The 69,190-nt window shown below is 48.5% G+C and overlaps 3 protein-coding genes and 2 non-coding genes across 7 annotated transcripts; 3 read left to right on the top strand and 2 right to left on the bottom strand.

Moving 5' to 3' along the window:
- Positions 1-12,603: 12,603 nt before the first annotated feature.
- On the top strand, positions 12,604-21,658 carry VAMP1 (vesicle associated membrane protein 1). Its single transcript, XM_003942168.4, has 5 exons — positions 12,604-12,797; positions 17,722-17,848; positions 18,073-18,231; positions 18,982-19,033; positions 19,436-21,658. Coding segments are annotated over exons 1-5 (357 nt in total). The 5' UTR covers positions 12,604-12,795; the 3' UTR covers positions 19,453-21,658.
- Positions 21,545-30,828, bottom strand: TAPBPL (TAP binding protein like). 2 transcript variants are annotated; one of them, XM_010330014.3, is made up of 7 exons: positions 30,437-30,828; positions 29,451-29,681; positions 29,030-29,299; positions 25,584-25,922; positions 24,374-24,676; positions 22,879-22,962; positions 21,545-21,855 (listed from the first exon to the last, which is right to left on the bottom strand). In XM_010330014.3, exons 1-7 carry the CDS (start codon positions 30,822-30,824, stop codon positions 21,545-21,547), a joined length of 1,926 nt encoding a protein of 641 aa, XP_010328316.1. In that variant the 5' UTR covers positions 30,825-30,828. The 2 variants fall into 2 exon arrangements, with proteins under 2 accessions (XP_010328316.1, XP_010328317.1); XM_010330015.3 differs by lacking the exon at positions 21,545-21,855 and adding an exon at positions 22,343-22,687.
- A 535-nt stretch (positions 30,829-31,363) lies between these two features.
- Positions 31,364-37,975, bottom strand: CD27 (CD27 molecule). 2 transcript variants are annotated; one of them, XM_074403424.1, is made up of 7 exons: positions 37,601-37,975; positions 37,296-37,432; positions 36,633-36,720; positions 32,389-32,568; positions 32,113-32,202; positions 31,729-31,848; positions 31,364-31,488 (listed from the first exon to the last, which is right to left on the bottom strand). In XM_074403424.1, the coding sequence occupies exons 1-7, from the start codon at positions 37,914-37,916 to the stop codon at positions 31,364-31,366; spliced, it is 1,056 nt and encodes a 351-aa protein (XP_074259525.1). In that variant the 5' UTR covers positions 37,917-37,975. The 2 variants fall into 2 exon arrangements, with proteins under 2 accessions (XP_074259525.1, XP_003942216.3); XM_003942167.4 differs by lacking the exon at positions 36,633-36,720 and having other exon boundaries at positions 37,301-37,432; positions 37,601-37,972.
- A 5,896-nt stretch (positions 37,976-43,871) lies between these two features.
- LOC120360790 (U4 spliceosomal RNA) lies at positions 43,872-44,018 on the top strand. Its single transcript, XR_005577209.1, has one exon. It is a non-coding gene; the product is annotated as a U4 spliceosomal RNA (small nuclear RNA).
- A 25,011-nt stretch (positions 44,019-69,029) lies between these two features.
- On the top strand, positions 69,030-69,136 carry LOC120360794 (U6 spliceosomal RNA). Its single transcript, XR_005577213.2, has one exon. It is a non-coding gene; the product is annotated as a U6 spliceosomal RNA (small nuclear RNA).
- The last annotated feature ends 54 nt before the right edge of the window (positions 69,137-69,190 follow it).

Genomic DNA, 69,190 nt, shown 5'->3' with positions numbered 1-69,190 from the left:
AGGAGAACTGCTTGAACCCAGGAGGTGGAGGTTGCAGTGAGCCAAGATTATGCCACTGCACTATAACCTGGACGATAGAGTGAGACATTGTCTCAAAAAAAAAAAAAAAGCTAGGCGCTGTGGCTCACACCTGTAATCCCAGCTCTTAGGGAGGCAGAGGCGGAGGGTAGCTTGAGCCCAGGAGTTCGAGAGCTGCCTGGGCAATATATCGAAACCCCATTCTCCACAAAAAGGAAAAAAACAAAAAGACAAAAAAAAAAAGTCTTCCCTTCATCTATCTGGCTCTAATTTTATTTATATACCCATGGAATCTGTAAAATACTTGATCATAGGTCAGGTGTGATGGCTTATGCCTGTAATCTTAGCTCACTGGGAGGCCAAGGAAGGAGTATAGATTGAGCCCAGGAGTTTGAGACCAGCTTGGGCAATACAAGGAAACCTTGTCTCTACGAAAATTACAAAATTAGCAAAGCATCGTGGCACACACCTGTAGTCCCATCTACTCAGGAGGCCGAAGTAGGAGGGTCACTTGAGTCCGGGAGGCAGAGGTTGCAGTGAGCCAAGACTGTACCACTGCACTCCAGCCTGGGTGACAGAGAAAGACCTTGTCTCTAAAAACAAGCCCTGCCCCCAAACCCTAAAACTTAATTATATTATTATTTGTGTGTGTGCATGAGACAGAGTCTCGTTCTGTTGCCCAGCCTGGAGTACAGTGGTGCAATCTTCGCTCACTGCAAACTTCGCCTCTCAGGTTCAAGTGATTCTCCTCCTTTAGCCTCCTGAGTAGCTGGAATTACAGGCATGCACCACCATGCCCAGCTAATTTTTGTACTTTTAGTAGTGACAAGGTTTCACCAGGTTGGTCAGGCTGGTCTCGAACTTCTGACCTTGTGATCCACCTGCCTAGGACTCCTGAAGTGCTGGGATTACTGGTGTGAGCCACTGCGCCTGGCCAATCATATTATTTTTCAAATGATTAAACATATCAGATACTTTATCAGTTTCTTTTCCCTGGAGACTGCCTGCACCATTTCCCACCCTCTGCTTCAGTCAGGACAGGTTGTTTCTGGATTGACAGCATAATTTCCATTCTAAGCCTTGCGTTATACCACTTTGATGTGTAGATTCAACATTCCACATTCTAGATCTATTGCCTTTTTCAGAGTATATCTCCCTTTATCAGAGCATATCTCGTAGTAGCCTACTTAGAAAGGGAAGTAAAAATTTTGATATCTTACATATTTGAAAGATATCTTTATTCTACCTTAACCTTGTAAATGTATTTTTATTTTTTAGAAGTGGAGTCTTAGGCCGGGCACAGTGGCTCACGCCTAGAATCCCAGCACTTTGGGAGGCCGAGGAGGGAAGATCACGAGGTCAGGAGATCGAGACCATCCTGGCCAACATGGTAAAACCCCGTCTCTACTAAAATACAAAAAAATTAGCTGGGCGTGGTGGCACGCACCTGTAGTCCCAGGTGCATGCCGTCACACCCAGCTAATTTGTGCATTTTTAGTAGAGACAGGGTTTTACCATGTTGGCCAGGATGGTCTCGATCTCTTGACCTCATGATCCGCCCCCCTTGGCCTCCCAAAATGCTGAGATTACAGGCGTGAGCCACCACATCTGGCCCACACATCTGATTTTTGACAAAGGTGCAAAAGCAATGCAATGGAGGGAGGACTGGTTTTTCAATGAATGGTTGTGGAGCAATTGGATATCCACAGGCAGAAAAAAAAAAAAAAAAAAAAAAGGCATGGCGCAGTGGCTCATGCCTGTAATCCAGGAGGCATTTTAGTAGAAATGGAGTCTTCCTGTGTTGCCCAGTCTGGGCAACATAATTTGGGAGGCCCTCATTATAGCTCCCTCCACAATTTGAGAGGCCCTCATTATAGCTCCCTCCATAATTTGGGAGGCCGAGGCGGGCAGATCACTGAGGTTGGGAGTTTGAGACCAGCCTGACCAACATGCAGAAACCCCAGCTCTACTAAAAATACAAAAATGTAGCTGGACGTGGTGGTGCATGCCTGTAATCCCAGCTACTTGGGCGGGGGTGGGAGGTGCTGAGGCAGGAGAATCACTTGAACCTGGGAGGCGGAGGTTATGTTGAGCTGAGATCAGGCCATTGCACTCCAACCCAGACAATAAGAGTGAAACTGTCTCTCAAAAAAACAAAAACAATAACAAAAAAACTCATGGGTCTAAACATCATACCTTATTAAACTGAACTTTGTCAAAGTTAAAAAAAACTTTTGCTCTATAAAAGACTATTTTTAAATTAAAAAAAATTTTTTTTTGAGTTGGAGTTTTGCTCTTGTTGCCCAGGATGGGATGCAATGGTACAATCTTGACTCACTGCAAACTCTGTCTCCTGGGTTCAAGCGTTCTCCTGCTCAGCCTGCCAAGTAGCTGGGATTACAGGTGCCCAACATCATGCCCAGCTAAGTGTTTGTATTTTTTTTTTTTTTTTGAGATGGAGTTTCGCTCTTGTTACCCAGGCTGGAGTGCAATGGCGCGATCTCGGCTCACCGCAACCTCCGCCTCCTGGGTTCAAGCAATTCTCCTGCCTCAGCCTCCTGAGTAGCTCGGATTACAGGCACGCGCCACCATGCCCAGCTAATTTTTTTGTATTTTTAGTAGAGACAGGGTTTCACCATGTTGACCAGGATGGTGTCAATCTCTTGACCTCGTGATCCACCCGCCTCGGCCTCCCAAAGTGCTGGGATTACAGGCTTGAGCCACCGAGTGTTTGCATTTTTAGTAGAGACAGGATTTCACCATATTGGTCAGGGTGGTCTCAAACTCCTGACCTCAGGTGACCCACTGGCCTCGGCCTCCCAAAGTGCTGGGACTGCAGGCGTGAGCCACCTCGTCTGGGCTGTTTGTTTTGTTTTGTTTTGTTTTTTGGAGACAGAGTCTTGCTCTGTCACCCAGGCTGGAGTGCAGTGGTACAATCTAGGCTCACTGCAATCTCTGCCTCCCAGATTTAAGTGATTCTCCTGCCTCAGTCTCCCTAGTAGCTGGGATTACAGGCACCTGCCACCATACCTGGCTAATTTTTGTATTTTTAGTAGAGGGGGGTTTCACCATGTTGGCCAGGTTGGTGTCAAACTTCTGACCTCAGGTGATCCATATGCCTCAGCCTACCCAAGTGCTGGGATTACAGGCATGAGCCACCGGGCAGGCCAAGACTATGTGAAGAGGATTAAGAAACAAGTGACATGGCTGGGTGCGGTGGCTCACACCTGTAATCCCAGCACTTTGGGAGGCCAAGGCAGGTGGATCACCTGAGGTCGGGAGTTCAAGACTAGCCTGATCAACATGGCAAAACCCCACTTCTACTAAAAATACAAAAAATTAGCTGGGCATCATGGCACATGCCTGTAATCCCAGCTCGTTGGGAGGCTGAGGCAGGAGAATTGATTGAACCTGGGAGGCGGAGGTTGCAGTGAGCCAAGATTTACCATTGCACTCCAGCCTGAGCAATAAAAGTGAAACTCTGTCTTAAAAAAAAAAAAAAAAAAAGGAACAGGCTGGGCGCGGTGGCTCAAGCCTATAATCGTATAATTATATATAGCCTATAATCTTGAACTCCTGACCTCAGGTGATCCACCCGCCTTGGCCTCCCAAAGTGCTGGGATTACAGGTGTGAGCCACTGCACCCAGCCATGTCATTCGTTTCTTAATCCTCTTCACATAGTCTTGGCCTGCATGGTGGCTCATGCCAGCACTTTGGGAGGCCGAGGCGGGCGGATCACAAGGTCAAGAGATCAACACCATCCTGGACAACATGGTGAAACCCGTCTCTACTAAAAAAAAATGCAAAAATTAGCTCGGTGTGGTGGTGTGCACCTGTAGTCCCAGCTATTCGGGAGGCTGAGGCAGGAGAATTGCTTGAACCTGGGAGGTGGAGATTACAGTGAACCGAGATTGTGCCACTGCACTCCAGCCTGGCGCCTGGCAACAGAATGAGACTCTGTCTCAAAAAAAAAAAAAAAAAAGAAAAGAAACAAATGGCCGGGAGCGGTGGCTCACTCCTGTAATCCCAACACTTTGGGAGGCCGAGACAGGTGGATCACGAGGTCGAGATCGACACCATCCTGGTCAACATGGTGAAACCCTGTCTCTACTAAAAAAATACAAAAAATTAGCTGGGCATGGTGGCACATGCCTGTAATCCCAGCTACTCAGGAGGCTGAGGCAGGAGAATCGCCTGAACCCAAGAGGCGGAGGAGGTTGCGGTGAGCCGAGATCGCGCCATTGCACTCCAACCTGGGTAACGAGCAAAACTACATCTCAAAAAAAAAAAGAAACAAATGACATACTTGAAGAAACCACATATTGGACAAAGTACTTTTATCTAGAATACGTAAGAGTTCTCCAAACTCGATAGTAAAAAATCCAAACAATGAAGTTGGAAAATAGGCAAAAGACGGATATTTGACATCATTAGCCATCAGTGAAATAAGAATTAAAATCACAGTGATATAGCACTGAACACCTATTAGCCTAGTTAAAATTAAAAAATACAGCTGCGCGTGGTGCCTGGAGTCCTAGTTACTTGGGAAGCTGAAGTGGGACGATTGCTTGATCCCAGGAGTTCAAGATCAGCCTGGGCAATACAAGCAAAAGCAGTTTCTTATAAAACTAGAGGTGCAATTACCTTACTGCCCAACCACTGCACTCAGGCTTTATCCCAGAGAAATGAGAATTTATGTTCACACAAAACCTGTACATTCAAAGTTCACAGCAGCTTTGTTTGCAGCAGCACCCCCCGTGCTGAAATCACTCCAAATGTCCTTCAGCAGGTAAATGGTTAAACATATCATGGAATACTAATCAGTGAAAACTAATGATACACACAATAACATGGATGAGTGAAAAAAGTCAATCTCGAAAGGTACACATACTGAATGATTACATTTACATAATGCTCTTGAGATAAAGTTACAGAGACAGAGAACAAATTCCTGTTGCTAAGGATTAGGGATGGGGGTGGGTTGGGATATAAAAGGGTAGCACGTGGGAGCCTCGCAGTAATGTAAAAGTTCTATATCCTGATTGTCCTTGTGGTTACACAAATCTATACATGATACAGTTGCATAAAACCGCTCAAACACACACAGGTACACACAAAGGGGTGTATGTAAAATTGGTGAAATTTGAATAAACAGTTTTGCTAATGTTAATTTTCTGGTTTTAATATTTTAATAATCTTAAACTGTAGTTATACAAGATACGACTATTGGGGGAGCTGGGTGAAGGGATTTAGGGGAACTTCCCTGTTTTATATATTTTTTTGCCATCTTATTTGAATCTATAATTATTTGAAAATGAAAAGTTTTTAAAATGCCCTCTCCATCTTTTTTTGAGACAGGGTCTCACTCTGTTGCCCAGGTTGGAGTGCAATGGCGCAAATCATGGCTCACTGCTGCCTTGACCTCCTCAGGCTCCCAAGTAGCTGGAACTACAGGTGTGCACCACAACATCCAGCTAATTCTTTTGACAACTATTTCTTGTAGAGATGGGGTTTCACCATGTTGTCTAGGCTGGTCTTGAACTTCTGGGCTCAAGTTCCTCCTGCCTTGGCCTCCCAAAGTGCTGGGATTGTAGGCATGAGCCACTATGCCCGGCCAAAAAAATGCCTTAATTTTTTTCTTTTTTTTTTTTTTTTGAGACGGAGTTTCGCTCTTGTTACCCAGGCTGGAGTGCAATGGCGCGATCTCGGCTCACCGCAACCTCCGCCTCCTGGGTTCAGGCAATTCTCCTGCCTCAGCCTCCTGAGTAGCTGGGATTACAGGCACGTGCCACCATGCCCAGCTAATTTTTGTATTTTTAGTAGAGACGGGGTTTCACCATGTTGACCAGGATGGTCTCGATCTCTCAACCTCGTGATCCACCCGCCTCGGCCTCCCAAAGTGCTGGGATTACAAGGTTGAGCCACCGCGCCCGGCCAAAAATGCCTTAATTTAAAAAACTTTTGAGCCGGGTGAGGTTCCTCATACCTGTAATCCCAGCACTTTGGGAGGTAATCAGGAGGATCACTTTAGGTTAGGAGTTTGGACCAGCCTGGCCAACGTAGTGAAACCCTGTCTCTACTAAAAATACAAAAAAATTAGTTGGGTAAAGTGGCGGGCACCTGTAATGTCAGCTACTAGGAAGGCTGAGACAGGAGAATCGCTTGAACCTGGGAGGTGGAGGTTGCAGTGAACTGAGATCATGCCATTGCACTCCAGCCTGGGAAACAAGAGTGAAACTCCGTCTAAAAAAAAAAAAAAAAAAAAAAAAAAAAATTCAATGATTTTAAGTATTTTTCAGGGGAGAGTTGGAGGGGATACATTGGCATTCATGCTGTCAGAAATATTTCCTCCCATTCTTTTTCTTTTTCTTTTCTTTTTTTTTTTTGAGACAGAATCGTGTTCTGTTGCCCAGGCTGGAGTGAAGTGGCAAGATCTCACTGCAGCCTCTGCCTCCCAGGTTCAAGTGATCCTCCTGCCTCAGTCTCCCAAGTAGCTGGGACTACAGGCATTCCACCATGCCCAGCTAATTTTGGTATTTTTAGTAGAGATGGCGTTTGGCTGTGTTGGCCAGACTGGTGTGCAACTCCTGGCTTCAAGTGATCTACCCCTCCTCGGCCTCCCACAGTGCTAGGATTACAGGTGTGAGTTACCGTGTCTGGCCCTTTTTTTTTTCTTTTTGTTTTTGAGATGGGGTCTCATTTTGTCACCCAGGCGGGAGTGCAGTGGTGTGATCTTGATTCACTTCGGCCTGGACATCCGGGGCTTAAGCTATCCTTCTGCCTCAGACCCCCAAGTAGCTGGGACTACAGGAGTGAACTACTGCAACCGGGCCCGTTCTTTGTTTTTTATTTCTTTATTTTTTTTTTTTTGAGATGGAGTTTCACTCTGTCACCAGGCTGGAGTGCAGTGGCAGGATCTCAACTCACTTCAACCTCCGCCTCCTGAGTTCAAGCGATTCTCCTGCCTCAGCCTCCTGAGTAGCTGGGATTACAGGTGTGCCCCACCATGCCCAGCTGATTTTTGTATTTTTAGTAGAGATGGAGTTTCACCATCTTGGTCAGGATGGTCTCAATCTCCTAACCTCATGATCCACCTTCCTTGGCCTCCCAAAGTGCTGGGATTACAGGCTGTAGGGCTGAGGGCTCCACAGGGTCGTGGGGTGAGCTTTATGCTGTGCTGAGGCGCAGGATCCGAGAAATAAAGAGACAGGACACAGAAGTACAAGGAAAATGCAGCTGGGCTCAGGGGGCCATGCCACCTATAAGCGGAGTCATGCGAGGCCCCGAATGTCCAGAAGCATGAGTATGTATTGTGTATAGGTTAGGGGGTAGGGCAGTGAGTGAAATCATCTTTAAGGATAGTAATAGGGTCGACAGCAATAAAACGTAGGGTCCACCCCCATTAGGTCACCTAGGCCAGGAGGTGGACAGTGCATAGCAAGGGGCCCGTTCCCACGAAAGCAAGGGCCGTGTGCAGTAAGGGGTCCACCCCCATTAGGTCACCGAGGCTTGAACGTGGGCCGTGCGCAGTGAAGAGCGAGCAATGTGCAGTACTTCTATGGGCAAACTACTTCTAAGAAGATTTATAGGAGGATGCTTTAAGTCACCTAGCAGTGACTGAGCTGTCAAGGTTACTACCATCTTCTGGCAGCTTCCATTGGGTCTATGGGAAGAAGCTTTTCAAGCAGCACAGCAGCAAGAGCTGATAAAGTTCACAGTCACCAAGGTGGATTGCTGTTCTGAGGGCAGCCTGCCACAAGAACTGGAGCAAAGTCCTACAACTCCTTTATCAGGAGGAGTGGCTCTTGCCCCAAGCCTGCCATACAGCGGGTATCTTTACGACACTGAATGCTGCCGCCTGGGCCATGGATTCTTGTCCTGGTATAACAGTTTTTCCCTTAAATCATGCTCTGCACTGTGTCTGCTCCAGACATTCCTCTGTTATAAGCTGCTTATTCCTTAATTCATGCTCTGTACTGTGTCCACTCTAGGCATTCCTCCGATTATGAACTAAGATATAATTATATATATAGATATATATATGTGTGTGTGTGAGGAAATATTCGATAGGCACTCATACTATCAACTATTATATGATCATATATAGAGGATTATATAAAGGGATTCTTTAAGCCCTAATTCTATAAACTAATATATGATTATGTAAAGGATTATATAAAAGGAAATAGCTGAGTAGTAACGCTATAACGTGAGATATTCCTCAAACCCTAACTGTGCCAGGGTTCTGCTTAGCTCTCATTCCTCAGTGCCTATATGGGGTGTTACCCACACAGGCTACAAGCGTTGGACAACTGCAGCCGGCTGTGCCTGGCCTCATTTTTTTGTCTTTAGGGACTTACCATTTTTTGCAAAATTTTCCAAATTGTCATTTTTTCCCCTCAGTTACCATTTTGATGTGGTTTCAGGAGGAGAATGGGATAAACACGTATGATGAATGCATTATGTTTCCAAGAGCAATTGTTTTAGGGTTTTTTTTTTTTTTTTTTTTTTTTTTGAGACGGAGTGTTTCACTCTTGTTGCCCAGGCTAGAGTGCAATGGCGCGATCTCGGCTCACCGCAACCTCCGCCTCCCTGGTTCAGGCAGTTCTCCTGCCTCAGCCTCCTGAGTAGCTGGGATTACAGGCACACGCCACCATGCCCAGCTAATTTTTTGTATTTTTAGTAGAGACGGGGTTTCACCATGTTGACCAGGATGGTCTCGATCTCTTGACCTCGTGATCCACCCGCCTCGGCCTCCCAAAGTGCTGGGATTACAGGCTTGAGCCACCGCGCCCAGCTGTTTTAGGGTTTTAAGAAGACATTTGGATAGATCACTTTGGTGGATTTTTAGAGGATGGATACAGAGGATGGCAAGACTGGAAGCAGAATGATATATCATTGATCTTATGAGGCACTTGGATTTTTTTTTTGCATTTCAATATCTTCTAATTTGGATGTTTCACTTTAGCTATTAGTCAGACAGCAGTCAAACTATATTTTTTATACCTGCTCATGAGCATCAAAGTTTGCCAAAATGGGTGTCTGAGGCTTGAAAGAAAACTCCAGAGATAGGAGAGGAACATTCTTAGGAAATGCTGCATCACCAAAGCCCTTATGGCACGCACAGAGTACTACACTGAGTGAAGATTCATGGACATCCAAGACAGAGTCAAAAAATGAATCATTAACAATCAGTCTCGGAATGTGAAGTTTTAGGGATAGTCACCTGTTATTGTTTTCTGTTTCCCTTTTCATGCATGCACAAGAGTGAAATATGATAGAAATCGATATGTATATAAATCTTTCTCTCTCTATGTATATATACAAATATTTTTTTTCTGAGGCAGAGTCTTACTCTGTTGCCAGGCTGGAGTGCAGTGGCGCTATCTCGGCTCACTGCAACCTCTGCCTCGCGGGTTCAAGCGATTCTCCTTCCTCAGACTCCCTGAGTAGCTGGGACTACAGGCACGTGCCACCACGCCCAGCTAATTTTTGTATCTTTAGTAGAGACAGGGTTTCTTCATGTTGGGCAGGATGGTCTTTATCTCTTGACCTTGTGATCCTCCTGCCTTGGCCTCCCAAAGTGCTGGGATTACAGGTGTGAGCCACGATGTGCAGCTTTTTATTCTTCTTCTTCTTCTTTTTTTTTTTGGGAGTGGGGCACGGAGTCTTTCTCTGTTGCCCAGGCTCCCAAGCAGTTGAAATTACAGGCGCGTGCCACCACACCCAGCGAATTGTTTTGTATTTTTAGTAGAGACCACGTTTCACCATGTTGGCCCAGCTGGTTTCGAACTCCTGACCTCAAGTGATCCGCCCACCTCGGCCTCCCAAAATGCCGGGATTACAGGTGTGAGCCACTGTTTCCGGCCATAAATCTATATTTTCAATACATGTAAAACAAAAATGCTAAATGGTAGGAAAGCATTTGTCACAGATAATTGGCAATCTTTTTCCTTCTTTTTCTTTCTTTCTTTTTTCTTTTCTTTTTTTTTTTTGAGATGGAGTTTCGCTCTTGTTACCCAGGCTGGAGTGCAATGGCGCGATCTCGGCTCACCGCAACCTCCGCCTCCCTGGTTCAGGCAATTCTCCTGCCTCAGCCTCCTGAGTAGCTGGGATTACAGGCACACACCACCATGCCCAGCTGATTTTTTGTATTTTTAGTAGAGATGGGGTTTCACTATGTTGACCAGGATGGTCTCGATCTCTTGACCTCGTGATCCACCCGCCTTGGCCTCCCAAAGTGCTGGGATTACAGGCTTGAGCCACCGCGCCCGGCTTTCTTTTTTCTTTTCTTTCTTTTTTTTTTTTTTGAGACAGTGTGGGCAACCCGCCCATATAGGCACTGAGGAATGAGAGCTAAGCAGAACCCTGGCACAATTAGGGCTTGAGGAATATCTCACTTTATAGCGTTACTACTCAGCGATTTCCTTTTATATAATCTTTCTTTTACATAATCATATATTAGTTTATAAAAATAGGGCTTGAAGTCTCCCTATATATAATCCTCTATATATAATCATATAATAGTTGATAGTATGAGTGCCTAAAGAATATTTCCCTACATATTTACTTATAATTATATCTTAGCTTATAATCGGAGAAATGCCTAGAGCAGACACAGTTCAGAGCATGATTTAAGGGAAAAACAGTTATACCAGGACAAGAATCCATGGCCCAGGCGGCAGCGTTCAGTGTCGTAGAGATACCCGCTGTATGGCAGGCTTGGGGAGAGAGGTGTTGTAGGACCTTGCTCCAGTTCTTGTGGCAGGCTGCCCTCAGAACAGCAATCCACCTTGGTGACTGTGAACTTTATCAGCTCTTGCTGCTGTGCTGCATGAAAAGCTTCTTCCCATAGAGCCCAATGGAAGCTGCCAGAAGGTGGCGGTAACCTTGACAGCTCAGTCACTGCTAGGTGACTTAAAGCATCCTCCTATAAATCTTAGAAGTAGTTTTCCCATAGATAGAAGTATTGCACAGTGCACCTTCTTCACTGCGCACGGCCCACCTTCAAGCCTCGGTGACCTAATGGGGGTGGACCCCTTACTGCACACGGCCCTTGCCTTCGTGGGAACGGGCCCCTTGCTGTGCACTGTCCACCTCCTGGCCTAGGTGACCTAATGGGGGTGGACCCTACGTTTTATTGCTGTCGACCCTATTACTATCCTTAAAGATGATTTCACTCACTGCCCTACCCCCTAACCTATACACAATAAATACTGACGCTTCTGGACATTCGGGGCCTCGCCTGACTCCGCTTATAGGTGGCGTGGCCCCCTGAGCCCAGCTGCGTTTTCTTTGTACTTCTGTGTCCTGTCTCTTTATTTCCCGGATCCTGCGCCTCAGCACAGCATAGGGCTCACCCCACGACCCTGTGGGGCACTCAGCCTTACATCTGGCTCCCAACGTGCCCTACAAGACAGGGTCTTGCTCTGTTTCGTAGGCTGGAGAGCAATGGCGTGATCTCGTCTCACTGCAACATCTGCCTCCTGGGTTGAAGCCATTCTCTTGTCTCAGCCTCCGGAGTAGCTGGGATTACAGTCCCAGCTAATATTTGTATTTTTAGTAGAGACTGGGTTTCACCATATTGGCCAGGCTGGTCTTGAACTCCTGACCTTAGGTGATCTGCCCACCTTGGCCTCCTTTCAAAGTGCTGGGATTACAGGTGTAAACCACCGCTCCCGGCCTTATAACCTTTTTTCTTAGCGGGACATAAAATAATGGTGAATTTTACAACTGATGGAGTCCAGGAAAGGGATAATAGCGAACAGAGGGGAGATCATCACTGGAATACCAAGAAGGAAAAATCCACTCGACTTGGTAGATTCCTGGGGGAGAGGTAAAGGTGAAGGGGAGGAAATCTAGGATGGCTTCCAGGTTTCTGGTCTGGGCAACTGGGTCCATGTGGTCACCTCGACTGGAGCAGGTCTGGGAGGAAGTTCAATTTAGGATCGGCTACGTTGAAAGCTACGGATGAACGAAAGCTTGGTGCTCGCTGAGATGGGACGGTACCCCACACCCGGGATCTGGCACCGGGTGCCTTAGGCGGTGTCCGCAGGCTCCTGTACCTTCAGAGCGTTAGTCAGAGGCGCTGGGGCGGAGCGCCAGCCGGAACCCGACACCTGGGCTGGGAGCCACGAGGGAGCCACCGCCTCCCGCGGAACTTGCGAGTCCCGGCGCGGGGCGGGGCCGGGGGAAGGGGTGGTGGTGGGGCCCGGGGCGGGGCCGGGGGCGGAGCCGGGGGCGGGGCCGGGGCAGGGCCGGGGGCGGGGCAGGGGCGGGCACAGTCTTCAGAAACTGCCCAGCGATTGGTTGGAAGGCTCCACAAATGTCTAGCAAACTGTTGAAGCGCCATCCGAAGGGCCACACCTCATCGCCACCCCGCCCAGTCGCTCTGCCACGCTGGAGCGCAAACTATGGGTTGTGCTGGTCACTGAAGGATCCTGACAGAAACCGCTCCTTTCCGGAGTCGGATGAGAGGAGAGTTGTGATTGGCAAGTTAGCAGGGGCGGGGCGGGCTAGGACTGTAGTGCTGGGCAACCGTCCTAGGCATGGATTGGGCCGCGGGGTTGTCACCGTTATCCGGGAGGCGTGGCCAGCACTAATAAAGGCGGGGGCCGGCGCGGCCGCTGCAGTGAGTTCCACCGCAGCCAGAGCCCAGGGTGGTCAGCGCGAGGCGGAGCTCGGCAGCTCCGTCCACCTCGGCCGCAGCGTCCTCCCTCTGGTGTCTCGCCGCAGCCTCTGGAGAGGAACGGACTCTCGCTCTCTCTGTCAGAAAAATGTGAGTTGACTCTGGTGCGAGGGGCTCGACACCTGCTTGACAACTCTCACCCTAAGCGCCCGACTCTGCGGGACGGAAAATGGCGCATTGCAGCAGCTGCAGCAGCGCGGGGAGCCACCACCGCGCGCCGCCTCTGGACCGGGCCACCCCCAGGGAGGGGGGCCAGCACCCCATTCTCGCACCAGCCATAGCTAGCACCCCACGGGCGGGGCAGGGGCGCAGGGGTCTCACAATCATTGCACCCTCTCCTCTCGTGGAGTAGCACCTCATTCTGGTTTTGCTATAGTGCAGACTTGGAGAGGGCGGGAGCTGGGGGTTGTGCGTGGAGGCGACTGGGCAGGGTACTCTAAAGGGCTTTCTGTCATCTGGCTAAATCACTGCTTAGAACCTCAGGAAAGACAGTCATGGGAGCAACTGCCAGTTAGTAACTTGGGTTGCCCTACAATCTCTGGATTTGTTTATCCCTCACCCAAAGTGTGATGTCTAGCCCCCCTCGTGGCAGTGAGCAAAGCTCCAGAAACTTTTATCTGCCGGTTCTCTGGCACCAGGTGAGCAGCTCAGAAAAGACTCAAGTGGGGTAGTGGCCTGTCATCCCAAACGGCTGTTTTACCAAGGCCGCCCGTCAAGGCGGTGTTTTTCTATCACCAAGTCTTACCCAAATATTTGGAGGAGAAATAGGGAGAGCTGAGCTTTCATCCTTTCCTGCAACACACACAGTTTAGTCTGCAGCAATCTTCAACATCAGCCTCTTCGCAAGATCCTGAGGGAAAACTATGGCTAAGCAAGCGAAGTACTTCTCTGTCAAGACTGCAATATGTCTAATACAGATTTTTCTTTCTGATTACTACCCTGGCCTGGTCCTAGATATATTTATGTTGCTTCCCTAAGTGACACAAAAGGGAAAGATTTTCTTGTGTTACATAAGGGTTGTAATTTTCCCTAGGTATTTTACCGCTGAGTGTTTCCAACTCCCAAAAAGTAGTAAGTGAAATTGCCCTTGCAATTACTTCATAGCCATTTTACTTTTTCTTTTTGATTTCTATGGTTTTAACCAGATACAAGTGTTTTATGCATTTTGGGCAAGCCACAGGATTCCTCTTGTTTTCATTTTGGGGAGGGGGCTTCCAGATAGTATCCACGTGGGAAGAACAGAAGGTGATTGAGAAATCGTGATGGCTAGCGGGCCATCACAAGGTCTTTGACCTTAATCTTGTCATTGGTGCCACCACCCTGGACTGCTTCCAACACTGGCTGCTACCTACTCATTGAATTTTCTGCCTTCAGTCGAGAACTAGATTGCTTAGCTAGCTCCGTGGCAGGACAAGAGTCTTGTGGTCCTCATGACTTTGTGTCTATCTTTGCTTTACCTCCTTTGCACCTTAGAGGGAAATGGGAAAGCAATTCCTTAAATGGGGAATGAGTCAGGTGTAATCTGCTAGCATAGCCTCTCTGAGGAGTTATTATCTATCTTTTTAGACGTAAGGAAATTCACTTGATCAAGGAGGAGGAGCTTCTGGGTCTTAGTTCTATTGTAATTAGTCAAAGAATTTCCTTTTTGGTGACTCTGTATGGTTTCATCTTTGTTGCATTTACTTTTGAACTGCTCCTGTGAAGAAGTATGTTTGGTGAGACTCTGCTTCTGTTTGAGGAGTTCTTGTAATTGCTATTCTCCATCAAATGTGAGAGCTCTCCCCACTGCCCATGGATGCTTCCTTGGCCGAGAACATCTCATGACTTAGATTATACTTCTGGGGATTCTTTAGGAGGTGAGTTTAGCCTCCATGTTTTGGGACACGGAGGGAAGTTTGTCTTGAAGACCACATACTAGCTTTGAGTGGTACAGAAAGAGAGAACAGTCTCTGTGTGTATAGTAGAGGAAAGCAAGATCTCTTTGGGATGTAAGTAACCAAGGGAGTCGTCTGAGACTCTGTGCCAAATCCAGAAAAGGAAGGGACAGAATGTCTATAATGCATGTACATTGAGGATAATTTCTAGCATTTTCGCTTCCTGTCTATGCTCTTGGAACAGTTTCTGTAACTAATGTAATTGCTTTGGGCCCCAGATTCTATCTAAGTGAAACCCCCATTTTCTCTGCCAAAAACAAAGCAAACAAACAGTCCTGACTCACTCCACCTACATAGACTTTGCCTTTGGTGATTTTCCAAGCTGCCCTTAGGGGAGCCCTGATTTCCTCATCTTGTGTGAGGCATAACCAATAACTGGGCATATAAACCAATAACCATAACCAATAACTTGAATATAAAAAGGGGCGAACTGACAGACACTGCAGTGTACAGCCTCCCTCCTGGATGCTTTGCAGGGTACAGCTTCCCTCCTGGCTGCCTTCACCGGCTGGCGTTGAGTGTCTGCGGCTTTTCTAGGCGCACAGTGCAAGCTGCCAGTGGATCTACCATTCTGGGGTCTGGAGGATGGTGGCCCTCTTCTCACAGCTCCACTAGGCAGTGGCCCAGGAGGGACTCTGTGTGGAGGCTCCAACCCCACATTTCCCTTCCACACTGCCCGAGCAGAGGTTCTTCATTAGGTACCCGCCCCTGCAGCAGACTTTGGCCCGGGCATCCAGGCATTGCCGTTCTGAAAGCTAGGTGGGGGTCCCCAAACCTCAGTTCTTGACTTCTGTGCACCCACAGGCTCAATAACGTATGGAAGCTGCCAAGGCTTGGGGCTTCCACCCTCTGAAGCCATGGCCCAAGCTGTATGTTGGCCCTTTCAGCCACAGCTGGAGTGGCTGGGACACAGGGCACCAAGTCCCGAGGCTGCACACAGCATGGGGACCCTGGGCCTGGCCCACAAAGCCACTTTTTTCTCCTGAGCCTCTGTGCCTGTGATGGGAGGGGCTGCTGTGAAGGTCTCTGACATGGCCTGGAGACATTTTCCCTGTGGTCTTGGGGGTTAACATTAGGTTCCTTGCTACTTATGTAAAGTTCTGCAGAGGCCTTGAATTTTTCCACAAAAAGTGGGTTTTCTTTTCCACTGCATCATCAGGCTGCAAATTTTCTGAATTTTTATGCTCTGTTTTCCTCTTAAAACAGGATGCTTTTAATAGCACCCAAGTCACCTTTTGAATGCTTTGCTGCTTAGAAATTTCTTCCACCAGATACCCTAAATCACCTCTCTTAAGTTCAAAGTTCCACAAATTTCTAGGGCAGGGGCGAAATGCTGCCAGTCCCTTTGCTAAAACGTATCAAGAGTCACCTTTCCTCCAGTTCCCAGGTTTCTCATTTCCATCTGAGCCTTACTGTTCATATCACTGTCAGCATTTTTGTCAAAGCCATTCAATAAGTCTCTAGGAGGTTCCAAACTTTCCCACATTTTCCTGTCTTCTGAGCTCTCCAAACTGTTCCAGCCTCTTCCTGTTACCCAGTTCTAAAGTTGCTTCCACTTTTCGGGGTTATTTTCAGCAGTGCCCCACTCTACTGGTACCAATTTACTGTATGATTCTGTTTTCATGCTGCGGATGAAGGTATGCCCGACCCTAAGAAGAAAAAGATGTTTACTTGGACTTACAGTTCCACATGGCTGGGGAGGCCTGAGAATCATGGCGGGAGGTGAAAGGCACTTCTTACATGGCGGCAGCAAGAGAAAAGGAGGAAGAAGCAAAAGCAGAAACCCCAATAAACCCATCAGATCTCGTGAGACTTAGTCACCATCAGGAGAATAGCACAGGAAAGACTGGCCCCCATGATTCAGTTACCTTCCCCTGAGTCCCTCCCAGAACATGTGGGATTCTGGGTGATACAATTCAAGTTAAGATTTGGATGGGGACACAGCCAAACTATATCAGCGGGGAAATGCCTTTTAGGACAAGGCTAGCACGTTTGTCCCTTGCAGCCACAATGGCAGAGGATGTGTTTGAGTTGGGTCAAAGGATAGCCCCAGACAAGATTTCTTTTCTTTTTTTTTTTTTGAGACGGAGTTTCGCTCTTGTTACCCAGGCTGGAGTGCAATGGCACAATCTCGGCTCCCCGCAACCTCCGCCTCCTGGGTTCAGGCAATTCTCCTGCCTCAGCCTCCTGAGTAGCTGGGATTACAGGCATGTGCCACCATGCCCAGCTAATGTTTTGTGTTTTTAGTGGAGACAGGGTTTCACCATGTTGACCAGGATGGTCTCGATCTCTTGACCTCGTGATCCACCTGCCTCGACCTCCCAGAGTGCTGGGATTACAGGCATGAGCCACTGTGCCCGGCCAGACAAGATGTCTTGATGCCACCCTGGATGTCCCTGACCCCATCCAAATGTTGTTACAGAGTCTTTCATCTTCTACTTCTTGCCTCTGTTCTGCATCTCTCTACTTCAGATTACCAGGGAGTGAGAATCCATTCTTTTTTGTATAACCTGATCAAAATTGTTTTAGTGGTTTGGGGTGAAGATGCATGTGAGTCCTTTCTTGTTTGTTTGTTTTTTTAGAGAAGGGGTCTCACTATGGTGCCCAGGCTGGCATCAAACTCCTGGGCTTGCCGGGCGCGGTGGCTCACGCCTGTAATCCCAGCACTTTGGGAGGCCAAGGCGGGTGGATCACAAGGTCAAGAGATCGAGACCATCCTGGTCAACATGGTGAAACCCCGTCTCTACTAAAAACACAAAAAATTAGCTGGGCATGGTGGCGCGTGCCTGTCATCCCAGCTACTCAGGAGGCTGAGGCAGGAGAATTGCCTGAACCCAGGAGGCGGAGGTTGCGGTGAGCCGAGATCGGGCCATTGCACTCCAGCCTGGGTAACAAGAGCAAAAAACTCCGTCTCAAAAAAACAAAACAAAACAAAACAAAACAAAACAAAAAAACTCCTGGGCTCAAGCGATCCTCCCTCTTTGGCCTCCTGAGTAGCTGGGACTACACGTGTGCACTTCCACGGCTGGCTCCTTTCTTGTCTCAGTCACTTTGTGTACTCTGCCCATGTCTTTCCACAGGTCTGCTCCAGCTCAGCCACCCGCTGAAGGGACAGAAGGGACTGCCCCAGGCGGGGGTCCCCCTGGCCCTCCTCCTAACACGACCAGTAACAGACGACTACAGCAAACCCAGGCACAAGTGGAGGAGGTAGGTGATAGCTGTTTCTCTGAGAGTTTCCAAATCATAGGAGTTTGGAAATAATAGGGAACATCTTATCTGTTCTCCTTTTTTCACAGGACACTAGTCAAAGGGCCTGAGAGGCAAAGCACCCTTTAGAGTTGCACAGGGCCAGACTGGTGATTCTCTGGTTGTTGTTCTTTCCTCTGTCTCTGGCAGGAAGCTTAGCAGCTTTGTTTCTGTGCTCTCCTCAGGTGGTGGACATCATGCGTGTGAACGTGGACAAGGTCCTGGAGAGGGACCAGAAGCTGTCAGAGCTGGATGACCGAGCTGATGCCTTGCAGGCGGGAGCATCACAATTTGAGAGCAGTGCTGCAAAGCTAAAAAGGAAGTATTGGTGGAAAAACTGCAAGGTGAATTTTCTTGTCTCATCCTTCTTCTTTTCCTGGGCTTCCACTGGTAGAAGGCAAGCAAACCCTCAGCATCTACTTTTCTTCCCTCTAATGGCGCAGGATCTCTCTGACCCGCAGAGCTTGGAAAGAAATCTGGAAAGCCTCCTCTTGAGGTTGCATTACCCAGAATTGGCCACCAGGGTAGGCTAGAGTATTCAGAACTGCTACCGGAGAAAAAAGTGATAGCCTGAGGAGTTTGAATCGTCAGTGAAGGAGCTTTCCCCCAAAGCAGTTGCTTGCCAAAATTTTCACCTGTCCCATTCTCAGACACACCCAACATCAGCACAATGGCTCAGGCACTTTTTTTCTTTTAAATTAGCTTTCTCAGGTTGAAATACATATTTTAAAAATAACTGCAACTTTTGGAAATGAGCCGAACACTTCACAATGAAAAACTGAACCAATTGGTTAAATATCCGGAGCCCGTATCTCTATTGGAATGCCATCTAAAGCCCCAAGACACTAGGAACTAAGCAAAAAGGAGCCCCGTGCAGGTCCTGTGATGAATCTGAAAAGCTACAGATGTGCTGGGGTTATGATCCCATGAGAAGCAGAGGGTAGGGTCTCTCTAAGAGGCCCATAGTTCTCCTGGGTGATGGTTTTCCCCCCACCATCCCAAGGATGGAGGAAATTCTTTCCCACTAGAGATGTGGCTGTTTTCCTCATTCCCGGATACCAAGGGCTCATTTTTTTGTTCACATGTTTCCTCAGATGATGATCATGCTGGGAGCCATCTGTGCCATCATCGTGGTAGTTATTGTAAGTAAGTATCGCTGAGGTTGCTGGTGGGGTGAAGAGGTGGGAAGGTCCTGGAATCTTCTCCCCGCCTGCCTGCCTGCCTGGGGAGTGGGGCTGCTCTGACCGAGGTACGGAGACCACTGCTATGGGATCGTCACCTGGTTCGGGAGCGGGGAAGGGCAGAGACAAGGGATTTCTTTGATGGACAAGCCTTCCCCCTGCAAGGCATTGCAGGGAGACGGTCCCTCCTGTTCTGAGGAAGTGGGGCTATGCTGTGTGTCACTGGCTTGGGTTGGAGGGAGACCGTGGGGATGGGGCACTTACAATGGAAAAACCTGAATGTCTGGTAACTTGGTGTAATTTGCCCTCTTGTTTTCTCCTGTCTCTTTCTCTTTTCCATCTGGGACTTCCTGATTCCTGTGTCCAGTCTACTTTTTTACTTGAGAATGTGCCACCCCTTCCCTGTTCTTCATTGCCATCCACGCTCATGTCCTCTTCCCTCTCTTTGCTCTCTCAACACACTTCCCCACCCTCCGTCCTCCATCCCAGCCCAGGCTTCTCCATCACCCATTCCTCCTTTTTCGTTTCGTTCATTTGCACTCTGTCCCTCAACACTAGAAATGCTGCTCGTGGCACAATCTAAGTCACTACCTGAAGAGCAATGGCTGGTACCTCCTCCTTCGCCCTCTTCTTCTGTACTCTCAAGTTCCCCCAAAGCCCAAAAGAGTTGGAGGCTGATGGAGGGGGCAGGGAGGGGCGTGGCTGAGGCGAAGTGTCTGCGAAGCTGCCCAGACCTGGGAGGAGAAGAGTATCGCTGCCTGTAGTGTCTCCTAGAAAGGCCTGGCCACTGGCAAGAGATGGGGCGGGACTGGGAAGATGGCAGCTCACTCAGTGCTGCCTGGTCATGTGGAATTTTCCTCCTGGGCCAGGCCTGGAGAGGGTCCTGCGGGTGGACAGGAGTCCAGTTGGTTCCAGTGCAGCACCCGTTTTGAAAGTAAAAACCTGCTTTTTGTAGTTGTTTCTAATCTGTTCGTCCAGGATTTTCTATGTCCTTGGGGATATTACAACTTTACTTTGTTCTCCAGAGGACTGAGAACACTTACGGATTATGAAAAGAGCAGGACTTGTTTCCATCCTAGAAGCAGTCCCGTGTGCTTCTAGCTGGAAGGAATTTTCTCTTTACAGTTTCCGCAGCATTCCGCATGAGGGCACCACATAATTTCATCTGGCCAGTAATTTTCTCTAGCCAAATAATTTCACCTAGCTCCCAGTTAATTGTTGGCATAAAGAGAGAGAATCCCTGTTAGTTATAGAGAAACAGTGAGTCAAATGCTTAATTTGAAAGTAACAAGCTCAGAGGAAGCCACTCCTTGCCCTCGTTAAAGAGGGTCCCATTCCTCTCTTCCTGTTGATGAAGCAGCTTGAGGCTGTTAGCAGTGAGATCTTTAGACACCATGGAATCCTTTCCTCCATACCACTCGTGCACTTGCCAAAGACAGGGATGAGGCGAGAGGTCCTTCCTGAGGACCGGCCGATCCTGAGGATGGGGAGAAGTCGTGTAGACCCACCAGCCCCGCCTTGCGGGGAGGCGTGCCAGTCTGTGTGCTGTTGAGGGGCCCTCTCCTCGAGAGCCACGTCTCTGTTCTTCCTGCAGTATGTTCCCCTTCAAACCACCCTTACCTGTCTGAATTCTACTTCGCCTCCTTCCTCTTCCTCCTCTTTGCATGGCTTGTATATACAGACAGTGGAACCTGAGAATGGGAGCAGCTCAGCCTTTCTTGGGGGCAGTTGCTGAGCTTCAGGATAGGCTGTTAATGTGGGTTAAACCCAGGTGCAAGGGGAGGAGGGCAGGCTGGGAACAGAAGGGGGAATGTCCCTGGCCCTTTATTCCTTCCTCCCTCCGGTCCACAAGCAGGAAGAGACTGAGACCGGGCTGGGCAGGGTCTGGATGGCCACTTGCCATGCAGCAGCATTTCACCGTGCAAAACCATCCTTCCTTTCCCTTTGCCCTTGTTTCCCACGTTCCCTTCGTCCTGCCCCAGGGCAGGACTGAAGAGCTGGAAGAAAGCAGTCAGTGTACCCTCCCAACGGTCCCCCTCGAAGGTCTCCACTCTCCTCCGGGCTCCCCCTTGCCTAATGCAGGGGGTCACTGCTGGAGAAGAACCACCACTGTCCTCGGTGTGTCTCAAGCCTGGAGCAAAGCCGTCTTCCTGGCTGTCCCAGCCCTATCACAGGAATCCTTGCTGGGTTTCGGTCCCTCTGAGGCTCACCAGGGGTAGTTGGCTTTGTTCTTTCAGGGGTCGTAGCCCCTCCACTTTCTTTCTCACCCACCCTGCACCCTCTTCTGTGTGTCTTTGCTATCCCTTTTCCCTCCCACCACCCATGTGCATGAGCAAATGTGCAACTAAACCCCGGGACTTTGCAGTCAAATGAAGCTGAGCTTCCCACATCCCCTTCTTCTGTTTGCCATGAGACGATGTGGGGTTTCCACTGTGTGTCTGTCATCACCTCTTTGTCTTTTTTCCTAACCCTGATCTCATACTTGTATAGAGTAATAGCAACGGCTGTACTTCCACCAAAGGCATGTGGCATATTTACCAATTTCATGTATTCTGAACAAAGGCAAAAAATACAAATTCCTACCACTAGACTGGCTTGGCTGTTGTTTGGGTTGGAGTAGCCGGGAGGCTGGCGGGGAGGACTGTCGTTTTTCTGTCTCACGTCGCTTTAGGTCAGCTGGGCTGGCTGAGTCTGCGGTGTGGTCTTCAGGGAGATGGGCGCTCTGTGTGTCGGCGCAGGAAGTGGTCTCCCAGCGTTCAGCCTGAACCAGCCCAGGTCTTGTAGGTGCTAGTGAGAGGAAGCGAAGACAGGAAGTCACGTGGGCATCTCACACTGGCAAATAAGTGCAGGTCCCCGCAGGACTCTTCCGTCTGCTTCCTTCCTAGGTCCTTGGCCTGCTTGTCCCAGGCGATGTGCCCAGATAAAGCTGTCAGGGAAAACCCCCTTTCCCCCTTCATCCTCATGTACAGTTTTGGTATGCTGAGTTCTATCCTATCGACCAGGCACATATTAGAAATGAATAAAAGGAGAAATCTCTCCCTTGCAGCTGAGGGAGTGAGGCATTTGCAGGTATCCTGAGATTCCCCGCAGTTATCTGAAGGAGCAGAATGCTGATCGCAGCTGAGATGTAGCTCCACGGACCGGAGGGAGGATGCAGCCCTCTGAGGGTCTTTGTTTCATACCTTAAACACTTTGCAAGTTGGAGCCGCCAGGCTGGGGGACAGGGCTCAGTTGGGACCAGTGTGGAGAAAGACAGGAAGGTGAAAAAGCTTGCTCACAGCAGACACAAGGGGCTTTTATTTTTGGCAGAGCTGAGGGTGGGAGTGGTAGCCCAGCCCCAACCCCATGCCCCAGTGTCCCTCACTTGTTCCTTCTCCATTTGTTCCAGCTTTGTTTTCCTGTTCTCTGCGTTGGTGCATGAGCCCAGGGTGCACGGTGAAGGAAGGCAGAGGCCTATGCAGAGCCAGGGCTAGTGTCCCATGAGCTGGTGCCACCTTCATGCCTTTTTAGCTCTGTGACTTGATTTAGAGTCCTTCTTTGAGCACGTGGCTACTTTCTTTCTATTCTGAGGCAGCAGAGTGGCTACCCAGAGTGCCTTAGACTCTTGACAGTGAGGTAGCTGGGAGAAAACAAGAGGGAACAAGACTGGTTTCATTTTCCTTTAGGGCAAACTGAGAAGTGGGGGGCTGTGATGGGTGGGTGGGTGGCTGGAACTTGGGGTGTCTGGGCTTCCACCCTGGTCTGGGTGGGAAGGTGGTTAGAGTGGGTAAGGTGGGCCAGGGCCAGAGCCAAGGGCAACCAGGCTCTTACCTTGCCGTCTCTGAAGCCCCAGGAACAACAGTGCAAGAAGGAAGAGGCTGCTGGCAAAGATGACTCCCAAGCCGGTTCTCTGTTCTGTAGGCGAGAGCAACGTGGGCAGCGATCATTGTGGGCAGGAATCATCAGCTGAGCCCTCACCTGCAGTGTCTGCTCTAGGGAGGAGGAGCTAAGGAGTATGTGTGTGTGTGTGTGTGTGTGTGTGTGTGTGTGTGTGTGTGAGAGAGAGAGAGAGAGAGAGAGAGAGAGAGAGAGAGAGAGTCCCCGATGGAGGAGCCTGGAAGAGGCACCAGCAGCATTTGTACTTATTCAAGTTTGCTGGATGTTCATGGTTTACTCCACACAGAATTCTCTACCTCTTCCCACTTAAGGACAAGGTTTTTAAAATTGCTTTGCAAGTGAGATTTAGGTTGGTTTATTTGTCCAGCCCAACTGGGCTGGACACGGTGGCTCATGCCTGTAATCCCAGCACTTTGGGAGATCACCTGAGGTCAAGAGTTCGAGATCAGCTGGCCATCATGGCGAAACCCCATCTCTACTTAAAACATGAAAATTAGCCAGGTGTGGTGGTGCATGCCTGTAGTCCCAGCTACTTGGGAGGCTGAGGCAGAAGGATGGCTTGGACCCAGGATGTGGAGGTTGCAGTGAACCGAGATTGTACTACTGCACTCCAGCCTGTGGGACAGAGCAAGACTCTGTATCAAATAAATAAATAAATAAATAAATAAATAAATAAAACATTTCAGCAGCGTGCTATGGTTCTGAGGAAGCTCTAGCTTGAAGGCCCGGTGAGATCTACAGGATTCCCTGTAAGGGGAATCCAGTTGCCTGTTTTTCACATTCTCTCTTTACCATTGATTGATAGGTGACCTTGGGCAAATTCATTGGCATCTGCTAGTGCCAGGTTGCTCACCTGTAAAATGGGAGTCATAATCCATGGAGTCGTACATTTAAGTGCTTACTACAGTGGTTGATTCATGTAAATGCTCAATAAATAGAAGTACCTCTGAAGCTTCAGAGTCACGTTCCTTTCTCCCGTATACCCTAGGCTCTAGCTGTGCTGAACTACCTGCCATTCTCCAGATTCTCTTTAGGCTGTTTTATGATTCGGCCTTCATACATGCTAGTTTCTATCCCAGCTAGTTAACTTGGCTCAAATGTCATCTTCTCTGTCTACTTTGTGTTGTCTCTGTTACTGGACTAAGCTCCTGGAGGACATGATAAGGAATTATTCATCTGTCATCTCCAGCCCTTAAGCAGCTTGCCTGGCGCCCTGGAGGCTGGAATATCATGAAGTCTCAGGGGATGTATGGTAGAAGCTCTGGCAGCTGCCGCCTTGGGAAAGACAAAGCCAGGAGCGGAGGCAGAAGCCTGAAGCCAGGACTGTGAACAAAGTGCATGGGCAGCAGAATGAGACCAAAGATGAACTGGGGGAGGAAAGCCATGAGCCCAAGCGTGGAGGTGGGGAAAAGGAGGACACTCCCAGTACCTGGTGGGACAACCTGGGCGCTGGCCTCAAGGGGCTCCTTCAGAGAGATGTGGGTGACCTGGCAGGTGTAAATGGCACCTGCAGACCCAGGTTCTGCGGTGAGCGAGGAGGAGATGCTGTAGGTGCCTGCTGCGCTTTGCCTGAGGCTGGAGAAGGAAGCGCCAGAGACTTGGACTGGGGATCCACCCAGTTCCTCTCGGGTCCACGTCACCGCCACATCCAGAGGATAATAGCCAGCAATGTTGCAGGTGAGGGTAGGCAGCAGAGCCTCGTTTGCCAAGCTCAGTCGTACTTTGGGGGGAGCTGGAGAAAGAATGAGGAATAAGAGTACGCAGGGATCCAACTGGGGACAGTGGAGGAACCTGAAGCCTTTTCTCCCTGCCAAGATGAGAGTAGATTGTGGATGCTAAAGTGTCCCTTGGTGGTGTACCAAGACGGGGGCATGTGAGGGGCCCACACGGATGCAGGCTGTCATTTGCGGGGTTGCATTTCCCAGAAAAGTGTTTAGTCAACTAAAGGTTGGCTTGCTTCTTACCACCATTCTAAGCCAGAGATTTTAAAGGATGGCAGTGATGATGGTCAGAACTGTTCCCACTGCCCTGCCTTGGTTGGCTGCTACTGTTCTTCAGGATGTGGTCCAAGAGGACTGGACTGTTGGAGACAGCTGGCCACAGCAGGGCAGCAGCATCCTGGGCTGGAAATCTTGGTGGAATTATCCTGGAGTCCAACGGGACTCCTTTTTTTTTTTTTTTTTTTTTTTTGAGACGGAGTCTTGCTCTGTTGCCAGGCTGGAGTGCAGTGGTGCAATCTCAGCTCACTGCAACCTCTGCCTCCTGGGTTCAAGAGATTCTCCTGCCTCAGCCTTCTAAGTAGCTGGGATTACAGGCACCCACCACTGCACCCAGATAATTTTGTATTTTTAGTAGAGACACGGTTTCACCATCTCGGCCAGGATGTTCTCGATCTCTTGACCTTGTGATCCGCCTGTCTCGGCCTCACAAAGTGCTGGGATTATAGGCATGAGCCACTACGCCCAGCTGGGACTCCTTATCTAATGCCATCTGTGTTTCCAGGGTGAAGATGGCATTTAAATTATGGGAATGAAGCCTGCTTCTCAGGAAATCACTATTGCGTTTGGGTCCCAATCTGGAAACGCTCCCAGTAGGCATTTTCTATCCCCCTCCCTGGGATAACCATTTCCTGGCCTCACCTTGGATGTTGAGCTGGATGATCTGTTGAGCTCTGTGCAGAGAGGTGGTGATCTGGCAAACATAGGTCCCCTCATCCTGTAGAGTGAGGCTGGGCAGTGTGAGGGAGGCATCCCCGGCCATGCCCACCTGCTCAGGCTCCAGGGTAGCGCCCTTCCGCCCAGCCTGCCCCTGCCCTTCGGTCCAGCTGTACACCATCTGACCCTTGCCCTTGTGCTGCAGCCGCCACTCCACATTGATGAGGTCCAAGCCTGGTGCCATGGAGAAGCCACAGTCCAAGGAGGCTGAGGACCCCAGCAGGAAGCTCAGGGATTGGGTCTGTGTCGTCACCTGGAACTCCACTGTGAAGAGGAAAAGAGGGGTGATTTGTGGGCTACTTCCTCCTTGAGGTCACCTGATCTCTAAGCTGTGGGCGTGTTATGGGCATACACCTGCCTCTTCCTCCTTGCCTGGCAGTGAGGCCAGGTGAGCTTATTTTCCATCACATGGAACCACAAAGAAATGGGGCTCTAGAAAGGCAGCATGGTACCCATGGCAGCCTTTACCATCTTGGGATCACTCACCCCTAGGATAATCTACTGAAAGCTATGGACCTCTCATCAGGAAATACACATGCAAAATTAAGAGTTACCATCAATCTTCAGGTAAGAACTACTAGAACAGCTGAAAGAGCTCTGAAACCCTGGTTGTTCCACGTACTGGCTCTGTGACCCTTGACAAGTCACTTAGCGTTACGAAGCTCACCTATTTAAGCAAGGATACCGTGAAGACTAGGAACAAGAGTTTAAAAAGCACGTAGTAGTAGTGTCTGTGCCAAACATGCTTAACCTAAATCCAGTCATGAGGAAAACGATCAGACAAATCTAAATGGTGGGATATTCTACAAGACCACTAGCCTGGACCCTTCAAAGACGTCAATTCTGTGAAAAATGCTCTAGATTAAAACAAGGAACAGCACAACTAAATGCAGTGCATGATTCTTGTTTCAATTGTGTACTTAGAAAAAGAAAGCAGTAAAAACATTATTGGGACAAGTAGAGAAATTTGAATTTGGAGACATTTAATTAATTTTTTTTTTTTTAAGAGATGGTCTCAAGCCAGGCACGGTGGCTCACACCTGTAATCCCGCACTTTGGGAGCCCAAGGTGGGTGGATCACCTGAGATCAAGACCAGCCTGGCCAATATGGTAAAATCCCATCTCTACTAAAAATACACAATTAGCCAGGTATGCCAAGTGCAGTGACGCACGCCTGTAATCCCAGCACTTTGGGAGGCTGATGTGGGTAGATCACAAGGTCAAGAGATCGAGATTATCCTGGTCAACATGGTGAAACCCCATCTCTACTAAAAATACAAAAATTAGCTGGGTGTGTTAGTGTGCACCTGTAGTCCCAGCTACTTGGGAGGCTGAGGCAGGAGAATTGTTGAACCTGGGAGGTGGAGGTTTCAGTGAGCCAAGATCTTGCCACTGCACTTCAGCCTGATGAAAGAGCAAGACTCTATTAAAAAAAAAAAAAATTTAGCTGGGTGTGGTGGTGGGCACCTGTAATCCCAGCTACTTGGGAGACTGAGGCACAAGAGACAGGGTCTCCCTATGTTTCCAGGCAGGACTCAAACTCCTGGGCTCAAGCAGTCCTCTTGCCTTGGCCTCCTGAGCAGCTGGGACTACAGGTTGCACCACCATGCCCGGGACTTTATAGTTGAGACTATTATCGTATCAATTTCAAAATATCTTAAAGTATGATCAGTGGCGTACTAGGCAGTGGTGTGGGGAGACAGGGAGGAGTATTTTATCACTGACATTGTTCAGAATTGCCGATGTTGGGAGATGGTGACACTATAAAGCCATTTGACTTTTAGCTGATTTTATTATTCTGAATTTCTTTTTTTTTGAGACGGACTCTCTGTTGTTGCCTGGGCTGGAGTGCAATGGTGTGATCTTGGCTCACCGCAACCTCCGCCTCCCGGGGTCCAGCAATTCTCCTGCCTCAGCCTCTCATGTAGCTGAGATTACAGGCGCATGCCACCATGTCTGGCTAATTTTTATATTTTTAGTAGAGAGGGGTTTTCACCATGTTGGCCAGGCTGATCCTGAATTCCTGACTTCAGGTGATCCACCCGCCTCAGCCTCCCAAAGTGCTGGGATTACAGGTGTGAGCCACCGCACCTGGCCTGTTTTGAAATACTTTACACACTGTACTTCCTTACTGTCTGCACCATGGGCAAACTACTCCCCCACTTCGGTTGGTTTCTGACATGATGGTTTGTGACTATGAAGGATTACGTCCTTGTCCTTGACCGTAAACTCATACCAGCTATGCATGGGAGCATTTGGGGTTCAAGTGTTGTCTTTTGCAGCTTACTTTCAGTTCAGAGGAAAATACACACACACACATATACACACATATGTACACATACACACACACACGGAGCTGTGGGGGGAAAGAGAGAGAGAGAGAGAGAGAGAATGTGGCAAAATAGTAACAATTGGTGGATCTAGGTTTAGGGTATATGGGTGTTCATTATATTATTTCACCTTTTTTTGTAGGTTTGAAATAAAAAGAGGGAAATATCTCCACATACCAGGAGTATACTAGACACCGGACAGACATGAAGACCTGTTTTTTCTAATGTGGCAGGATAGATTTAGGTTGGCCCACAGAGAGCTTAGAGTGTTCTGGGGTTTTCCAAGGATAGGAAGTTTGCCCCCTAATTTTCTCTGGACTTCGTTGTCTCTCCTTGGAGACACAAAAAAGTGGGGCACAGAGTATTGGATTGATGGGCTCTGTAGAACCCTGTCGTCATGTTCTCAATTTCTGGTGCCCTTGAGGATGTGCTGAGCTGGCGAGAACAGGTACTGGGTTTACTAGTAAGACAATGAACAAATGATGCATCCCTGAGCTTTACTCCTGAAGCCCTAGACCAGGCTAGCCTTTCACTGGGAGAAAACTGGGTTTTGGCTCAATAAGACTACAGTGGACAGCACCCATGAACAGAATAGCATCATGTGTCTTACTTCTGCATGGCATCCCAGTGAGAGGTGAATGAGCTCCATTTTGGAAATAACACACAGGTTGTCTCTATGCTTGGACCTTCAAAAAGGGGTTTCCAGGCATTTTCTTGTGGACTCAAGGGTTTTGTTTTTTTTGAGAGGGAATCTTGCTCAGCCTTCCAGGCTGGAGTACAGTGGCAAGATCTTGGCTCACTGCAACCTCCACCTTCTGGGTTCAAGCACTTCTCGTGCCTCAGCCTCTCGAGTTGCTGGGATTACAGGTACCTGCCACCACACCCGGCTAATTTTGGTTATTAATAGAGATAAGGTTTCACCATGTTGGCCAGGCTGGTCTTGAACTCTTGACCTCAGGTGATCCACTGGGCTTGGTCTCCCAAAGTTCTTGGATTACAGGCATGAGCCATCGCACCCGGCCTTGCTTCTCATTTTCTTACCTGCAGTTCCCACAGTTCCCTGGGGGTTCAGAGGGAAGTTCAGCATCGGTTGCTGGAAAGCCTCATTCTCAGCATCGCTGAGAGCCTTCATCACCATGGAGATACTCGGTCCCTCTTCAGAGACCTGCACGTTGGCCATGAACCAAGCTGTTGGCTCAACAGTGGCCTTTCTCGTCTGGGGAAAGTAGCGGGAGATCTCACAGGTCACCTCCTTTCCGCTGCAGTCAGCATGGAGCAAGGCCTCGGCCTGGGGAATCTGGACCAGGTCCACTGGAGAGAAGAGGGGCACACATGGAGAGCAAGTTGGAGTGACAACAGCAGGGCCAACAGGAAGCAGTGTGTGTGTGTCTGTAATCGGAACCTGGGCTGTCCTGGTGGAGGGAGCCCAGGAGGACCAAGGACATAGGTGGAAGGCTTTTACCTGAGGCCTTGAAGATAACAGGTGGGTCATCTTGGGCCAGCATGTCCCCTTGGAAATCGGTGAAGTCCTCCAGGGAGCCATCGTCTGGCACTGGCACCTGCCTCAGCACGAGGGAGGCCCTCCCTCTGTTCTCACTGCTGGCAAGAGCTGTATGGTGCCCACCGTCCTTCACCAGGAAGCAGTCTAGGACCACATCCACTGCCCGCCACTGCCTCTCTCCTGTGTGAGGCTCTGCAGACAAAGGCTGGGGTGAGCACCTTCTTGCCCAGAAAGCTACTCCACACTTGCTCTCCCCACCCCAACAAACTGTGGCATCATCAAAGGGTAAAACTTGCCCTCCAGGACCCTAGCTGTCTCTGTGGCCCTCTATTCTCCTATCATCCCCCAAACCAGCTTTCTGGAGAGCACCTGCTAGTACAGCCAAATACCTCTTGGTATGGGTTCAAGTCCTAAACTTGCCGTGCTCAGAGGGGTTTATGCTTTTATTTCTGACTCTTGAATGAAAGGCTATCTTTTCAGTCAAAAGAATTCTCAGAAAAAAAGCAAGTGCCATAGCAGGGAGAGGAGACTGAACGCTTGGGGTCGCTGGGGCACTGACAGCCTGCACTGCTCTCTCCCATTATGGGTAGCCTTCCCCTCCCCTGCCTTCAAGGTCTCCTTCCGAGTGATTTCCTGGCTTGGGGAGTCCCCTCCTCTTCTGAAGTATCAACTACCAGGCCAGTGCCCTCTCCGTAGGACAGTGGCTCCTGACCGTGGCCACAGAGGCGGCCCCTCTCTATCCTTTTCCCTGTGGCGTGTCCAGCCTCCCTCCTCACACACTATTGGTTCCTTCCGTTGCCAGCCACTGAGCCTTTCCCCTGTTGGGCTTAGAAGGCGATTGGGTCATCCCCGACCCCTTTGCTCTTCTGGAATCTCGGGGAGGGTAGCACCCTGGCGCTTCACTAGCTCTTCTCCCGGCCAGCTCCCCACCGACTTCCCTGACTCACTGGTTTCTGCTGCTCCAGATAGAACCAGGCACAGCAGCAGGCACAAGCCCTCCTCCGTGCCCATGGAGGCTGCTCTCGAGTCCCCTCCTCGTCCACTGTCCTCCTCCGCAGTCCTATCCCGCTTGCGAGGCCTGGTGGGAGAAGGGGGGCTCTCCAAGCACCCCTGGCCAGCCAGCGGCCTGTGGGTTTCTTTTCTGTTCCCTCTGCTGCCGACTTCTCTTTCACTTTCACTTAGAGCAAGCGTCACTGGCGCCTGTGTCTCTGGGTGAAGCCGTTTGCAGCAGCTGCCAGGCCCTGCTTGCTGTTCTCCTTTGTCTCCACCCACCTCACCCAGAAACTCCCAGGTGATTTCAAGACCTGACTTCTGCACCCTTTGCTCCCCACCCATCCCAAGAAAGTGGAGCTATCACTGTGGGAAAGGGGGATCCGAAGTCAGACACAGGATTCCCAGTAGCCTGGGGACCTTTCTTACCCCCACCCTCGAGCAGGGCCCAACACAACCGGCTGAGAAGACTCCTCTGCCAGATTCCAACCTGAGCCAGGAGGCGAGTAGGAGCCTGGGTTTTGGGACTGGAATTTTAGAGAGGAAGCTGGGGAGCTGCAGGGTGGTCATCTGTCACTTTATTTCGCCTGTCTTGTAGCACGTGAGCCTTTCGAATTAGGAAGTGTGTTTTACAACCAGAGCCCCCGCCCTCCTGCAACGCAGGTGCAGCTGGCTGGCCTCCTGCTTCCCACCCTCCACCTCATCCGTTATTTGTCCTTGTCCCTGCCAGTCTCGAAAAGGCGCACTCTGTCACAGGTGTACACATGAAAGGCCCTGACAAGAGGATGGGGCTGCAGTTGCGGCTGCCAGGTCTCACTCTCCCTGGATGGTTGGCGGTGTGGGGTGGAGGCCAGGGCGGTAGTGCAGCTCCTGAAGGCACTGGCTCAGGGGGAGGAGGTAGGCTCCGGTTTTCGGTAATCCTCCTGGATGGGGATGGTGCTGCCCTCCTCCTCCCTGGGGCAGCTGTAAGGACAAGGCTCTGCAGGCTCCACAGGACTTTCTCCTTTGTCTGCAGAAGGAGATCCAATGAGTCTTGGCTCGCAGTGGGGGCAGGGAGAAAAGGGAGGAAGAGATGGGCAATGGGGAGGGGTGTTAGGAGCATGCCCGCTAAGGGGAGAGAAAGCTTAGGACCGAGGCCGGTGAAGATGGAGCTGGTGGGTTTCAGTGAGATTCCAGGCATGGACAGTGGGGTTGAGCCAGTAGGGTGTGGTGCAAGGGAAGGGCTGGAGACCTGTATTCGGTTTCTTACTTGATCTATATTTCCTTTGTTGATGGAGGAACAGGGCTCCAGCCAGGGTAAAAACAAGAAACGTTCCAGAGAAGATCACAAGGATGCGAATAAAATCTGAGCTGCACAGGGATCTTTGGGCTGTGATAGACAGGAGCCGCACAGGGGTTAGGGGAGAGTCTAGCCCTCAGCTCCCTCAGCCCAGCCCTCCTGTCACCTTGCCTCTCCCCCGTCCCCCACCTCTTCTCTTCCACCCCCCACCATTGGCCAAGTCCTCTCCTAATTGCTGGACTCTGCTTTTTCCACTCTTCTTACTCCTACTTCTAGGAGCTTTCTGTCTGGCTTCCCTTCTGGCCCCTCCTGTATGCATTCTTTCTCTTGGCGGGGATTAGGGAGAAAACTCACCTGGCCAGTGTGTAGAGGGAGTTGGGGCAGGCAGCTGCCTGAAGCCAGCCAGGGTCTGCCTGTGCCCAGCTGTCCTGGCTTCCAGCATCTCTGGAAAAACAGAGACAGAATGAACAGCAGCAGGGAACCCCACAGGGCACATCTGAAGGCCTGAAAGGCCCTGGATGGATGGGAAGGCAGAAACAGGCTGACCTTATCCAGGGGTAGGAGCGGGAGTACTGGTTGGGGTGTCACCTCTACCCCAAATGATGGCACAGTGGGTTGCCTGGGACTTACCACTGACATAAGGTAAGTGGGTGGGCTGAAGGTGTGGCTCCAGGGCCTGAGATGGCTGAGTGGTTAGCAAAGTGTCTGAAGGTGGATCACACTCGGTGCACTCCTTGTCCCTGCACTGCCAGCCGTCGGGACAGGCACACTCGGCATTGGCAGTGATGGTGCAGTTGCGAATGAGAAGACCTGGGGGAAGAGGACCAGGGAGCCTAGGACAGCAGGCCTGTGGAGACCTTCGAGGTCCACTTGCTTTGTCCTGCATCCCCCATCTCAGGCCTACCTCTAGGGATGCGCTTCCCTTTTCCACTCCCACCCCTGTCCCCCAATGCCTTTGCCATTGTTATTGTTATTAAAGAAGAAAGTTGGATCTTTTGGAAGGAAGATTCATCAGTTCAGACATAGAAACTATGAAAAGTAGAAGGAGCTTACATACATTTCTCCTATGCTCCCGATACTTTTTTTCTTTTTTCTTTCTTTCTTTCTTTTTTTTTTTTTTTTGAGGCAGGGTTTCACCATGTTGGCCAGGCTTGTCTCGAACTCCTGGCCTCAAGTGATCCACCTTCCTCTGCCTCCCAAAGTGCTGGGATTACAGGCGTCAGCCACCGTGCCTGACCTACTTTTTAAATTTTTAATTTAATTTAATTTAATTTTTTATAATAAAGATGGGGTTTCACCATGTTGGTCAGGCTGGTCTTGAACTCCCGACCTCAGGTGATCCGCCCGCCTTGGCCTCCAAAGTGCTTGCATTACAGGCATGAGCCACCACAGCCGGCCTATTTTTATTTTTGTTTTTTGAGGTGGAGTCTCACTCTTGTTGCCCAGGCTGGAGTGCAGTAGCACGGCTTTGGCTCACTGCAACCTCCACCTCTTGAGTTCAAGCAATTCTCCTGCCTTAGCCTCTTGAGTAGCTGGGATTACAGGTGCCCGCCACCACCCGCGGCTAATTTCTTATATTTTTAGTAGCAACAGGTTTGCACCATGTTGGCCAGGCTGGTCTCAAACTCCTGACCTCAGGTGATTTACCCACCTCAGCCTCCCAAAGTGCTAGGATTACAGGCGTGAGCCATTGAGCCTACTGATACTAAAATAACTTTTCATTGAAGTATGATATATATACAAAGAGGCACACGAGGATAAAGCTGAAGAATTTGTACAAATTTGGCTCACAGGCATAACCAGCGCCAGTTAAAGAAATAGAAAATAGCCAGGTGCAGTGGCTCACGTCTGTAATCTCAGCACTTTGGGAGGCTGAGGTGAGTGGATTATTTGAGCTCAGGAATTCAAGACCAGCCTGGCCAACATAGTGAAACCCCATCTCTACAAAAAATACAAAAATTAGCTGGGCATGGTGGCACATGCCTGTAGTCCCAGCTACTGGGGAGGCCGAGGTGGGAGGATCGCTTGAGTCCATGAGGCAAAGGTTGCAGTGAGCTGAGATTATGACACTCCACTCCAGTCTGGGTGACAGAGTGAAACCCTGTCTCAAACACCACCAACAAAAAACAAAGTACATTAGAGATTTCCAGGGACTGGAGATGGGGACGAGGATGGTGGGAAGAGATGGGGAGTAATTGCTAAGGGGTATGGGGTATGGGTTTCTTTGAGGTGATGAAAGTGTTATAGAATTAGATAGTGCTGATGGCTGCAGAACCTATGACTACATTAAAATAAATAAACAGTTACTTTGCCTTTTTTTTTTTTTTTTTTTTGAGATGGAGTCTCGCTCTGTTGCCCAGGCTGGAGTGCAGTGGAGTGATTTTGGCTCACTGCAACCTCTGCCTCCTGGGTTCAAGCGATTCTCCTGCCTCAGCCCCTCGAGTAGCTGGGATTACAGGCATGTGCCACCACGCCCAGCTAATTTTTTGTATTTTTAGCAGAGACAGCGTTTCACTGTATTAGCCAGGATGGTCTCAATCTCCTGACATTGTAATCAGCCCACCTCGGCCTCCCAAAGTGCTGGGATTACAGGAGTGAGACTTTGCCTTTAAAATATACATTTTGCTCAAGTGTAGGGGTCTGATGCTGGTCTTAATTATCCTGGGGGTGGAGGTGGTAGGGCACTAGCTGGGCTGGGCTGGGCTCACTGGCAGCTGGTTTGAGAGGAGGGTGATTGAGAGGAAGACAGTGACACCCAGGTGTGGGACAGGCTGCAAGGGAGCCTGGTGGGCCTTAGGGCAGATGCTTGTCCAGACCCGGGGAGTCCTAGGAGTCCTGACAGGTGGAAGAGGGCGCAGAAAGGCAGGGTGTCAAAGATCATAACCCAGTCTAACAGTTTTCTTCCACTTATGCCTTTTGTCAGGACAGGGAGAGGGACAAATTCCTTCTTGGCATGCTTATGGTCCTGTGACCTCCTAATGAATGCTGACTCTGAGTTGCTACTACAATTTGGTTTCCTTGTGGCTTCCCGGGGATTGTGAGCCAGGTTGGATAAGGACCTGCAAGGGAAGAATGAGGAAGCCTGGGACAGTGCGGGAGGGAGAGCGTTGGTGGTAGGGAGGAGTGATGACGAGGGTCTCTGCTAAAAGGGAAATGGAAGGGTTAAAGAAGGGCTTGGAGAGGGTTGAAAACAGTGAGGTGCCATTGCTTCAGCGGTGAGTATCTGGAGACCTGGGGGTTCTATTTACCAGGTATAGCCTGAGCTCAAAATTCCAGGCTGGGCCCCACTCAGGCTCGCATCTGTAATCCCAGCACTTTGGGAGGCTGAGGCGGGCAGATCACCTGAGGTTGGGAGTTCAAGACCAGCCTGACCAACAGGGAGAAAACTTCATCTCTATTTAAAAAAAGAAAATACAAAAAATTAGCTGGATGTGGTGGCACATGCCTGTAATCCCAGCTACTCAGGAGGTTGAGGCAGGAGAATCACTTGAACCTGGGAGGCGGAGACTGCGGTGAGCAGAGATCGTACCATTGCACTCCAGCCTGGGCAACAAGAGTGAAACTCTGTCTAAAAAAAAAAAAAAAAAAATTCAGGCTGACTTCAGACACTTCCTCATCTCACAGATACCAGCACTGAGGCCCAGAGAGGGCCAAACTCATTCAGCCCACCTGTCTTCTCGCCCCTGGCCGCAATCCCCTGGGGTCCTTCTGCAGCCACATGCTGCTGTGGTACTTTGGGGTCTATTGGCTGAGCTCCCAGAGAAGGGTCATGGATTGGGCCAGTCTGGAACAAGTGAAGGGACTAAGGATGGGTTCAGTAGGGGGCGAAGACCTTCAGGCAGGGTCTGCAGAGTGAGTAGGGAAGTTTTCACTAAGAAAAATTCCAACCCTGCAGGGGCTGCTGGCAAGAGAAAAGCATCTATTACAGTCATGTTTTTAAGTTAAGTAGACTGGAGAATATTTCTTGTGTATTAAGTATGTTGCTCTTTGGTTTATTTGCAATGGAAAAGCTTTTGTTTTCTTTCTTTCTTTCTTTTCTTTTTTTGAGGCAGGGTCTCACTCTGCTCACTCAGTCACCCAAGATAGAGTACAGGGGTGCAATCACGGCTCACTGCAGCCTCCACTTCCTGGCTCAAGTGATCTCATTTCAGCTTTCTCAGTACCTGGGACTACAGGTGTGCACCACCACGCCTGGCTAACTTTTTGTATTTTTAGTAGAGACAGGGTTTTGCCATGTTGCCCGGGCTGGTCTCTAACTCCTGGGCTCAAGGGATCTGCCTGCCTTGGCCTCCTAAAGTGCTGGAATTACAAGTGTGAACCACTGGACCGCCTCTTTTTTTGTGTGTGTGACAGAGGGTTTTGCTCTGTTACCCAGGCTGGAGTGCAGCGGTGGGATCATAGCTCACTCCCTAGACCTCCTGGGCTCAAGTGATCTTCCCATCTCAGCCTCCCAAGTAGCTGGGGCTATAGGTTCACCACCACGATCAGCCAATTTTTTTAGAGCCAGGGTCTTGCCATGTTGCCCAGCTGGTCTCAAACTCCTGGGCTCAAGCGATCCTCCTGCCTTGGCCTCCCAAAGTGCTGGGATTACAGGCATGAACCACCACGCCCAGCCTTGGTTTTTGTTTTTGTTTTTACTGGACCAGGCACTGTAGCTCACGCCTATAATTCCGGTACTTTGAGAGGCTGAGACAAGAAGATCACTTGAGCCCAGGAGTTCAAGGCTGTGGTGACCTCTGATTGCGCCCCTGCACTCCAGCCTGGGTGACAGAACTAGACCTTGTCTCTAAACAAAACAAAACAAAATGCAGTTTCAACAGACCTAGTGACACCAAACACGTTTTGCAAGTAGGTAGTTTAGTAGTTACAGTTACCTAGTTCTAAAAAGTGTCTTGCTAGAAGACACTTGTTCAAAGGGGGCACTTTAAAGTCTGCAATTCTAGCGTATACTGGCCGTAGCTTCTGAAATTGTAGCAAAGATGGACAAACAATCATAGCATTCGTAAGCGCTGCTGCAGATATTATACTTCTTAGTTAAAAAAAAACATGGAACTGTAAAATAAAAACACGGGCCACATACCCACTCATTTTCTCAAATTGGCTTTTGTGCAAAAAAGGTTGTTACCTACTGGCTTATTTTGCTGTTTCCTTAGAAAGATGTGTCCCAAATTCCCAAGCGCCAACCTACACATGTGTGCTCTGGGAACACAGCCAGCTTATGGGTTGGGGGTTGCTGGTCTGCAATCTGGGGTCATAGAGCCACTCCCCTCATTTGATTGTCTTGATCCTATCCATAGACGCCTTCTCACCAATCCCCCAATTCTATTTATCCCTTTCCCTGAAATACTAGATTTCTGCCCACGTTAATTCATACCCCACCTAGGGTGCCCCGTTTCCCAGCATTGGCTCCACTTGCTGTGAGCCCTGAAGAAGGCTGAAGCTTTGACCCCCTCATCCTCCTTGCCCCGCCAAATCCATCACCAGTCTTGCTCCCCCAAATGCTTGTCCAGTGTCCCCACCCACACACCCTTGCCCACCTCACCAGAGTTACAATGCCGACAGCTCTCACAGTGGGGCCGGGTGTGGTGGTCTGGAGAGAAGGAGACCCCGGGCATGCAAGGGTCACACTGAGCAGCCTTCCTGTGCTGGTCACAGTCCTTCACAAGGAATGTTCCTGGGAGCAGAGGGTAAGGGATCAAGGCCCGAGAAGGGCCGAGTCTCTGTCCTCCCTGAAGCTGCAGGATTTCTCCCCTTGCTTGAGCCCAGTCTCACCCTGTGCCTATTTACTGAATTGGCCCCAGTCCTCTCTCGGTTGGCACTCACCTGCCAAGGCCCCTCTTACCTGGTGCACACATCTGGCAGCACAGATTTCCCCGAGCCCAGTAGTGCCTCTCTGGGCAGCTCTTGGGGGCTGGAGTAGCTGAGAGCCCCACCAGGGTCCCCAGAATACACAGCCACCAGGGATGTGGCCATGCCATGGTTCCTGCCCAGGGAGCTCCTTCTGTGCCCAGTTGCTGACCGCTGGCCTCTGCAGTTAGCACCTCCAAGCTGGGCGCTGCTGTCTCTCCTTTGCCACCCCTGGGCAGTGGCTGCTTCAGGTGGCAAGCCAACCTTTGAAGGCAGAAGCTCTGTTGTGGTGTTTTTTTTTTTTCTCTCATAGCAGCAACCTCCACCCCCTTCCTCCTTCCGTGTGTTGGGGAGAGTATTAAGGGCAAGCTCTGTGAGACCTGCTGCTTTTTAAACATGCCTCCTCTGACACACGAGCCTCCCTTAGCTTCCGCCTTTCCTGCTCATGAAGCCTGTAACCCACCTACTCCTGCTTCTGTGACAAAAAGATGATGGATGCACGCAGTCGCCCACCCCTCCTATGTATGCACGTGTGCACAAAGGTGCCCACATTACCTGCCCCCATCCACAGTTTACAAATGAATCCACCTGTCTCCTGTTGCCCGTACCCACATCCCTCCTTTCTCAGACAACAGTTGAAAGAAGGAAGGAGAACCAGAATTGAGCACAGGTCCACAAGCTCTCACCTGAAATTTTGGGGGTCAGATAAGTTTTGGAATTCAGAATTTTTCAGGTTTATACAGAAACGAGCACCACAAAACACCCCTGGGGAGTTGAGTAGCCTCATAATCAAACCAAACGTTTCTGCAGCAAAACTATTGAATATTTACGCCAAGTGGGATGAACCTCAAATAGCCTTGTCTCAGTTGAGGTCTGGTTTGATGACCCAACACGTTTGCTATAGAATTGCTCAGAACTGCAGACAAGGGGCCTAGGCCTGCCTCTCTTCCGTCACCCTCCTGCAGATCACATATGCTCTCCTTCAATCCTTCTGCCAGCCTCTGATGTGGGTGCCACCTACCGAGTACCAGCTCGGCCGGGAGACCCCCACCCAGGCGGTGCGGAAGGCAATGAGAGGGAGACAGCCAGACAACAGCAAAGCGGGTCTATCTGGGGGGGTGGGGGACGAACGGCCTCCTGAGCTGAGAGCCTCGGGGGCCGACAGCATTCCAGGCTGAAGGCCCTGAGCAGATTTTGATCCAGGTGTTTATTCTCTCTTAACAGGTGATTCTTATTAATAAACAGGTGTTCTGTATTTCCTCATAACTCAGAAATATTCCAAGTAGGCAGCTGTTACCCGCTTAACACTAACTGCAAACGAAGGGGTATTCTCCACAAGGGAGCATGGGGGCAGGGTCAACTTAATGTTTCTCAACAGCCACCCACTGCCCACCTGGCCTTCCCTCTCAGACCCTTGCTGCCTCACCTCTGTACCATCTTTCTCCTCCCCTGCCCACCTCTGGCTGTGCCAGTCACTGGTGTCCTGGATCACCTGGGGCATCTTCTCTCCCAGCCTTGGGCACTTGGGATTAAAGGTAGCTTCTGACAGGGGTCATCTCTTTTTTACTTGCCCAGTTCTCCCAGCAAGACTGATTTGGGGATATCGGAAACAGCTAGACTTTTCTTTCTTTGAGTCCTGGGAACACACGTGGGTCAGCAGCCTCCTCCACTCTTTCCTTGGTGACGGAGATACGGAGTGGCTTATTTCCCCAGGAAGTTTTTCATTCAGGGGCTTTGCAGTTGTTTTCACACTGCTCATAAATGTCACACTGCTGTGGTCACACCTGTCAGATCGGTTCTCTATCTCACTCTGTAGTTTCCTTTCTCTTCATTTTCTCCATTCTCTTGTCTTTTCCCAGCCCCCTGTGCAGCTCTTCTTGGGGGTCTACTCAAGTCGGAAGCCACATCTGGGTGTGATTTAGAGAGCTGTTTATGCAAAACCACTTTTTTCACCATCAGGCAGGGTGCCCGAATTCCCACCGCAGAGAGTGCTGTGCGGCGGCCCGAGGACTTTTCTGTCGCCAGCCATTTCCAGGCTGTGGTAAAATGTCTTCTCGGCTAGTCTTAAGCCTCAAGGCAGGCATGGGGCAGTGGGTGGCTAGCTGACAGCAGGCCCTAGGAGGATGGATGAGACCCTCAGGAGAACGATGAGGAACCGGGGACCTTTAGGAAGAAATCTGTAGAACAGAGACTTGGAGTTCCAGCCTAGCCACCTTGAGCCAGCTGGGAACTGCTCACTCGCCTAAGGCCTCTGTCCTCTGGGCCAAAGGCCATCTCCTTTCTCCTATATATCTCTTCTCCAGGGGGTCACAGCAGAAGCAGGGTCTGCTTGGCTCTCCTGGAGGACCCCGGCTAAGAGGAGGAAAGCAGGTTTCTGGGCCTTTTTCTTTCCTGTGCAAATAGAATGAGCTCATCTCCAGTGCTCTTTGCATCCACTTCTGGTGAGCCTTCCCCATCCAAGGCTGGCTCCCTGGACGGGACCCTTCCTTTCCGCCCCCACCCCATCTCACTCTGTCACCCAGGCTGGAGTGCCATGGTGCGATCTTGGCTCGCTGCCTCCTCCATCTCCTAGGCTCAAGCAGTTCTCGTGCCTCAGCCTCTTGAGTAATTGGGATTGCAGGTGCATGCCACCACGCTCAGCTAATTTTTGTATTTTTAGTAGAGACGGGGTTTTGCCATGTTGGCCAGGCTGTACTGGAACTCCTAGCCTCAGGTGATCTGCCTGCCTCAGCCTCCCAAAGTGCTGGGATGACAGGCGTGAGCCACCGCGCCTGGCCGGACCCTTCCTTTGTCTACAGGCCCTGGGAGACATCTTCCTCAAAACCTCACACCACCACTTTCTCTTTTGGGGTCAGCCTCTCCCCCATGCCTGGCTGGGACATAAAAACATTTGGTATTTTCTCAACAGTTCTCTGCTTTTCTTTTCTCTCCAGAGACAGGCCCGCAGAAGCCTTTCTTGAGAACTCCAAGGACTCTCATGACTTTTTTGTTCCTTTTTTTTTTTTTTGAGATGGAGTCTTGCTTTGTCGCCAGGCTGGAGTACAATGGCCCAATCTTGGCTCATGGTAACCTCTGCCTCCCAGGTTCAAGCAATTCTCCTGCCTCAGCCTCCCTAGTAGCTGGGATTATAGGCACCTACCATCATACCTGGCTAATTTTTGTATTTTTAGTAGAGATGGAGTTTCACCATGTTGGCCAGGCTGGTCTTGAACTCCTGACCTTAGGTGATCCACCTGCCTCAGCCTCCCTAAGTGCTGGGATTATAGGCATGAACTACTATGCCTGGCTTTTCTTTCTTTCTTTCTTTCTTTCTTTCTTTCTTTCTTTCTTCTTTCTTTCTTTCTTTCTTTCTTTCTTTCTTTTGAGACAGGGTCTCCGTCTGTCGCCCAGGCTGGAGTGCAGTGGCACAATCTCGGCTCACTACCACCTCTGCCTCCTGAGTTCAAGTGAGTCTTATACATCAGCCTCCCAAGTAGCTGGGATTACGGGCACTGGCCACCACGCCTGGCTAATTTTTTGTATTTTTAGTAGAGACAGGTTTTCACCATGTTGGCCAGGCTGGTCTCAAATTCTTGGCTTCAAGTGATCGCCTGCTTCAGCCTCCCAAAGTGCTGGGATTACAGGCGTGAGCCACTGCATCCGGCCTTTCATGACTTTTGAGAGGGACTGAGCAACCTTCCACCTGGCCCAGTGGCTGTAGCCTAGATGTCACCCCGGGGCAACCTGCTCCTTAAAACCTATATAAGATGCTTCTTGCTCCCCACTCAGGAAAAGTCCTGGGCTGTCCACCTGCACGAGTTCCCGTGGGTCGGGTGTCCTCATGGCCACCTCTGGTTCTGATTTCTCTTTCAGCCGAAGTCTGGTTCTTGCCTCCGTGCCTCCTGTCTGTTCCTTACCCGTACCCTGCCTCAGGCCCAAAATGAGAGACACAAGACTTGCTTAAACTTTCCTCTAAACCAGCTCTAAACAGAAGGCTGTTAGGTGTGGCAGACCTTTTCTCCAATTTTTATAAAGCAATGACCTGTTAAAAGCACTCAGCAGGACCAGTCTCTGCAAGACCTTTGCTTAGGAGGAAGTTCTGTTATGGGGCAAAGATGTCCTCAAGCACTGTTCCTGACTTAGGGCTCCTGAGTCTCATCACCTGAAGGTCTGAGTTTGTCTGGCCTTCTTTGACTCCTGCTCCCCATTCCTTCCTCCCCAACTCCCACTTTCTTTGATGACCACTACCAGCACCGCTGCCCCACTCCCCCCCGCCCCCCCGGACCTTAAAGCCTCCTTCCCAGCAAGGCTTTGTTTGAGAGGCTACCTGGGCAGGACAGCGAGTTAAGCTCATTAATGAGGTTCTGGGTCCTCACAGCTCTGTAATTTGCATTTCTGCACCTCCCCAGTCTGCGTGACACAGGGGACTGACCAACAATGGGTATTCTAGCCTCTGCCCATGCCTCAGAAGCCCAGCACAGCTCCCAGTGTCTCCTAGCACATGGGCACTGGCTAAACATTGGATGGTCCAGCTCAGCTTTGTGCCCTAGGGGCTCTGTCCACAATTATACAATGGAAGTGTCAGAGGGCTCAAGGCCCCTTAGAGCTCCTCATTCATTTGTTTGTTGCACATCCATTTTGTGTTAGAAACCAGCCAAGTAATGGGGCACGAAGATAAAAAAAACAGACAAATTTGTGGTTTCTGATCTGATGGAGTTGACACGCCAGTGTGAGGGTCAAACATTGATCATATAATCTCAAAGACAAATGTAAAATTGGCCAGGTGGGATGGCTCACACCTGTAATCCCAGTCCCTTTGGGAGGCCAAGGCAGAAGGATTGCTTGAGCCCAGTTTAAGACTAGCCTGGGCAACATAGTAAGACCCTGTCTCTACATACAATAAAAAAAAAAAAAAAAAATTAACTGGGGGCCGGGCACGCTGGCTCACACCTGTAATCCCAGCACTTTGGGAGGCCAAGGTGGGTGGATCACCTAAGGTCAGGAGTTCAAGACCAGCTTGACCAATATGGTGAAACCCGATCTCTACTAAAAATATGAAAATTGGCTGGCATGGTAGCATGTGCCTGGAGTCCCAGCTACTCAGGAGGCTGAGACAGGAGAATCGCTTGAACCCAAGAGGCAGAGGTTGCAGTGAGCTGAGATTGTGCCACTGCACTCAAGTCTGGACAACAAAGCGAGACTCCATCTCAAAAAACAAAACAAATATAAAAAATAAATTAACTGGGTGTGGTGACACATGCCTGTGGTCCCAGCCACTCGGGAGGCTGAGGTGGGAGGATCACTTGAGCCCAAGAGGTCCAGGCTGTGGTGAGACATGATTATGCCACTGCACTCAGCCCTGGGTGATAGAGCAAGACCTCATCTCATAAGACCCAAAAAGCAAAACAGAATTAAAATTTGTTAGTAATGGTCATTATTGCTGTGAAGGAGAGAGTTGGGGTGAAATATAGGTGTCTATCCCCCTAATAGGGGGGTTCATGGGGTGGGGAGTGCTTCAACGAGGAAGCGAAGTTTAACAGAGATAGGTGGGTTCTGGCTGCTCCCTACCTATGTGAGAATTGTTAGTTCCCTTGGTTTCTGTGATAGCACCCTACTTTCCATTCTTTGACCACTTGTTTTTTTTTGAGACGGAGTTTCGCTCTTGTTACCCAGGCTGGAGTGCAATGGCGCGATCTCGGCTCACCACAACCTCCGCCTCCTGGGTTCAGGCAATTCTCCTGCCTCAGCCTCCTGAGTAGCTGGGATTACAGGCACGCGCCACCACGCCCAGCTAATTTTTTGTATTTTTAGTAGAGACGGGGTTTCACCATGTTGACCAGGATGGTCTCGATCTCTTGACCTCGTGATCCACCCGCCTCGGCCTCCCAAAGTGGTGGGATTACAGGTGTGAGCCACCGCGCCCAGCCGGTCTCTGCTTTTTAAAAAATTTTGTACCCCATCAATAAAACAATTTTCAACATGTATCCCAAAATATACAATGTTTTAAATAAATTAATCATGTACACTCAGATAGGTTCTATATAAGTATATGTAGACATTCTAAAGGATGAGATAGAATTACATAGCACATATAGAAACATAGAAAGGATGAGATTGGCTAGATGCAGTGACTCATGCTTGTAATCCCAGCACTTTGGGAAGCTGAGTCGGGAGGATTGCGTGAGCTCAGGAGTTTGAGACCAGTGTGGGTAGCAACACCAACAAAAAATAATTAAAATAAAAAGAATGAGACAAAGATAGGAAAAACAGTATTTCAAGATACTGCAAGCTTTGCGCAGTGGCAGTATTGCAGCCAATGAGGTTTATGCGAGGTGCAATTATTGCTAGTTGAAAGCTTTTCCCAACACCCCACCATGACGACTTGAAATATAGTCAGCATAGGCAATTTTTGGCAGTTTCTACACATACTGAATTAAAAAAAATGTTGCATTTACTTATTTGCAACATAAAAGATCTAGTTGCTCTCATTAAAATATTAACAGGTAACATTTTCTGCAATATACTAAAACATTAATAGTAATCAATTTAGCAAGAATATGATTTAATGTGTTTTATTATTAAAAAAATCTTTCTTCAACACTTTATATATAGTGATTTGGGTCTAAGTACAAATATTAAATTTTTTTTTATTGCAAGCCCACAACGAACATCATATGCTTAATTTTTATGACTGACATAGATAAAAAAGGTCTTCAGCCAGGGGCAGTGGCTCAAGCCTGTAATCCCACCACTTTGGGAGGCTGAGGTGGGTAGATCACCTGAGGTCAGGAGTTCAAGACCAGCCCTAACCAACGTGGTGAAACCTCCTCTCTACTGAAAATACAAAATTAGCCGGACATGATGGCGCTCGCCCGTAATCCCAGCTACTCGGGAGGCTGAGGCAGGAGAATCGCTTGAATCTGGGAGGTGGAGGTTGCGGTGAGCCAAGATCGCACCATTGCACTCCAGCCTGGGCAACAGGAACAAAACTCCATTTCAAAAAAACTAAAAAGGTTCTGTAGGTCAAACTGTTTTCGGTGTGTTTTCTAATTTTGAATCAAGAGTTCATCTTCAAGCAGCCACAGTGGCTCACACATGTAATCCCAGCACTTTGGGAGGCTGAGGTGGGAGGATGGCTTGAGGCTAGGAGTTTGAGACCAGCCTGAGTAACAGAGTGAGACCCCACTGTACTTCAGTGCTGGTGACAGAGTGTGACCCCATCTCCACTGAAGACAGACAGAGAGAGTGCGCGCGAGAGAGGGGAAAGAAAACGTATATTCGGCAGGCATTTTCTGTGGGACTCCTTGGCCCCTGGGTTGAGGACATGTCCCTTCAGTGCTTTTGTCAGACACTCCAGGGATGCCACTGGCTTAAGAGCAGTTTTCATGTTATTTTCTTGGGGACAAAGGAGGTTTCCCAACCATGTGGGTAATATAAATTTAACCCCCACACCTGGCCGAGCACAGACCTATCATTACACTTTTTTGCTTGTTTGTTCGAGACAGGGTCTCGCTCTGTTGCCTACGTTGGAGCACAGTGGCAACACAGCTCAATGTAGCCTCAATCTCCTGGGCTGAAGCCATCCTCTTGCCTCAGCCTCTCGAGGAGCTGGGCCCACACCTGGATTATTTATTTATTTATTTATTTTTGTAGAGATGGGGTCTTGCTATGTTGCCCAGGCTGGTCTCCAATTCCTGGGCTAAAGTAATCCTCCCACCTTTGCCTCCCAAGTGTTGGGATTACAAAGTGTGAGCCTGGCCACACCTTCTTTTTTAGGACTTGTCACACCTGTGATTTTATGTGATCTGTGGTTTAGAGGATTAATTTTGTAATAAATTTGTATCCCATCTGGCTAATTTTGTATTTTTAGTAGAGACGGGGTTTCTCCATGTTGGTTAGGCTGGTCTTGAACTCCCAGCCTCAGGTGATCTGCCCACCTCAGCCTCCCAAAGGGCTGGGATTACAGTCTGAGGTAAAGCTAATTTCTGAAATCAGATGTTAGGTAAATTGATGTGTGTAAGGTTTGAGTGCTGACTCTTGAGGTTTTCTGACTCTCAGTCTATGTAGCCAGGGCGAGACCAATAAAAGGAATTTCTCAGATACCAGGCAAGGGGAGAAATTGCATGAAAGACGTCGCTATGAAGGGAGCAGTCTGGACCTGGAACCGAGGGGTGGTTCAGGGGCCCAACCCCATGGAGACGGGAGGATCCTGGGGTAGGCGAAGAGAGCCCGGCTTTCAGAACCAGGCAGATTGGTGGTCCAAAGGCTCCTCTGCTAGTTACTGCCCGCATCATCTCCAGATTCTCCCACAACCTCTTGGCTGAGTCCTCATCTGCTCGAGGATAGTGTCATGCACTTAGCAACATGTTGGGACAACAAAGCGTAAAAATATCAATGAAATGTCTGGCCTTGTCTTGTTTGGGTACTCAATAAATATGCATTCCTCCTTTCTCTTCCTTGGTATTTGAGGCTGCAAGTCCCAAGAAATGGGGTTGAGGGAACAGCCAGTTAACCTGGGAACTAAACCAAAGGAGTGTGAAAGAGACAGAACGACTCACTAAATTGAACAAGCTGTGCATAGACGTTATGTCTGCTCTGTATGTATTATTCATAGTTCATTGCGAAGAATCGTCATTTCACAAGGGGATGGGGGACGTTTTCTCTCACAGTAGGCTTCTGGGCCCCTGGCATTTCCCTCCTTCCTTCCTTCCTTCCTTCCTTCCTTCTTCCTTTCCTCCTTCCCTCCCTCCCTTTTCCCCTCTCCCTCTCCTTCTCTTTTTCTTTCTTTTCTTGATGCAGTCTTGCTCTGCCGCCCCAGCTGCAGTGCGGTGGTGCGATCTCGGCTCACTGTAACCTCTGCCTCCTGGGTGCAAGCGATTCTCCTGCCTCAGCCTCCCAAGTAGCTGGGATTACAGGCATGTGCCACCACGCCTGGCTAATTTTTGTATTTTAGTAGAGATGGGGTTTCTCCATGTTGGCTAGGCTGGTCTTGAACTACTGACCTCAGGTAATCCACCTGCCTGGGCCTCCCAAAGTGCTGGGATTACAGGTGTGAGCTACCACGCCTGGTGGCCCCTGGCACTTTCTACTTGCTCTTTTTTTTTTTTTTTTTCTGAAACAGGGTCTTGACCTGTTGCCCAGGCTGGAGTGCAGTGGCATTCCACTTGGCTCACTGCAGCCTCCACCTTCTGGACTCAAGCAATCCTCCCACTTCAGCCCCCAAAATATCTGACTACAAGCACGCACCACCAAGCCCAGCTAATTTTTGTATTTTTTCTAGGGATGGGGTTTCACTATGTTCCCCAGGCTGGTCTCGAACTCTTGTGCTCAAGCAATCTGCTCACCTTGGCCTCCCAAAACGCGGGATTATAGGTGTGAGCCACTGTGCTGGGCCGCTCTTGCTCTTCTGAGTGATTTCCCTTGCCCACCAGATGAGGTAGACGGCTCTTGGAGCCAGTCTAGAGCGATCTTCCCTGCGGTAGGGAGGGAGGCAAGCCCCACTTTCCCCTGCTGTTTCTGAGCCTCAGGACTGTGATCTTTGAGAGGGACCTAAGACCTCTGTTTCTCCTGCTAGTCTGTGGTGTGGTGTCTGAGCTGGAGCTCTGGGGGCAGCTTGCCTCCTAGGGCTATGCTGGAGCCCACTAGCACTTCTTAGCTAAGGCTGGATCCTTACATTTTCAGGAATTTTGTGAGGTTACTTGTTGGTAGCTTGAAATTGGCCATCTGGCCACAGTAGGAATACTTACAACCACGTACCTCAGCGAATGCTATAGATCAAGGGCTCCCCGCCCCGAGAGCCGGCTATTAGCATTTACCACCACAACACCTCTACTGACTTACTAGGGTGAGGCCCAGTCATTACTTTTAGTTATCTTTTGGGTCTTGAAGAGACAAGAGTTCTTCCCTATCTGGGATCCTGCCCCTTCTCCTGGCTTCTAGGTAGAAGCACCTGTGGGGAGCAGTTGCATGATCTCAGCTTACTGCAACCTCTGCCTCCTGGGTTCAAGTGATTCTCCTGCCTCCGCCACCTGAGTAACTGAGATTACAGGCATGCGCCGCCACGTCCGGCTAATTTTTGTATTTTTAGTAGAGAAGGGATTTCACCATGTTGCCCAGGCTGGTCTTGAACTCCTGACCTTGTGATCCGCCCGCCTCGGCCTCCCAGAGTGCTGGGATTACAGGCATCAGCCGCTGTGCCCCGCTGGCCATCCCAACTTTTTTCTTTTCTTTTTAAAAATTGAAATTTGTTTATAAAAGTATTATTCATATCACCTCTTTATAAAAAATTAAACCAGCAAAATCCACCATTTTCATCAGTAGGTCAATGCACTAAGAATGCTTGTAACTGTGCCCCAGGAGACAAACGCAAAAGATTCAAGCTCTCCTGTTTGTAATTGCAAAAGAAAAAGGAAGAAAGCAAATCTGTGTGGTCACGCACATCTGTAATCCCAGCACTTCGAGAAGCCGAGGTGGGCAGATGGCTTGAGCCCAGGAGTTTGAGACCAGCTTGGGCTACATGGCAAAACCCTGTCTTTAGTAAAAATACAAAAATCAGCTGGCTGTAGTGGCACACACCTGTAGTCCCAGTGACTCAGGAGGCTGAGGCAGGAGAATCGCTTGAACCTGGGAGGCGGAAGTTTCAGTGAGCTGAGATTGAGCCACTGCAAAAGAAAGAAAGAGAGAGACAGAAAAAAAAGGAAGAAAGGGGCTAGGCGAGGTGGCTCACGCCTGTAATCCCAGCACTTTGGGAGACCGAGGTGGGTGGATCACAGGTCAGGAGTTCAAGACCAGCCTGGCCAAGATGGTGAAACTCCGTCTCTACTAAAAATACAAAAATTAGCCAGCTCTGGTGGTGGGCACCTGGAGTCCCAGCTGCTCGAGAGGCTGAGGCAGGAGAATTGCTTGACCTGGGAGGCAGAGGTTGCAGTGAGCTGAGATTGTGCCATTTCACTTCAGCCTGGGTGACAGAGTGAGACTTCGTCTCAAAATAAAAAATAAAAAAGAAAAAAGAAAAGGAAGGAAGGAAGGAAGGAAGGAACAGTAGATTGATCAATAGATGGTTGTATATTCACCCAGTGGAATATTCACGCAATGGAATACTTTAGAATACTTTAGAGGAATGAATATGAACCACCTGCATATAGCCATGGACATTAATTTGCATGAGTCTCAAAAATATAATATTGTACCTTGGGAATGTACTTAATGCCCCCTGAATTGTACACTTAAAAACTGTTTAAATGGTAAATTTTATATATATTTTACCACAATATAAATAAATAAATGGAAAAAGCATGTTAAGTGATATTGCACAAACACACAGAAGCAAAGCGTAGAAAAGTCCATAAGATTCCATACATAAGGCCGGGCGCGGTGGCTCAAGCCTGTAATCCCAGCACTTTGGGAGGCCGAGGCGGGTGGATCACGAGGTCAAGAGATCGAGACCATCCTGGTCAACATGGTGAAACCCTGTCTCTACTAAAAATACAAAAATTAGCTGGGCATGGTGGCACATGCCTGTAATCCTAGCTACTCAGGAGGCTGAGGCAGGAGAATTGCCTGAACCCAGGAGGCAGAGGTTGCGGTGAGCCGAGATCAGCGCCATTGTACTCCAGCCTGGGTAACAAGAGCGAAACTCTGTCTCAAAAAAAAAAAAAGATTCCATACATAAAGTTCAAAACCAGGCAAAACGAAACAGTTTGTTGTTCAGGGTGCACACAGATGGCAGAACTAGAAAGGAAAGTGAGGAAGTGATAGACACAAGCCAGAGCTGCTTTCCCGGGGGGTGCGGGGGGGGAAGGAAGGTGTGATCAGGGCGCTTCTAAGGTTCCGCTAACGTTCTCATCTTAACGTGGGTTTTCATGTGTTATTTTTATGTACGAATTTATGTATCTTAGATCACAATAAAAATTATAAATTATATTTTAAAAATTTGAGGTTTTGAACCTAAGTTGGGACAAAAAAATTTAAAAATTGGAGGTGAAAATGAAGAAAATGGAAAATTATAGATAAGACTCGGATTTCCTTTGATCAATCTCCTCCTCTCATCCCTGGTCCTCTCCCTACCTCCTTAGGGTAGACACTGTTTCAGATTATTCAGTATTCTTCCAGACCTTTCCTAAACAAAAATGTTACATGTAGGTTTTTTTTTGTTTTACAGAATCTCCCTCTGTTACCCAGGCTGGAGTTCATGGAATGTTCTCAGCTCACTGCAGTCTCCACCTCCTGGGTGGAAGCAATTCTCCTGCCTTAGCCACCCAAGTAGCTGGGACCACAAGTGTGCAGCTAATTTCTGTATTTTTAGTCGAGACAGGGTTTCACCATGTTGGCCAGGCTGGTCTCGAACTCCTGACCTCAGTTGATCTGACTCTCTCAGCCTCCCACAGTGCTGGGAGTACAGGCATGAGCCACTGTGCCAGGCATATGTGTAAGCTTTTAAAAACTGTTTTCATTTTATTTTTTGAGGTAGAGTCTTGCTCTTGTCCAGGCTGGAGTGCAATGGTGTGGTCTCAGCTCACTGCAACCTCCACCTCCTGGGTTCAAGCAATTTTTCTGTCTCAGCCTCCTGAGTAGCTAGGATTACAGGTGCCCCCCACCCCCAACCCCCACTACCACATCTGGGTAACTTTTGTATTTTAGTAGAGATGGGGTTTCACCGTGTTCACCAGGCTGGTCTAGAGCTCCTGACCTCAGGTGATCTGCCCATCTTGGCCTCCCAAACTGCTGGGATTATAGGTGTGAGCCATCGTGCCTGGCCTGTTTTTTAAAATTATTTTATTTTCTACCTAAAATATTATTAAGCAGCTGGGCACGGTGGCTCATGCCTGTAATCCCAGCACTTTGGGAGACTGAGATGGGTGGATCACCTGAGGTTGGGAGTTCAAGACCAGTCTGACCAACATGGAAAAACTCTGTCTCTATTAAAAATACGGAATTAGCTGGATGTGGAGGTACATGCCTGTAATCCCAGCTACTCAGGAGGCTGAGGCAGAAGAATGGCTTGAACCAGGAGGCGGAGGTTGCAGTGAGCCTAGATTATACCATTGCACTCCAGCCTGGGCAACAAGTGTGAAACTGTCTCCAAAAAAAAAAAAGTTATTAAGCAATAATCAAGTATTTCTCACTCTGATTTCTCAGCCCCACTCCTCCTGAGGATTCTCCACTTGAATTTTTCAGAGCAAGGGAGACTCCTCTTAGGAGAGGTGGGAGGGTGCTGTATGGACAGCATCTGGTTGTTCCCTCTCCCTGGCAAAGGGACTGCCTCTCTTTTTGATATCTGAGATGACCGACAGCAATAACATCTGACTTGGTCTTTTCCTTTTGTATTTGGGGCATTGTAGGCTACCTATATTCACTAAAGCAAGTCTTTTTTTTTTTGAGACTGAGTTTCGCTCTTGTTACCCAGGCTGGAGTGCAATGGCGTGATCTCGGCTCACCGCAACCTCCGCCTCTTGGGTTCAGGCAATTCTCCTGCCTCAGCCTCCCGAGTAGCTGGGATTACAGTCACATGCCACCATGCCCAGCTAATACATTGCTTTTTAAATTGCTTCTTTTGGCAGGGCATGATGGCTCACGCCTGTAATCCCAGCACTTTGGGAGGCTGAGTTGGGTGGATTACCTGAGGTCAGGAGTTCAAGACCAGCCTGGCCATCATGGTGAAACCCCATCTTTAAAAAAAAATTAAAAATTAAAAAATAAAAATAAATAACATGCTTCTTTTTGGAGATAAAGATTTGTTAACTGACCTTGTGACTCAACCTGCCAGGCACAATTCTCCATTGGCCCCAGTGCGGTTGTATTTTTGTGTGTGTTTTGTTTTTTCCATAAATGATATACAGTATATATCCGACGATTTGCTTTTCGCGTTTTTAATCCAGTTGTGTGTCTTGGAGATCATTTCATTTTGTACTTCTAGAACTACTCGTTTTGTTAAATAGGGAATGGATGTGCAGAGGCTTTTTAGCCATTCTCCTGGTTCCTGAATACTTAGGTTACCCCCAACATGACACTGTCGCACGTGGTGTTGCATACACATCTCATACTTCGCCGTGCACGTGGGAGAGTCTCTCTAGAATAAGTGCTGGGCATTGGAATCGCTGAGTCATAGGGTGTGCACATTTTTCACTTTAATAGATGCTGGCAAGTTGCCCTCCAGAGTGGGCCTACCAATTCACACTCCCACCAGCAGTGGAACGAGAGCACGGATTTCCTTACGTTCTGTGAGCCTTTCATATTAGCAAAACGTTTTTGGGTATCTCGGAGGAAAATGCTGTCTCATTGTTTCGGTGGGCACTCTTGCCATTCCCGGGGAGGCTGAGCATCTTTCCACGATCATGCTGTTTGTATGTCCTCTTTTGTGACTAAGGTCTTTTTACCCTTATGTCACCACCAGTGTTCTGAAGTCCACCTTCGGCTCCACCACAGCAATCCTGTCCTCCAGACCCAACTGGCAGGGCCTCTGCCAGTCATAGGCAATCATGGTATATGCTTGCCATCTGCCCTGGGGGCTGAGAAAAGCCTCCTGGTGGTAGAGGAGACCTCTTCCTTCTCTCCTTTCCTAATGTCAGGGGACTTCAGGCCTGCACGGAGAGGGTGTCCTTTACCTCACTTGTCACATTGACCTCTAGACTCCTGCTTCAGCACTTGGTGACCCTCCAAACTGCACTGACCTCAACCCTAAACTGAAGGGATCTTTGGTGTCTGTTGACTTTTATTGAGATAAAATGAATCATTTTAATCATCGAAAAATGTACAGTTCAGTAGCCAGACTTTTACTGAGATAAAATGAATCATTTTAATCACTGAAAAATGTGCAGTTCAATGCTTTTGCTGTATTTGCAAAGATGTGCAAATAACATCGCTATCTGATTCCAGAACATTTCTTACTCCCCTAAAAAACCTCTTATTCATTAGCAGTCACAGCCACTCCCAGTTCTCCCCTCCCCAAGCTTCTGGCAAACACTAATCTAGCTACTCTCTCTATGGATTTGCCTGTTTGTGACATTTCATATAAATGGAATCATATTAATGTAATATGTGACTGCGTTTGGCTTCTTTCATGTTAGCGTGATGTCTTCAAGCTTCATCTATGTTGTAGCTTAAATCAATACATTCCTTTTTATGGCTGAATGACATTCCATTGTATGGGTATATACCTCATTTTATCTATTCATTAGTACTGTTTCTACTTTTTCTTTTCTTTTTTTCTTTTTTTTTGAGACAGAGTTTCGCTCTTGTTACCCAGGCTGGAGTGCAATGGCGCGATCTCGGCTCACCGCAACCTCCGCCTCCTGGGTTCAGGCAATTCTCCTGCCTCAGCCTCCTGAGTAGCTGGGACTACAAGCACGTGCCACCATGCCCAACTAATTTTCTGTATTTTTAGTAGAGACGGGGTTTCACCATGTTGACCAGGATGGTCTCAATCTCTTGACCTCATGATCCACCTGCCTCGGCCTCCCAAAGTGCTGGGATTACAGGCATGAGCCACCGCGCCCGGCTTCTACTTTTTATTTTCTTATTTTTATTTATTTATTTTTTTGAGGCAGGGTCTTTTTCTGTCACCCAAGCTGGAGTGCAGTGGGGCGATCTCAGCTCGCTGCAACCTCCGCCTCCCAGGCTCAAGTCATCCTTCCACCTCATCCTCCTGAGTAGCTGGGACTACAGACATGGACCATCATGCCCAGCTAATTCTATTTTATTTTACTGTAGAGATGGGGTTTCGTTGTCCAAGCTTGTTTTCACTTGTTGGCTATTATGAATAATGCTGCCATCAACATTCATGTACAAGATTTTGTGCAAACATATGTTTTGAATTCTCTTAGGTACATACCTACTGATAGAGTTGCTGGGTCACATGGTAACTCTGTGTTTAACTAGTTGAGGAATTGACAAGGTATTTGCCACACAGCTGCACTGTTTTACACCTCCACCAGCAGCAGTACATGAGGTGTCCAGTTTCTCTATGTGCTTGCCAACACAGGTACATTTCTATTTTTTAAAAAGTTGGTCAGGTGTGGTGGCTCACGCCTGTAATCTCAGCACTTTGAGGGGGCTAAGGAGGGCAGATAATGAGGTCAGGAGTTCAAGACCAGCCTGGCCAACAAGGCGAAACCCTGTCTTTACTAAAAATACAAAAATTAGCCAGGTGTGGTGGTGCGTGTCTGTAATCCCTGCTGCTCGAGAGGCTAGGGCAGGAGAATTGCTTGAACCTGGGAGGCGGAGGTTGCAGTGAGCCAAGACTGAGCCACTGTACTCCAGCCTGGGCGACAGAGCGAGACTCCGTCTCAAAAAAAAAAACTGTTGTAACTACCCTAGTTGATATAAAGCAGTATCTCACTGTGGTTTTGATTTGCATTTCACTAAGGCTAATGATGTTGAGCATCTTTTTATGTGTTCATTGACCATTTGCATACTTTCTTTGCAAAAATGTCTATTCAAGTCCTTTGCCCATGTTCAAATTAAATTATTTGTGTCTTTTGTTGTTGAGTTGCAAGTTTTTTTTCTTTTTGATATGATTAATTCTAGACCTTACCACATGTGATTTGAAAATATTTTCTCCCATTCTGTGAGTTGTCTTTTTACCTTCTTAATAATGCCCTTTGATGCATAAAAGTTTCACATTTTGATGAAATCCAGTTTATCTACTTTTTCTTCTTTTGTTGCCTGTGCTTTGGTGTCATATTTAAGAAACTGTTGCCAAATCCAAAGTCATACAGATTTTCACTTATCCTTCCCTCAAAGAGTTTTACAGTTTTAACTCTTAAATTTAGTTATTTGGGCCAGGCTCAGTGGCTCATGCCTGTAATCCCAGCACTTTGGGAGGCCGAGGCGGATGGATCATGAGGTCAAGAGATCGAGACCATCCTGGCCAACATGGTGAAACCCCGTCTCTACTAAAAATACAAAAATTAGCTGGGCGTGGTGGCGCGCACCTGTAATACCAGCTACTCGGGAAGCTGAGGCAGGAGAATTGCTTGAACCTGGGAGGCAGAGTTTGCAGTGGGCCAAGATTGCGCCACTGCACTCCAGCCTGGCAACAGAGTGAGACAGTCTCAAAAATAAATAAATAAATAAATACAAATTTAGTTCTTTGATTTATTTAAATTATTTAAATCTGGTTTTAGATAAGGGTTCAACTTCATTCTTCTACCTGTAGATATGCAGTTGTCCTAGCACTGATTCTTGAAAAGACTATTCTTTTCAATGGTCTTGGCGCCCTTGTTGAAATTAATTGACCATAGATGTATGGGTTGATTTCTGGATTTCTGGGCTCTGAATTGTTTTCCACTGATCTCTATGTCCATCTTTGAGTCAATACCACAGTTTTGATTACTGTAGCTTTATAGTAAGTGTTGAAGTTGGGACTTCAACTTTGTTCTTCTTTTTCAAAAGTATTTTGGCTATTCTGTGTCCCTTGTATTTGCATATGAATTTTAGGATTAGCTTGTCCGTTTATGCAAAAAAAAAAAAAAAAAAGGCAGTTGGAATTTTGATAGGGATTGCATGGATCTGTAGATGAAATTGGGAAATATTGGAACCTTCAGTCCATGAACACAGATGTCTTTTTGTTTATTTAAGATTTCCTCAATGTCTTTCAACAATGTTTTGCCATTTTCAATGTATGAGTCTTGCACTTTCTTTGTTCAATGTATTCCTACGATTTTTTTTTTCTTTTTTTTTTTCAGGCAGAGTCTCACTCTGCTGCCCAGGTTGGAGTGCAGTGGCCCGATCTTGGCTCACTGCAGCCTCCACTTCCTGGGCTCAAGCGATTCTCTTGCTTCAGCCTCCTGAGTAGCTAGGATTACAGGTACCCGCCACCATGCCTGGGTAATTTTTTTTATTTTTATTTTTAGTAGAGACAAGTTTTCAGCATGTCAGCCAGTCTGGTCTTGAACTCCTGACCTCATTTGATCTGCCTGCCTTGGCCCCCCAAAGTGCTGGGATTACAGGCATGCGCCACCAAGCCCAGCCAATGTACACCTGTTTTTGTTCTTTTTGATGCTATTGCAAATGGATTTTTTTTTCCCCTAATTTCATTTTCTTTCTTTCTTTTTTTTTTTTTTGAGATGGAGTCTCACTCTTGTGGCCTAGGCTAGAGTGCAACGGCGTAGTCTCAGCTCACTGCAACTTCCACCTCCTGGATTCAAGTGGCTCTCCTGCCTCAGCCTCTTGAGTAGCTGGGATTACAGATATGTGCTACCATGCCTGGTTCATTTTGTGTTTTTAGTAGAGGTGGGATTTCACCATGTTGGTCAGGTTGGTCTTGACCTCCTGACCTCAGGTGATCCACCTGACTTGGCCTCCTAAAGTGCTGAGGTTAGAGGCGTGACCCACCGTGCCTGGCCCTTAATTTCACCTGCTGTCTTTTTTTGTTTTTTGAGTCAGGGTATTGCTCTGTTGCCCGGGCTGGAGTGCAGTGGTGCAATCTCAGCTCACTGCAACCTGCGCTTCATGGGTTCAAGTGATCCTCTCACTTCAGCCTCCTGAGTAGCTGGGACTACAGGTACGCACCACCATGCCTGTCTAACTTTTTGCATTTTTTTTTTTTTTTTTTTGAGACAGAGCCTGGCTCTGTTGCCAGGCACCAGGCTGGAGTGCAGTGGTGTGATCTCGGCTCACTGCAACCTCTGCCTCTCAGGTTCAAGCAATTCTCCTGCTTCAGCCTCCCAAGTACCTGGGACTACAGGCCTGCGCCACTACGCCCAGCTAATTTTTGTATTTTTTAGTAGAGACAGGGTTTCACCATATTGGCCAGGATGGTCTCGATCTCCTGACCTTGTGATCCTCCCACCTCGGCCCCCCAAAGTGCTGGGATTACTGGCATGAGCCACCACGCCCGGCCTTGTATTTTTTTTTTTTTTTAAAAGATGGGGTTTTAACGTGTTGCCCAGGCTGGTCCGGAGCTCCTGGGCTCAAGTGATCCCCCCCCTTGGCTGCCCAAAATGATTACAGGCCTGAGCCACGGCGCCCAGCCCCGAATTTCATTTTCAGGTTGTTCGTTGCCCATGTGCATGCTGACATTTGAAGGCAGCTGTTGTTTTCTCCAGAGTTGGAAGGTGGTGCCTTGGAGTGTAGGCGTGTTGCTATGACACCCTGTGGGCCGTTACTGGGGCTCTCTTGTGACTTATGGAAACATGTTTGACTAATCTTTCCCATACTCCCTTTGCTTCTGATAGCTCCCTCATCTAGGAGAGGAGGAGAGGAAGAGAGTGGGTTGGTGGGGCCTCACACTTTCCCACAGGTGCTTCCTCTGACCCTTCTTTTCTACAGGGTTTTTGGGACTCCCAAAGGGCAAGGACTGTGGCAGCCTTCTCTTTTACCCATACGTTAGCCAGAACTGATGCTCTCTACTTTTTATTTTTTGAGATGGAGTCTCCCTTTGTCACCCAGGTGGAGTTCTGTCACCCAGGCTGGAGTGCAGTGGTGTGATCTTGGCTCACTTCAGCCTCTGCCTCAGCCTTGGGTTTGGGTTCAAGTGATTCTCATGCCTCAGCCTCCTGCGTAGCTGGGACCCCAGGCACGCGCCACCATTCCTGGTTAATTTGTTTGTATTTTTAGCAGAGATGGGGTTTTGCCATGTTGGTCAGGCTAATTTTTTTTTTTCTTTGACATGGAGTTTCGCTCTTGTTAACCAGGCTGGAGTGCAGTGGCGTGATCTTGGCTCACCACAACCTCTGCCTCCCGGGTTCAGGCAATTCTCCTACCTCAGCCTCCTGAGTAGCTGGGATTACAGGCACGCGCCACCACGCCCAGCTAATTTTTGTATTTTTAGTAGAGACGGGGTTTCACCATGTTGACCAGGATGGTCTTGATCTCTTGACCTTGTGATTCACCCACCTCGGCCTCCCAAAGTGCTGGGATTATAGGCTTGAGCCACCGCGCCCGGCCCAGTCAGGCTAATCTTGAACTCCTGGCCTGAAGCGATCCACCCTCCTCAGTCTTTCAAAGTGCTAGGATTACCGGTGTGAGCCACTGCACCCAGCCTGATGCTCCCTACTTTGATGGGGACAGAGGAATGTTGCAGGTGACAGGCACAGGCAGGGTCCTGGATGTCAGAGCAGCCTGGGGAGGGAGTCCAAGGATCAATCAGATGGTGAAAATCTGAAGGAGTGGAGGATCATTCGAGTAAATCTGCCCTGCCTGGCCCACGTCCAAGGCTGTCTCTCTGCTCAGTCACTTGCTAGCTGTGTGGCTGCTCAAGCTCTGGCGTCTGTTTCCACTGTCACATGTGGATGCACATGCTTGCCTCCACAGGGCAGGCTCAGGTGTGAGCAGCCATGTCTGGCAGCTCAGGTGAATGCCCTGCTAGGGCTTGATGCAGAAGAGGTGCCAGCCAGTGTTCACTGGAGTGTGACTTGATCACCGGCAACTTCCTTCTTGACCAGGGTAGGGCAGCATGAGAGCTCAGAGCTCCTTAAGTGGGGCTGTACTCGGAATGGAAGGGAAAAAGTGAAGAAATCTATTAGGAAGAGGTGAAAGGGAGGCATATGAGATAAATCTTACCTTTAAGAGAGCTCAGATAGTCAATGGGAGCTTTCGGATGGATGGTATGGGTGCTGCTAAGCCCGAGGAGAAGCTATCATTTCAGTGCCAAAGGAATGGGCAGGCTGGATGGGGAGGGCTGCAAGAAGCAGGATGGTCCAAGTTTGTGTGATTTTGTTTGTTTTGTTTTGTTTCGTTTTCTTTCCTTCTTAATTTTTTTTAAAGATGGGGTTTCACCACGATGGCCAGGCTGGTCTTGAACTCCTGACCTCAGGTGATCCACCCACCTCAGCCTCCCAAAGTGCTAGGATTACAGGTGTGAGCCACCGTGCCCAGCTTTGTTTTGTTTTCTGAGATTGTAGTGGTGCAATCACAGCTCACTGTAGCCTCGAACTCTTGGGTTCAAGCAATCCTCCTACCTCAACCTCCCGAGTAGCTGGAACTACAGGTGCACACCATGACGCCCAGCTAGTTTCTGCATTTTAAGTAGGGACAGGGTTTCACCAGGTTGTGCAGGCTGGTCTCGAACTCCTGGGCTCAAAGTGATCTGCCTGCCTCAGTCTCCCAAAGTGCTGCGATTGCAGGCATGAGCCATCACACCTGGCAATTATACATTTTAAATATTAATATAATAATGAGGCTAATCTACAATGCTTATTTGTCAAATTCTTAAAAATTTTTTTTCATGATTTTTTCCTTTAGTTTATTTCCTGTTTAAGTATTAATATATGTCACATTCTTTTTTTTTTTTTTTTTTTTTTAAAGACAGGGTTTCACCATGTTGGTCAGGCTGGTCTTGAACTCCTGACCTCAGGTGAGCTGCCCGCCTTGGCCTCCAAAGTGCTTGGATTACAGGCATGAGCCACCACACCCGGCCTAATATATATGTCAAATTCTTTAAAAATCTTTTTCATTTGTTTCTTTGGTTTCATTTATTTCCTGTTTAAGTATTAATATATATTAAATTCTTTTAAGCATTGAAAAAAATCTTTAAGTACCAAATGCACGCAATGGCTAAAACTTGTTTGCGATTTAGTATGAGTGATTTTGATTTTTATCAGTTAAGGTTTGGCCAGAGAGTCAAACCACTATGAGTGTTACGGAATAAGGAACTTGCTTTAGAGATCAGACTTGAATTAATCATGGCAGCTGGTGAAGGAGTCTTTGAAGCCTCTGCATCTGTGGTGGGCCTGAGGTCACTATGGGTCAGTTGGGAGAAGCACTGGATGTGAAGCGGAGGAAGGGCAAAGACCACCCGGAGGCTGTGTCTGCCTGTCACCACCCACCCCGATGGTACAGGTGTCTGCAGAAGGACCTAGCACTCCTTGCTATGGAGCTGCACGTCTGGCCAGGAATTAGAGAAGCTGAAGGAGGCGATCTGACAGGAGCTGAAGAGCTGCTAGTCTGACTGCTATTCGTGCAGACAAGGTGAGCCAGCAGACTGGCACCCCTCGCTGGCCTTGGAGCACGATGCCACTCCCATCCTGCTTTCCTGCCTCTCAAATCTTACATTTCTTTTGTGGCCAACCCTCACCCAGAACCATACAGGGATTAATGTCCAAGAAGTGTGGTTTCATCTTAGCTAAGCTGAGATGGTAAAAGCCATGACAAAGATTGATTCCAAACTTTCCTGGGGTTAAAAGAACACCCGTCCATGAGGGGAGCAGTTTTACTGTCTCAGGTGGGCAGCGTATGGTCATGATCTGTGGTTACCTTCTCAGGAAGGCTAAACTTGTGTATTTGCCCGATTGGAGTCCAGGAAGCCAGACCCGGGCCTGTGTACATCTCTATAGCTCTCAGTTTAGCACACTGTCCCCTTCGATGTTTCAAACTACATTTATAAATTTAATAGTTCTGATTGTGTCTGAGTCTATACCCCTTTTAAAAATTAAAAAAAAAAAAAAATTGCCGGGTGAGGTGGCTCATGCCTGTAATCCCAGCACTTTGGGAGGCCAAGGCGGGTGGATCACCTGAGGTCAGGAGTTCGAGACCAGCCTGACCAACGTGGAGAAACCCTGTCTCTACTAAAAAGACAAAATTAGCCAGATGTGGTAGCGCATGCCTGTAATCCCAGCTACTCACTCCAGAGGCTGAGGCAGGAGAATCGCTTGAACCCGGGAAGCAGAGGTTGCGGTGAGCCGAGATTGTGCCATGGCACTCCAGCCTGGGCAACAAGAGTGAAACTCCATCTCAAAATAAATAAATAAATAAATAAATAAAATAAATTTTTTATGCTGACAACTGATCGAAAGAAAGAGTCCATGTGCTTTTGATGGGTTTAGATTTGCAACCTGCCTCCTGGGTCCAAATTGTACCCCCACTAGAGCACCTCAAGTCTGGAATCTGCACCCTCAAGCTACAGCCTGGCTACTGGTTCCTTTCCTTATTCTTTCTGTCTGAGCGGGTCACCACTCCGTAGCCATATGCATACCTTTGCAGGGCTCTGCTCACAACCCTGAAGTCATGCTCATGCCCGTGAGCACTGGACAGGACCCAGCACGGCCTCAGGAGTAACTCCAGGGAGTGGAGAGCAGAAGCAGTGCCATGTTCATGCAGGGTCAGGATCTGACACATCCAGGGCAGAGATTATCCCCGCGGAGGAGGGCAGGTCCAGGGTTACCTCTGGGGAAGGCCCGGAAGCCAGCGAGAACCATACACAAACTCTGTCCTAAGAGGAGCTGGTGAAGCCCCCTGGGGAAGGGGTAGAAGGGCCTTGTGGGCTAGTTGCATAACTGGGAGCTTCAAGCTGTGGCTCCCTGCCCAAGGAGCCTCTACTGGCTTGATTCAAATGAAGCCAGGATGCTCGTCGTCCCATCTGTCTGGGCTTTGGGGGCCCCCTTGTGGTAGAATGATGATTCCGCTCTTCACACTCAACGCTGCCCTCTCGGGAACCCAGTTCTGGCTTCAAGGCTGTTGGTCACTCTGAAGATAACTTTATCGCAGCACTGTTTACAAGAGCAGAGATACGGAATCAACCTAAGGCCCCATCAGTGGGTAACTGCATAAAGAAAATGTGGCATATTTATACCATGGAATACTACTCAGCCATTAAAAAGAATGAAATTACATCTTTTGCAGCAATGTGGATGGAACTAGAGGCCATTACCTTAAGTGAAACAATTCAGAGACAGAGTCAAATACTGCATGTTCTCATTTCTTTTTTACATATATATATATATATATATTTTTTTTTTATTGCGTTTTAGGGTACATGTGAAGAACATGCAGGATTGCTGCATAGGTACATACACGGCAATGTGGTTTGCTGCCTTCCTCCCCATCACCTATATAACATAGGCATTGCTCCCCATGCTATCCCTCCCCAGCTCCGCACCCCCGGCTGTCCCTCCCCTAGTTCCCCCCCCACAGACCCCAGTGTGTGATGCTCCCCTCCCTGTGTCCATGTGTTCTCATTGTTCAACACCCACGTATGAGTGACAGTATGTTCTCATTTCTTTTTTTTTCTTTTTTTTTTTTTTGAGACGGAGTTTCGCTCTTGTTACCCAGGCTGGAGTGCAATGGTGCAATCTCAGCTCACCGCAACCTCCGCCTCCTGGGTTCAGGCAATTCTCCTGCCTCAGCCTCCTGAGTAGCTGGGATTACAGGCACGCGCCACCATGCCCAGCTAGTTTTTTGTATTTTTAGTAGAGACGGGGTTTCACCATGTTGACCAGGATGGTCTCGATCTCTCGACCTCATGATCCACCCGCCTCGGCCTCCCAAAGTGCTGGGATTACAGGCTTGAGCCACCGCGCCCGGCCGTATGTTCTCATTTCTAAGAGGGAGCTAAATAATGTGTGTACATGGACACAGAGAGTGGCATAGTAGACACCAGGGACCTGGAAAGGTGGGAGAGTAGGAATTGGGTGAGGGCTGAGAAATTACCCAATGGGTACAACATACACTATTTGGATCATAGTTATGCTAAAAGCCCAGACTCCACCGCTACTCAATATATCCACGTAACAAAACTGCGCTTGTACCCCCTAAATCTATAAAAATAAAATAAAATAAAATGGGATTCTAATAGAAAAAAAGGACATCAGGGCAGAAATGCCAGACGTCTGGTATCCTCCCAAGGCTTCTCTGTGTCAGCACAGCAGGGTGGGTTTCAGCAAGTTCAGAGGATTTGAGGAAGCCCCTAAGGGAGGGCCGCTGGTGCCGGCAGAGGGGCTGATCCCAGGCACTCCCATCTGTGACTGTTGAGGAATCTGTCTTTAACATAACCTAAAAGAATGCGCCAAAGTATGACCTGATCTTTCTTTCTTTTTAAAATTAAAAATAGGGACAGGGTCTTGCTATGTTGCCCATGCTGGTCTCAAACTTTCCTGGCCTCAGGCAATCTTCCCACCTCAGCCTCCCAAAGTTCTAGGGTTACCTGAGTGAGCTAGCACACCTGGCCATGATCTGAACTTAAAAGCTCCTGTGGCTGGGCGCAGTGGCTCATGCCTGTAATCCCAGCACTTTGGGAGGCCAAGTTGGATCACCTGAGGTCAGGAGTTTGAGACCAGCCTGGCCAACATGGTAAAACCTCGTCTCTACTAAAAACACAAAAATTAGCTGGGCATGGTGGTTTGTGCCTATAATCACAGCTACTTGGGAGGCTAAGGCATGGGAATCGCTTGAACCTGGGAGGCAGAGGTTGCAGTGAGCCGAGATCGTGGCACCGCACTCCAGCCTGGGTGACAAAGTAAGACTCTGTCTCACAAAAAAACAAAAACAAAAACACAAAAAACTCCTGTATTTTCTAACCTATTTTAGCCCATACCCTAGACCGGTGGCTCTTATTTAGCTTTTTTGGGATCAAGGGGCTCTTTCGAGAATCTTAGGAACGATGTACCCTTCTGTTAGAGAAATGCACACGCAGGCCGGGCACAGTGGCTCACACCTTAATCCCAGGACTTTGCGAGGCCAAGGCAGGCGGATCACTTGAGGCCAGGAGTTTGAGACCAGCCTGGCCAACATGGCAAAATCCCATCTCTACTAAAAAGCACAAAAATTAGCCGGGCATGGTGACAGACACCTGTAATCACAACTACTTTGGAGGCTGAGAGAGGAGAATTGCTTGAACTCAGGAGGCAAAGGTTGCAATGAGCTGAGATCATGCCACTGCACTCCAGCCTGGGTGACATCTCAAAACAAAAACAAAAACAAAAACAAAAACAAAAAACCACACAAAAAACAAAAACAAAAACAAAAACAAACCAACCCACACACAAATACATACAGTGTTGCAATATTGTGAATAGAATTTTAAGAGTTTGTGAACTCTGGGGTTCGAGGAACCCATATGGTTTGTATAAGCTCCACTTTTAGATCTCTGGTCCTATTAGTTTCTCAAGGACTTGAAGCCCTCAAATAGAATTGCTGCTCTCTGAGGAGGTTGACAGTGTCCACTTAAGGCCAGCCTCTCTGTAGAGGAAGAAAGGACACAGGGTAAAATTTCTTCTCATGAGAGAAGTAACGCTAGCGTTAGCCTCAAAGATGTGTAAAGAGTTGCCTTGTGTCAAGAAACAGACGTTCCTTTTTTGAAAATATCCGAGAAAGACAAATAACAGAGATGGGTAATTTACATAATTTCAAGACAGAGATCGTCTCCAAATTGCCTAATTTGAGGGATCTGAATGAGATGAAAGACAAGACGCTCTCTGGAAGGATTTCCTAAAGCAATTCTCCTTAAATGCTATTTTTGGTTTATCTCAGATGGTCTCTGAAAGTTTCCAGAGGCAAGGCAAAACATTTAAGAGGTTCCAGAAACTCATACCAAACTGCTTCTAGAAGAAAACTTAAACAAATGGATTCATGTGCTTTCAAGGCACACCTTTAAAGGGATTTTCTTTCGGGGGGTATTGCTTATTTGCTCAACTAATATTTACTTAATGTGTATTGGAAAAAAAATTTTTAGAGTTGGCAGGAACTTCAGGCATCTTTTATTCTGATTCCTTTATTCTTAGACAAGTAACATGAGAACCAGAGAGGAAAACTTTCCATTCATTCATTCATTCATTCAACAAGTTTATCAATCACTTCCTATGTGTTAGGAACTGGGCTTTGTATAAGAAGTAAAAGAGGAAAATGCATTGAGGATAATCTTATGAGGTGAGGAAGTACGTAGGGGAAAAAACCACAATTCCTATTTTTGAGATGGTGTCTCATGCGTCACCCAGGCTGGAGTGCAGTGGCAAGATCTCGGCTCACTGCAACCTCTGCCTCCCAGGCTCAAGCGATCCTCCCACTTTGGCCTTCTGAGTAGCTGGGACCAAAAGTACCCCAACGCCTGGCTAATTTTTTGTATTTTTGGTAGAGACAGGGCTCTGCCATGTTGCCTAGGCTGGTCTCGAACTCCTGGGCTCAAGTGATCTGCCCATCCCAGCTTCCCAAAGTTCTGGGATTACAGACATGAGCCATGGCACATGGCCAAAAGCCATGATTCAAAAAAGATAATTGTGGCCGGGCGTGGTGGCTCAAGCCTGTAATCCCAGCACTTTGGGAGGCAAACGGGGGTGGATCACGAGGTCGAGATTAAGACCGTCCTGGTCAACATGGTGAAACCCCATCTCTACTAAAAATACAAAAAATTAGCTGGGCATGGTGGCGCGTGCCTGTAATCCGAGCTACTCAGGAGGCTGAGGCAGGAGAATTGCCTGAACCCAGGAGGCGGAGGTTGCGGTGAGCCGAGATCGTGCCATTGCACTCCAGCCTGGGTAACAAGAGCGAAACTCCGTCTAAAAAAAAAATAATAATAATTGTTTTTATGGAGGCTGTTCAAAAAGCAATGGAAGCTGAGCAGAGATAAACCAATGAAACCTGCCAGGGTATCTGACGATGAGTCCACAGAGGAGGAAACCTTTGCGCTGTGGCTTGATGGATGAGGAGGGGTTTGCCATGTGGGCCGGCGTGTTTGTTCCAGGTTATGGAAATGGTATGCAGGTTGGTCAGTGTGGTATGGTGCCAGGCCAAGGGATGGGTGGGGTGTGGAATCTAGCCTGCACTAGAGGGAAGTGGCACCTTTTCCTAATTCGCACACGGGCACGATATGGGCAACCAGTCTTGAGATGTGGACGAGGGCGTGGAAATGTAAAACAGTAAGGTGTGTTTTGGGATTTACTAGCTCTTGAGAAGCACCAGTTTAGAACTACTAAAGAACAGAGTAAGAGGTGATGAGTTTGCACGGTGGCGGAGCCACGTCATGAAAGGCTTGTCTGCGACCGTGTGCTGGTAGTGGCAAGGTTGGGAATGGAGCCTGGAGGCCTTCCTTCCTGACCATTACTTTTCCTGCAGGAATAACTGCCCCTGGCCTGGACACTGAGCTCTGTGCTGGGTGCTGAGTAGAATGCAGGGAGGAATATCCACAGGTCTTGCCCTCAGGGGGTTTATAATTAGGGGTTTATAATATGCAAGACCCATGGATTAATAGTGATAATACATTAGAATGTGGTAAGTAGCCAAACAGAGGGACAGGAAGGCATACTGGGCACATGCTTAGCACTAAGAAGTGAGGTGCTCAAGGCTGCACGCCACAAGCCAGGATTCAAGGTCAGGTCTGTCTGGCTTCAAAGCCAATGTTCCTATAGGTTTTGAAAGCTTTAAAAGTGCTCACATGCTCTGAATGAACAATTCCACTTCTAGGAGTCTAGCCTGAGGAAATAAAATGTGTGCAAAGATTTGGTTATAAGGATGGTCTATGAATTTTTTTTTTTTTTTTTGAGATAGGATCTCATTTTGTCCCCAGGCTTGAGTGTAGTGGCGTGATCTCAGCTCACTGCAGCTTCTGCCTCCCAGGCTCAAGGGATCTTCCTGCCTCAGTCTCCTTACAGTGATCCTAAGGGGCCCTGCCTGACAGGTGTGTGCCACCATGCCCAGCTAATTTTTTGTATTTTTAGTAGTGACGGGGTTTCATTGTGTTGGCCAGGCTGGTCTCGAACTCTTGACCTACAGTGATCCACCTGCCTTGGCCTCCCTAAGTGCTGTGATTACAGGCTTGCGCCACCATGCTCAGCCGTGGCTTATTTTTATTTAATTTCTTTTGCTCAACATAATGTTCTTGAGATTCAGCCGTGTTATTGTGTGTACCTGTGTGTTACTACAGCAGAATATAGTGGACTCCTACTGTATGAATAGACCACAATTCGTTTGTCCATTCACTTATTGATGGATATTTGGGTTGTTTCCAGTTTTTGACTATTGTAAATAAAATCTGCTGTGAACATTCTTATCCAAGTATTTTGGATATTTGTTTTTCTTTCTCTTGGATAGATACCTAGGAACAGAACTCTTTCGGACTTGCTTATAAAGCTAAATATATACTTACCCTATGACCAAACTACTTTCCAAAGTAGCTATAACATTTTAAACTTGCTGTAGTGTTATGACATATGTTGGATATCATCCACGGTTCCTGACTTATAACTCCAATAGCCCCTGTCACAGTCTTTTGTTATCATGTTGGGTGCGTTGGGCCTCAGGGGCGGGCCTCTGACCTCCTGCCTTCTTTTCACCTGTCCTAAGGCAGGACTTTAATGTTCTCTCTTCTTTCTGATTGTGGGTCCTTTTTTTTTTTTTTTTTTTTTGAGACAGAGTCTCCCTCTGTTGCCCAGGCTGGAATGCAGTGGTGCGATCTTGGCTCACTGCAACCTCTGCCTCCCAGGTTTAAGCAATTCTCTGCCTCAGCCTCCCGAGTAGCTGGGATTACAGGCACATGCCACCACGCCTGACTAATTTTTGTATTTTTAGTAGAGACTGGGTTTCACCATGTTGGCCAGACTGGCCTTGAACTCCTGACCTTGTGATCCACCCACCTCTGCCTCTCAAAGTGCTGGGATTACAGGCATGAGCCAGTGCTCCCAGCCTGATTGTGGGTTTTAATACCCTCCAATGAGAGGGTCCCACCCTATGCTCTGGGAGAAGTAATGCTGATGTTTTGAAGCTTCCATAAAAACCCAAGAGGACTGGGTGCAGAGAGCTTTGTGGAGGATCTGGAGGGTGATGCACCCAGAAGGGCGTGGATGCTCCCTGCCCCTTCCCTCATACCTCGCCCTGTGTATCTCTTCATCTGTATCTTCTACAAGATCCTTTATAATAAACCTGTGAACATAAGTGTTTCCCTGAGTTCTGTGACCTGCTCCAGCAAATTAATCAAACCCAAAGAGGAGGTCATGGGAACCCCAACTTGAAGCTAGTTGGTCAGAATTTCCAGAGGCTCGCCGGGTGCGGTGGCTCAAGCCTGTAATCCCAGCACTTTGGGAGGCCGAGGCGGGTGGATCATGAGGTCGAGAGATCAAGACCATCCTGGCCAACATGGTGAAACCCCGCATCTACTAAAAATACAAAAAATTAGCTGGGCATGGTGGTGCGTGCCTGTAATCCCAGCTACTCAGGAGGCTGAGGCAGGAGAATTGCCTGAACCCAGGAGGTGGAGGTTGCGGTGAGCCGAGATCGCGCCATTGCACTCCAGCCTGGGTAACAAGAGCGAAACTCCGTCTCAAAAAAAAAAAAAAAAAAAAAAAAAAAAGAAGTTCCAGAGGCTCTAGCTTGTGACTTGTGTGATGGGGGGCAGCCTTGGGGACTGAGCCTTCCATCTGCTGGAGACAGTGTCAGGATTACAGTGTCGGAACTGCACTAGAGGATGCCCAGCTGGTGTCTGCCACTTGGTGTGTAGGGAACATCCCACAACACATCCTGTGTTGACTGTTGTGGTGTGAGAGTAGGGAAGACACAGAGGGAGTTTTCCCCACACACTTGCACCAGCGATTTATGATAGTTCCAATTGCTCTGTATCTTTGATAATATTTGGTTTTGTCAACGACTGGACCTCTGTCCATTGTAAGGGTAAGAAGGGGGTGCAAATGCAGGTAACTCGTAAATTTGGTGATGTTGAGTTTTTTGATGAAGATGGGTGCCGTGTCATCTGTTGACAGCAAGAGCATCAGGTAGCATTTGGAAGTTTGCACAGACGGGCTGTGAACACTCATTGCATGGAGGAAAGGAGTAGTTTGGCCACAGGGATGCAGCAGATCAGCAGATAGTATTGAGGGCCGGGTGGGGACCGTAAACTTGAAGTCACAACGTACACTGATGCGTGAGACGGGCTGTGGTACTCAGAGATTCACTGCACACGTGGAGAAGGAAATAGTTCCAGTTCGACCGGGCGCGGTGGCTCACACCTATAATCCCAGCACTTTGGGAGGCCAAGGCGGGAGGATCACGAAGTCAGGAGTTTAAGACCAGATTGGCCAACATGGTGAAACCCTGTCTCTACTGAAAAATTCAAAAATCAGCTGTGCATGGTGGCACGTGCCTGTAATCCCAGCTACTTGGGAGGCTGAGGTAGGAGAATTGCTTGAACCAGGACCCGGGAGGCGGAGGTTGCAGTGAGCCGAGATGGTGCCACTGCACTCCAGCCTGGGCTACAGAGTGAGACTCCATTTCAAAAAAAAAAAAAAAAAAAAAAGTTCAGTTCATCCAGAAGTGGGATGGTTCCATAAAGGTGTGATTAAAGTTCAGGAAGGCAAGGAACTTTACAGTATAAACAAAAGAGTGACAAAAACAGTGGGCTATAGGATGTCAGATGGACAGAAAGGGAAGTGAAAATGGAAGGAGCTGATGCCTGCAAACCAAGCGAGGAGGCGGAGGACTGGCAGTCCAGGGTGAAGGGCTGAGGCCGCGTGGGAGTGGCTGAGCAAGGGAAGGCTGTGGTCAGAGTTTCTACATCTGAAAAGTAGAGGAAACAGCAGGGTTGTAGTGAGGATTAAATGTGATGGAACGTGTGCTTCATATACCGTTAGACACTGTATCAGTGTGTGTTTGTTTTAATAGTCTATAAGCTTCTCGAAGGTAGGAATCATGTTGCAGAGATTCCTGTCCCTAGCATGGTGCCTGATGCCAGCCGGTGTTTAGTGAACCTGTGAGTGAATCTCTTAAAAGGATGAAGGAAAGAACTGATTTTCCTTTAAGACTTCAGTGCTGTGCTCGCTTCGGCAGCACGTATACTAAAATTGAAACGATACAGAGAAGATTAGCATGGCCCCTGTGCAAGGATGACACACAAATTCGTGGAGCGTTCCATATTTTTACACCGCATGTTTGCACTCACAGGTGGGTGTTCGACAATGAGAACACATGGACA

This window comes from Saimiri boliviensis, chromosome 7 (genome assembly GCF_048565385.1).
Source record: "Saimiri boliviensis isolate mSaiBol1 chromosome 7, mSaiBol1.pri, whole genome shotgun sequence".
Lineage (NCBI taxonomy): Eukaryota > Metazoa > Chordata > Mammalia > Primates > Cebidae > Saimiri > Saimiri boliviensis.
Note: the sequence above shows the minus strand (reverse complement) of the source record. Positions and strands in the feature narration are given on the sequence as shown.

Excerpts from the sequence above, each read along its gene's own strand:
- TAPBPL (XM_010330014.3), bottom strand. The coding sequence starts at position 30,824 with ATGGGTGGGGAGCAAAGGGTGCAGAAGTCAGGTCTTGAAATCACCTGG. Across the intron at positions 29,300-29,450 it reads TGTTATCTTCAAGGCCTCAG|TGGACCTGGTCCAGATTCCC; the intron begins GTAAAAGCCTTC and ends TCTTCTCTCCAG. Across the intron at positions 21,856-22,878 it reads GGGGCTTCAGAGACGGCAAG|CACCTACAAGACCTGGGCTG; the intron begins GTAAGAGCCTGG and ends TCCTCTCACTAG.
- CD27 (XM_074403424.1), bottom strand. The coding sequence starts at position 37,916 with ATGAGAGAAAAAAAAAAAACACCACAACAGAGCTTCTGCCTTCAAAGG. Across the intron at positions 32,203-32,388 it reads CCACTTACCTTATGTCAGTG|AGATGCTGGAAGCCAGGACA; the intron begins GTAAGTCCCAGG and ends CTGTTTTTCCAG. Across the intron at positions 31,489-31,728 it reads ACAAAGGAAATATAGATCAA|ACAAAGGAGAAAGTCCTGTG; the intron begins GTAAGAAACCGA and ends CTCCTTCTGCAG.
- VAMP1 (XM_003942168.4), top strand. Across the intron at positions 17,849-18,072 it reads CCCAGGCACAAGTGGAGGAG|GTGGTGGACATCATGCGTGT; the intron begins GTAGGTGATAGC and ends TGCTCTCCTCAG. Across the intron at positions 18,232-18,981 it reads ATTGGTGGAAAAACTGCAAG|ATGATGATCATGCTGGGAGC; the intron begins GTGAATTTTCTT and ends ATGTTTCCTCAG.